General features: G+C 41.5%; 1 long non-coding RNA gene and 1 pseudogene across 1 annotated transcript; one reads left to right on the top strand and one right to left on the bottom strand.

Moving 5' to 3' along the window:
• Window positions 1-5156: 5156 nt before the first annotated feature.
• LOC139045317 (uncharacterized) lies at window positions 5157-47769 on the bottom strand. The gene is made up of 3 exons (XR_011503414.1): window positions 46998-47769; window positions 5718-5899; window positions 5157-5467 (listed from the first exon to the last, which is right to left on the bottom strand). It is a non-coding gene; the product is annotated as an uncharacterized lncRNA (long non-coding RNA).
• A 19541-nt stretch (window positions 47770-67310) lies between these two features.
• The window catches only part of LOC106822608 (cytochrome P450 4A11-like), an 8497-nt pseudogene continuing 3718 nt past the window's right edge, over window positions 67311-72089 (top strand).

Here is a 72089-nt window from a genome sequence, read left to right on the forward strand (position 1 = left end):
TCACAGACTGAAGCTGCTCTCTTCTCCCAAAGGCTGATGCCATAATTAATTGGCTGCTTATGTGCATCGGGCAAGAGAACCCCAATTTTTTGTGGTAACAGCTCCAACATGAACTCAATATAAATAGTTATTAAGGAAATATTTGGAACTTTTAGCACTACATCTTCAAAATCCAGCGTGTATTTTACATCTGCAGAACATCTCAGTTCTGACTAGGCACTTTTCAAGTGCTCAGTAGCCTTATGTGGCTAGCGGCTACCACACTGGACAGAGCAACTCTAGACCTGCAGACCTTGTCTGGCCTCCCGATGGACTAGTCCGCTACCCAGACTAAGTAGGGGGAAAGGAGAAATACAACGGCCAGTGGAGTTATGTTCACGTTGGAGGTAAGAGGGCGCTCACTTAGAAGCCAAGCCAAAATGATTATGTGATCTGTTGTTACTGAGACATGTGGTCCAACTTCCCATTACATGTAATAGATCTTAAACCCTAGCAGCTTGTGTAACAGGAAGTCTCTACATTTTGTGAGTGTTCAGTTTCAAGAAATTGGATGGAGGAACTGAGGTATGCTAGACACATCTTCTTCTCTCAAGATCCTCTCTCCTTCCTTTCCCACTCTGCTCTGGGCTCCAGCAAGCTGACCCACACAGTTTCCTGTTGGGTTTGGCCAATAATAGACAGTAATAGGCTATCTGGAGGGTGGGAGGAGAGAGTGTTTGGGTTATCTATTCCCTGTGCCCCACCCTTCCAGGCTGCCTGTAGTTGGCTGCATGCTCTACTGAAGCCACAGCTCCTGTCTGATGGCCTTTCCCAGCAGCAGTCTCTCTCCAGGTTCGTGACCCTCTCTCCCGTGTCCCATCAGGCCTACAAGTGGTAAGCACTCGTTAACTTGAAAAGCCTCAAAACGAGTTTATTCAGGAATAGCTGAATGAATTGCAGTTAGGGATGATCATGCTATGGCGAACCCTGGGCAAATTCAACAAACAGAGATCAGGAGCTGCCTTTATAGAGAAAAATGGGGAGTAGGGGAGGGCTGTTCTAAAGCAAAGTCCATTGGGGGAAATCAACAGTTCAGGGTGGCAATGGCTTCAAATTGTCTGAGCTACAGCATTTCTCATTGCCTGGGCTGTGGCTTTTCTCATTGGCTGGGCTGTGGCCACGTGGCGAGAGAAATCGTCCTTCAGTAGTAAAGTAGTTCAACTTCCTGTCCAAGACGCAAGCATCTCTCTCTTCCCCTTTGGTGTAATTGATGATGTGTGATAGGGCATGAGAGCTCCCCCTAAGGCCTTCCCGGCTGCAACTAAGTTAAGGTTTCTTTAATTAATTTCCACAGACTTCAGCAGTTATTTGCTCCATTTTCCTTTTCCTGAACACTACCCAGACCTTTCTAAATAGTTCCTTTATGAAATTCTCCTCAAATTGCCCAGCTTGAGAGTGTCATCAGATTCCTACCAGAATCCTGATTGTTACATCCAGCAAAGGGAGTTTGTGTTGCCTGAATTACTGTTGAGTCGACACTCTGGTTGATATCTAGGTAAGTGCTTGGTAGAGCTCATCGAGTAAATGACTCATGTACAGACTGCAGCAACTTAGAGAAGCTCGTGTGACATTATGGCAATCTGTTCATTCAAAGCAAAGGCAAAGTAGGAATAGGGGAAGAGGACAGTTTTCCTTTGGTGGCAAAGTTTTACATTTTTGGTTTTTATGTTTATTTTTCTTGGTTTTGTGTCATGGGCCACTTCTATGCATAACTAACAAAAAGTGAATTGCACAGCATTAGTTCTTTGAAGTGCTTCCATGTAAGACAGTCATGCCTTTGACTTTTCCCAGATGGCAGAGTCGTGGTGAAGACCCCAAATACTGTGAACCACAGTTATTCCTGGAAAGAAAGGAAATAAACAGATTTCAGGAGAATGGGCAAGTTGTGGGCTGCTGTTATACGGCTCTTCAGTAAGACTTTTCTTCTTGAAGGGAAAGAGGAGGGTCCTGGCACAGCCCTGAGTGCTGTAGCTGATGCCAGCAGTGAAGGACCCACGGGAACATGAGCCTTGGTGCCACCTCAGTAGTCAGAGCAATGATCTATTTAATGCATGATTCTAGCTTAAGAACCTATTGGTATCATGTCAAAACCGTAACCCAGACTTAGATTTTCTGCTACCTCTAGAAATTACTTATATATCTATTAATGGACCATAAAGCACCCACTGGAGACAGTCTGGGTGCATAAGAACCGAATCATAATTCCATCGTGCAGATCCAATGACAGTTTCTGTTGGTGCTGTTCATATATGGAACCTGGGGAATTTGGGCAAATAGCTGAAGGGAGATTATTTTTAAAGACAGAGGAGAGAGAATTTGAGGATTATCTGGTTACCAAAAGTAACTCTGGTAAATTACTGCTTCATCTGTCAACAAAGTGAAAGTCAGTGACACGCTGTTGGTGTTTGCTACAAGCCATCCTGTCAGCTTGTTTCCAAGGGCAAGAGTCAACAGAACACTGACTCACATGAGTGAAGGCCGTCTCATGTGACCCCTCTGCCTCCCACTCCTTCTGCTCAGAAACCTGTGTTCTTCTGAAGAGCACTGGGCTCTGGGCGAGGGACCTCTGTGCAAGTTCTAGCTCTGCACATCTGCACATTGGGGTCCCCAGTGGGTTTTGGATACAGCGAAACTATTTGAAAGTGCTTTGTAAACTACCAAGCACTGTACAGTGTCTGCTAAGATCATGTTCAAAGGGGGAAAAAATGAGGGAATTTGTTTGAAGGCTGTCTGTAAACTATTAAGTGCTACACACTTATAAGGGTGATATTAATAAGATGAAGCCAGTGACCCTCCTCGGGTCCTCGAGATAAAGACAATGGTGCTCCTCTGCCATGAAGTCTCCCCTGGGTCTCAAACTCAGCCTAACAAGAACGAACTGAGAAACAGTGTCCCAAAATGGAAGAAAACCTGGGTTGGGATTCTGGCAACACCGGTTCCGGGCAGAGCTTTGCTGCAAATGCTGTGTGCCTTCGGGGAAATCTCTGAAACCCACCTGATCAAAACATTAGCCACTGAGCTCTTAACAGGTGCCCAACCCTAAGCCAGCTGTCCTTAGCATTGTCTTTTGACTCCTCTGAGAGTTGAGAAACCTGCTGGCCTTCGTCACTTTGGTCCCCAGGATCCCACAGTCTCCAGGAACTGCTTAGGGAAAGAATGCAAAGACCTGCAGGCAAGGAGCATCCACCTGGGAAGGTAATGGGTTTGCTGAGTTCCCTGCAAAGGGATGGGACTGGAGGGCCAATCGCAGTGACTCCTTGATGCACAATAGTGGACAAAAACTCACCCAGCTTGTCCCTGTGAAGGGACAAGGGAGGGAAGGAGGGGGACTCGGACCCCATCACCAGTTAATAATTTGGATATTATTTTTCTATTTGATGTTGGTTCCTGGTATATATCCTTCTCAGATTAAAGCTATTTTGCAATTGGCTTATGTAACAGAATATTAAAATAAGCCTCTCTCTGCCTCAGATCACTTGAGGTCCAAGAGGAAGAGAAAACAAACAGGTGCCAACTATCCTCACTATAAAGTGAGGTGGGTACTAAACTAACAGTAAAGGATTTGCTTAAGGAGATTTCTGAAAAGGAGTTTTGCCACCTTAGCTCATCATGTAAATCAAGAATGTGTAAGGATTGAAAAGAGGAGGCTTAAGAGTTTTCAGAGAAAAAGAAAAGCATTCTTGAAAAAGAATTGTTGGAAAGCCAAGTGCCAAGGAAAATGGAGGAGGGTGCTCCACCCCCCCAACCATGAAGCAAAGCTGGGCTTCAGAAGGGTCACTTGATGACCTGACAAGTGCTCCCTAGAGTTTGGAGGGATAGGACTGATAGTAAAGCTGTGACACAGAACAGACAGAGAGGCAGGGGAGAGCCAAGGGCAAGGCAGGAATGCCCCAGTGTGTCATGTGGAGCAATGAACCCACAGGAGAGAGAGCTCTGGAACCAGCTTGAGAGGAACTCTGACTTAGGACAAGAATTCCCTTGCCCCATGAATCATCATGGCAAAGTCCCAGTGAGGGAGTCTTCAAGAATCCCACGGACACTCCCATCAAGAGTAAAAGGAAGCACTGACTATCCACTAAGCTCAGGGGGCAAGATCACGACAGTACAAGCTCCTTTCTCCTTATCCTCAGTACCTTCTGGGACCATTTCTACAAGGGTCAGAAACAGCAGCTACTGGGCAGGGCACGAGCTCATCAGTAAGAAGCCAACCACAACCCCTCTCCCACCGCTGGCTTCCAGACCCAAAGATATACCGAGCTGGGTGGAGGGAGATGCTCCAAGTGAGTGAGAACTTGAGGTTTTTATTATGACGCTGGTCCAGACGGCCTAGTTACTGTAATGAGACTGCTCTTGTGCTTTCAATGGATGGGAACTCTATGAGATTAGCCCAAGACTACATCTCCGAGATTTAAAGAACTTGCCGTGCACAGCAAGGTGAAGTGCCAGTGAGAGAAGAGTAAAGTTTTTATTTACATCCTGGCTGGTCAGATTGGTTCAATAAGATGACTGCATGTATTCAGTCTATTTGCTTTCTTGTATTTCTTTTCTTTTTCTCCCCAAAGCCCCCTGGTACATAGTTGTGTATTTTTAGTTGTGAGTCCTTCTAGTTGTGGCATGTGGGATGCCACCTCAGCATGGCTTGACAAGCAGCACCATGTCAGCGCACAGTACTCAAACTGGAGAATCCCTGGGCTGCAGAAGCGGTGCATGTGAACTCAACCACTCAGCCACGGGGCCAGCCCCTGCTTTATTGCATTTCTATTCGCTTTTCCGATGCTTATTTTGAATGCAGACTTTGGCCATTAATTAATGTGAAATTTTAATTTTGAACTCTTTCCTCCTTAAGCCCAAAATAAAAAGAATAATTCTGCTTAGCCTGTCACATTGCACATTTAAGAAAAACAGTGTTGTCCATCTCAGCCCTGGTACAAAAAGAAGACAGGAATTTGAACCCAAAGCAGAAAGGGGCTGACAAGGAGCCAAATGGAGACGGTGAACAGCTTTCCAGCTTTTCCAGAAATTGCTCTTTGCAGTGTGGTTTTATTATCTGTTGAAAAAAACTATAAGTTCTCAGAATGCTATGCACAAATTTCATTAAATGTAACTATAAGGCCGTATTGTGGAATAAAAACATTTTATTCTCTAAAATATTATTGCGATTCTCTCTTTACAACAAATGGTAGGCAACAGAGCCTCTGGACTTTGCTTTCATCCCTGGCAACATCAGTGTGTATCATTTAGCACTATGTTCAAAGTCCAAAGCCAATCCCGATGAGCGAACAAGGGGATGGGAGAGAATGTCCACGATGAGGCTTAAATGATGCAGATACTCACTCCGGTCCCTCAGAAGAGGAGCCCACTTGAGCCAAACCATTCAAACTCTAAACGCAAGTCTAGGGAGCAAACCCCATTTCCAATGCACCCGAGCCTGGGTAAAAGAAAGAAATAGGGCATTTTACATGTCACTGATTAGAAAAACAATGAAATAGACAACGTAAGGATAAATGATCTTCTTTTGCAAAAGCAAAAGGATAATTTGGGGCCCTCTAGAAAAAAAGCAGAATGGTAGCCCACCTCTTCTGCTTCCACATACACATATCTTCATCACTATGGTTACCAGGTACAAGAGGAAAGAAGGAGGAGAACTAGGATGAAATGCTTAGGGATGCAGATCTCACCAGGTAATAGAGGACCTGTCTCTCAGGATGCTCCTGATCTCCTCCCGGCATCTCTGCTGATGCTCAGGGTTCAGAGCCAGGTGGTAGAGGACCCAGGAAATGCCCCCCGTCATGGTGTGCTGCCCTGCCAACAGGAACGTGTTCACCTTGGACTGCAGGTCAGTGTCTGAGAGGTTTTCGGCCTAGAAAGTACAAGAGAGAGATTTTTACGCAATGTCAGTTTATAGATGTTTGGAACCCCGATCAAAATAATGGTTTTAGGGAAAAAACTAGAGTTTCAAATGAGAGTTTCCATTTTAATTCAGTTCAACAAATATATAATATGAGCCACACTCTGCCCACAGCATAACTGAGAACAAAGTTAGATAAGGAAAGCAGGCCTTGCAAAGAGTTCCTCCACTCATCCTGCCCAATTTGTCCAGATTTTCCAGCACCTCCTCCTCAGGATTTTTCCAGCTTACTCGGTGACCCATTCTCCTGTGCTTCCCGGCACTACCATGTGTCATCATGACAATTCTGTCAAATCAGTAAAAAAATTATTCTTCTCTGACTCCCTCTAGTGACAGAGTACAGAATTCTGTTTACCTCAAACTGTATAGAACCAATCCATCAGGTCAGAAGTACTGTCAAATTTAGGTCATCAATTTTGCTTATGTCTCTCCTCCTCCCAACTCATCCACCTACTCACACAATTAAGTAGACACCTGAGCAGGCTCAGAAATTTGAAACATTTATCTGGCCAGAAGGGACAACATGCAGAAAATCCTGGTACTTCCTCTTTGAGTGCTATCCTGCCTCTTCTCATCCTTGAGGGATTATTTTTCCATCCTGGATTACCTTTTCTGGGGTAGAATAATAATTCCCCATTAGCAAAGTGATAGCAAAGTCAATCAAAGTAAAATCAATTACAGAGCAAGCTACGGCCCATAAATAGCTTCCAATATTGCCTAATGTCCTGGGGGGATATTACACTTAAATAGATGTAATTTTTGCAGATGTTTATTTTCCCATCAAATGATAACCTTTGATCAAAGCTAAAGACAACCACAACAGACCAAAAATACACTTCATATAACTAGGTAGGCAATATTATGAAGATGATTTCAAATTTAGGTGCAAGTGAAAAATCATTCTATTCTTTCTAAGGCTAATATCTCATTTTCATGGAAAAGTAATCAAATGAAATGGAGTGAAACGGAATACAGGAAAAGATAGGCCAACATGTGTATAACTGAAAGAGCTAAACGAAAAGACAAAAATATGCAACACGCTATTTGAAACCTTCAAGAAAACTGTCTAGAAATAAGAGAAAATTCAAATCTACATGTTCAAGGGTTCACCCTATGCCTGGAAACATTGGAACAGAATAACCAATTCCAATATACATCCTAGTAAAACTATTCAACGTTAAAGACAGAGAAAAGAAAATCCTCATAGACTCCAGAAAAAAAAAAGACCCAACTTCTTTTAAGGGTAAGAAAGTTAGGCTAGCATCTTGCTTCTCAAGAACAATAAAGAAATCAATCAAGATTAGAGCATTTTCAAGAAACTCAAGGAAATGTGTGAAATAAGTATTTTTATAGCCAGCAGTATTGTCCTCCAAGTATCAAGTGTACTGAAAAACAGTTGTCAATTTGCATGAACTCAGAAAATACTATACTCACGAGCACATCCTCAGGAATCCATACTGGATAAGCTTCATCCAACCAAGAGAGGAATGGAAAAATTTCATAGATTTAATTCTACATCTCAGACTAAAACAAGGGTAGGGACATGCACTTAAGAATAACACATAAACATTGAAAGTGAGAATAATGCAACCAAAAGTCGGAGGAGTATAGGAAAGAAAGGGGGAAGTAGAATAAGAAACCTAATAGTTGTCCAGGTGAGAAATGAAAATCACAAGATATCATTGAAAGCTGACAGACCATCAGCCACAGTCCCCAAAGGACAAATACTGTATGGTTCCACAAACATGACGTAACTAAGTACCTAGTCAACTTCATAGACAGAAAGTAGAACAGGGGTTGCCAGGGGCTGAGGGGGGAGTGGAATGAAGAGTTATTGTTTGGTGGGTATGGAGCTTCAGTTTTGCAAGACGAAAAGAGTTCTGGAGATGGACGGTGGTGATGGTTGTACAGCAATGTGAATGTACTTAGTAGCACTGAACTGTACACTTCAAAAAGGTGAAGATGGTAAATGTTACGTTGTGTGTATTTTATCACAATATAAAGTACTGATCAACCAGATAGCAAAAGATTAAATAAGGAAAAGTGGGATTAAGGATCTATGAAATGACTAAATACTACAATCGACATAGAACAAAAATATAAACCTTCTTAAATGTCAAAAGGTATTACATTTAGAAAGAGCAAAGAAGACATACCATGTAGAAAAAAAAACACGGCACATTGGGTAGAGTAATGTCCCCCCAAAACTCATGTCCACCCAGAACCTGCGAATGTAGCCTTATTTGGAAATAGGGTCTTTAAAGATGTAATCAAGTTAAGATGATGCCGTGTTGAATTAGGGTGGGTCCTAATACAATGACTGGTATCCATTGAAAAAGAGGGAAATTTGGACACAGACACTGCTATATGCTGAATGCTCCTGCCCTCCCAAAATTCATAGGTTGGAACCTAATGCCCAATATGATGCTATTTGCAGGTGAGATCTTTGCATAGTGATTAGGTCATGAGGACACAGCCCTCATGAATGGGATTAGTGCCCTTATGGGACCTCAGGGAGCTCCTTCACCCCTTCTGCCGTATGATGACACAGCGAGAAGTCAGCCAGCTAAGAACTGGAAGCAGACCCTCATTGGACACCAAATCTACTGCTAACTTGATCTTGGACATCACAGACTCCAGAACTGTGAGAAATGAACATTTGTTGTTTATAAGCAACCCAGTCTGTGGTATTCTGTTACAGCAGCCCAAATGGACTAAGGTAGACACACAGAGGGAAGACAACCACAGGAAGACAGAGACAGAAATGAGAGTGAAACAGCTACAAGCCAAGGAATGCCAAGGATCACCTGCAACCACCAGAAGGCAGGAAGAGGCGAGGAAGGATTCTTTCCTAGAGCCTTCAAGAGGGATCATGCTCCTGCCAACACCTTGATTTTGGACACCTAGCCTCCAGAACTGTGAGAGAATGAATTATTGTTGTTTTAAGCTGCCAAGTCTGTGGTTACTCGTTATAGAAGCCCTAGGGAACTAACACAAAAACTAATTATAACACAGTACACACGGTAAAACATAATAATATGACAACGTTGACACTAAACGTCAGTCATTTCAATAAATAAGAATGACAGTGATTTGCTTACTAAACTAAAAAGGTTTTCAGGGGCCAGCCCGGTTGCCTAGTGGTTAAGTTTGGCGTGCTCCACTTCAGCACCCAGGTTTGGATGCTGGGGAAGCACCTACACCACTCATCAGCCATGCTGTGGCAGCAACCCACATACAAAACAGAGGAACATTGGCACAGAAGTTAGCTCAGAGCAAATCTTCCTCACCAAAAAAAAAGAAAATGATTTTCAAATTGGCCCAAGAAGCAAAACCCAACTATGGGCTACGTAGAAGAAAAACACATAAAAGTAATTCAAATGGCTAAAAATAAAGGCACAGATGAGGATATACCAGGCAAGCAGAAATGACAAGATAGCAGGGGTTGGAATCCTGAAATCAGACAAAGTAGTATTTGATCAAAACCTCATTAAACGACGTCAGTTTTTAATGCTAAAAGTCATGAAATCACAAGATATTATAGTTATGAACAAATACACACACTATGGACACAGCAGTACCTATTTAAAGCAGAAACCACAGATGATGGAAGAAAAAGCAGGCAGAAACACACTAATAATAGGAGCCTTTAACATACCACTCTCAGGACACAACACATCAAGTTCAAGAAAATAAGATATGGAAGATCAACAAAATAATAACACAGAACAGATGGGGAGAAATATCAAGCACCATTCCTAATAACAGAAAATATATCTTCTTCTCAAGAACGTGTGGAAAATTTACAAAAATTCACCATACAGTAAATCAAAGAAAACATTAGTAAGTTCCACAAAGGGGAAATCGTACAAACAATGCTTTCTAATTGCAATGCAATAAAAGTAGAAATTTTTAAAAATAAAAAAACCTTTCCACATAGAAATTTTTAAGCCTTCTATTAAATATCTTTGGAATAAAAAGGAAATAGAACAGAAAATACAGAATTTATGAAAAAATAATGAAAAGATTGCATATCAAAATACAAAGAATATATTTAATCAGTGAACAAAACAAAAATTCATAGCCTTAAAAACACACAGCAATAAAAAAAAACATATAGCAATAAAACAAGGAAGATCCACCCTAAAATTCATATGGAATGTCAAGGGACCTCAAATAGCCAAAACAATCTTGAAAAAGAAGAACAAAACTGGCAGAGTTTCGTAATTGCAAATTTTGTAATTTCAAAACTTACTACACATCTACAGTAATCAAAACAGTGTGGTACTGGTACATGGACACACATATACCAGACATGAATATAATATATGTATAGAATAGAGAGCCCAGAAATAAATCCTGGCATAGATGGTCAAATAATTTTTGACAAGGGTGTCAAGACTATTCAATGGAGAAAGGACAATCTTTTCAACAAATGATTCTGGGAAAACTGGACATCCACAGGCAAAGGAATAAATTTGGACTCTTATCTCACACCATATACAAAATTGACTCAAAATAGATCAAGGATCTAAATGTAAGACCTAAAACAACAAAACTCTTAGAATAAAACATAGAACAAAAGCTTCAGGACATTGGATTTGGCAAGAATTTCTTGGGTATCACACCTAAGGCACAGGTAACAAAAGAAAAAATAAACAAGTTGGGCTTCGTGAAAATTAAACATCTTTCTGCATGAAAAGACAGTATCGACAGAGTAAAAAGGCAACCCACAGAATAAAGAAAATGTATGCAAATCATATATCTGATAATGGATTAATATCCAGAATACATAGAAAACTTCTAAAATGCAACAACAAAAAAACAAAAAACCCCATTCACAAACAAGCCAAGGGCTTGAATAGACATTGCTTCAAAGAAGATCACAAAAATGGCCAATAAGTACGTGCAAAGATGCTCAACACCACTGATCATTAGGGAAATGCAAATCAAAGTACAAAGAGATACCACCTCACACCCATTAGGAAGGCTATCATCAAAAAAAGAACTGTAAACAAACATGTGGAGAAATTGGAAGACTTGGCGCACTATTGGTGAAAATACAAACTGGTATGGACACTGTGAAAAACAGTATGACAGTTCCACAAAAAAATAAAAATAGAATTTTCATATGATCCAGGAATTCTACTTTTGGGTACATACACAAAAGAGTTGAAAGCAGGGTCTCAAAAACATATCTGTACACCCATGTTCATAGCACCAATATTCACAATAGCTAAATATGGAAGCAACTCAAGTATCTGTCGATGTATGAATTGATAAACAAAGGGTGTTATATACATACAATGTACTATATACAGCCTTAAAAAGAAGGGAAATTCTGACATGTGCTGCAACATGGATGAACATTCAGGACACGTTAAGTGAAAAAGCAAGTCACAAAAAGAGTAGCACTGGATGATTCCATTTATATGAAGTACTTAGAATAGTCAAAATCATAAAGACAGAAAGTATAATGGTGGTCTCCAGGGACTGAGGAGAGGAGAGAATGGGGAATTATTCTAACAGGTATAGAATTTCAGTTTTACAAGATGAAAAGAATTATGGGGATGGATGGGAGTGAGAAGAGACAACAATGTGAATGTATTTAATACCACTGAACTGTACATTTAAAAATAGTGAAGATGGCAAATTTTATGTTATGTGTATTCTACCACAACAAAAAACCTACAAAGACACACACACACGTACACAAACACAAACACACATTCACATACAAATAGATGAACGAAGAAAGAAAATAGCAATAAGAATGAAAATAAATACATTAAATTCTAAATAAAAAACTAGAAAAATAACAATAAAATAAACCAAAAGAGAGTACAAGGTAGAAAATAATAAGGAAAATAGCAAAAATTAATAAAGAAAAGAAAAGTAGTAGACCAAATTAAGAAATCAAAATCTTGGCTCTTTCAAAAGAAAAATCCGTAACAGGTATATACTAGCCAACTTGATCAGAAAAAAAAATTCCAGAAAGCACAATATACAAAGTAAGAAATGATATGAGAAAAACAACTCTTGATACTGAGAATTGTTTTTAAGATCATGAGACTACCAACTTCTAGCCGAATAAATTTTAAAAGCTGGATGAAATGGAGAAGTCAGTGTACCAAAATTGACCCCAATACAGATAGAAAACTTAGGCTAATTTCCATAGAAGAAACAAAGAAAGAAACCAAGGAACTACTCCTACGAGGAAAATAAAAATAAAGGACCCTGGAGAAGAAAGAGATAAAGGAATACGGAAAAGAAAGAGAGAAAGGAATACAAGAAATATTTGAAACAATAAATTATCAAGAACTTTTCAAAATTAATGATAGACACAAAACCACAGATACAGAAAACTCAAAGAACCCCTAGCAGGAATACACCAAAAAATGTACACCTGTAGACACCATACTCAAAAAGTAGAAAATTCAAAGAAAAGAAGAAACTCTTGAAAGTTACAAGAATGTTGTGGTTAAAGGGAGAAAACCTCTTACCTATATAGAAGAAAGGATAAGAATTACATTGACCATCTTTTCAGAAACCAGGCAAATAAGAAGAGAGTGTAGCAAAACATTTAAAGTGTTGAAAGAAAAAACCCACACCTAGAATTCTGTAAAATTACCCTTGAAGGTAAAGGAGAAATAAAGACTTTCTCAGAAAAACAAATAGGGAATTTGTCACCATTATATTGGCTTCGCAAGAAATAGTAAAGGAAGTTCTTTAGATAGGAAAACACAATATAGATCAAAAGCTCAGATCCACATAAACGAAAGAGCCTTAAAGAAGGAATAAATGAAGGAAACATAAAATCTTTTGTTTTTCCTATTTTTAATTGATCAAACAGATACTACTTTGCTCAAAATCATAATATCAACAATGTATCCAGTGTTTTTAGGTTATAGATAAGTGAAATAAATGAGAACAATTTTATAGGGGATAGGAGAAAAGTTGGGAATACTCTGCTATCAGGTACTTGTAAGTATTTGAAAGGAACTTGGATTCGTTGTAAATATATATTTTAAATTCATGGGCTAAAAAGAAGTATTATTTATATGCTAAGAGAGGAGAAAAATGTAATCATATAAAATGCTCCATTAACAAATGAAAAACAGTGGAAAATTTTTGCAGAAAGCAAAAACTAGCAAGCAGTAACAAGTATGGTAGTTATCAATCCAACTATATGAACAATCACTTTAAACATCAATGATTTGATACACCAATTAAAACACAGAGACTGTCAGAGAGGATAAAAAAAACAAGACCCAACTATATATTGTCTACAAGAAACCAGCTTTAAATATAAAGACACATATAGATTAAAAGTAAAGGGATAGAGAAAGATATACCATGCTAACTAACCAAAGGAAAGCTGCAGTAACTATATTAATTGCAGACAAAAGAGATTACAGAGCAAGGAAAATTATTAGGGATAAAGAAAGGCAGTGCATAATGATAAAGGGGTCAATTCTTCAAGAAGACAACAAACTTTCATGTGAGTCTGCTGACAACAGAGTGTCAAAATACGTGAAGCAAAAATTAATGGGACTATAAGGAGAAATAGATGAATCAGTTCTTATACTTGGAGACTTCAATGCCTCTCCACCAGTTCGGGAGAGATCCAGCAGGCAGAAATCCAGCAAGGACATCATTGAACTAAACATGGTCAATCAATTGGATCTAATTGACATCTATAGACTACTTCTCCAACAACAGCACAGTGCACATCCTTCAAAGCTCACACAGAACATTCACCAAGAGAGACCGCATTCTAGGCCATAAAACACACCCTAAATTTTAAAAGAACAGAAATCCCACAAAGTATGCTCTCAGACCACAATGGAATAGAAATAAATAGCAGAAAGATAGTGTGAAAACCCCAAAATACTTGGAGAGCAAACCACACACCTCCAAATAACGCATACCTCAAAGGAGAAGTCTAAGGAGAATTTTTCAGAATATTTGGAACTCAACAAAGTTAAAAGACAACTGATCAAATTTATGGAATGCAGTGAAAGCACTGCTTAGGGGGAAGTTGATAGCACTGAATGAATATATTAGAAAAGAAGAAATCTAAAATCAGTAATCTAACCTTCAACATTAGAAAACTAGAAAAAGAAGAACAAATTAAAACCAAAGTAAGTAGAAGAAAAGAAAAAATAAAAATTAGAGCAGAAAGCAATGAAGTTGAAAACAGGAAATTAAGAGATAAAAATCAATAAAATCAAAAGTTCTTTCTTTGAAAAGATCAGTAAAATTGATAAAGCTCTAGCCAAGTTAACTAAGAAAAAAAAAGACGGAGACACAAATTACTAAGATAAGAAATAAAAAGAGGCCATCACTACTGAACCTATGAACATTAAAAAGATAAGACAGAACTATTATGACCAACTCAATGCCCACAAATTTGATAACTTGGCTGAAATGGACCAATTTCTTGAAAGACACAATAAACCAACACTCCAAAAGAGAAACTGATAATCTGATAATCTGATAATCTGAATGAGTTTATATCTAGGAAAGAAATGAACTCAATAATTAAAAACCTCCCAAAACAGAAAGAACGGGATGCAGATGATTTCACTGGTGAATTCTACCAAATATTTAAGGAAGAAATTACATCAGTTCTCTATAAACTCTTCCCAAGAATAGAAGCAGATGGAATACCTCTTAAGTCATTTTATGAGGCCAGCCATTATCCTAATACCAAGACCAGACAAAAACTTCACAAGAAAGGAAAACAATAAACCAATATCTTTCATGAACATAGATGCAAAAATCCTCAACAAAATATTAGCAAATCTAATTTGGCAATGTATACAAGGAATTATATACCATCACCAAAGGGGAATTATTCCAGGTATGCAAGGCTGGTTCAACATTCAAAAATCAACTAATGTAGAGAGAAGGGGCGGAGCAAAATGGCGGGGTGAGCTGACCCGGGATTCTCTCCCCTCCAAAATACAACAAAAGGTTGGAAGAACTGAATTTCAGAGAATAAACATAATGCCAGCTCATTAGAGACCTACAATACCAAGAAGGCGGAGATCATAAACCTAGCTTTACCCCTTCGGAGGCACTGGAACGGTAGGAGAGAACATCGCTCCCTCCCCTAAAGTCTGCGATCGCTGCGGCGCGGGTCGGGAAGGAGCGGGGGAGGGGCCGCGCGACGGGGGATCATCCAGGACTCCTGCCGATGATTCAGTGGAGACCCGCTGATGAGGGGGGGAAAGCTTCCGTCCGCGGGGACCCTATAAATCAAGGGCCTTGGGAGACCAGAGAATAGAACTGATCTGAACCAAGACCAGCGCGTGTGAGTAAAGCCCCTCCCCCAGAGCAAAGCCAGTGGGCACAGCCATCTTGCCCCAAGGCGGAGAGATAACACGCCGCTCTCGACCCCCATCTAGTGGCGACAGGCTGTAACTGCAACTGAATTCTACCACCATGAGAAAAAACCGCTCCTCTACCATCCAGCAATTTATAGAAGCCCCAGACCAGAAGGAAAACAATAAAAACACAGAATTAAGTCCTGAGGACTTGGAATTAGGTAAACTAAGTGATAATGAATTCAGAGCAGCTATAATAAAAAAACTCAGTGAGGTAGAGAGAAAGATAGAGAAACAAGCAGAGTTCTGAAGTTACTTCACAAAAGAGATTGAAATCAAACAGAATTACTTGAGATGAAAAACACAATGGACCAGATAAAACAGAGTACGGATTCCCTGAATGCCCGTGTAGACAATATAGAGGAGCAAATCAGCATAATCGAGGACAGACAGGCTGAATGGCGCCAGACAGAGGAAGAAAGAGAACTAAGAATTAAAAAAAATGAGGAAAATCTCCGAGAGATAATGGATTCAATGAGGAGTAAGAACATAGGATCATAGGAATTCCTGAGAATATGGAAAAGGAAAATGGGGCAGAAAGTGTGCTTAACGAAATTATTGAAGAGAACTTCCCAAATCTAGGGATCAACAGAGAAATGTGTGTAGAGGAGGGTTTTAGATCTCCTAGATTTGTCAATGTAAAAAGACCCACCGCAAGGCACATAATAGTAAAGTTGGGCAAATAGGAATGATAAGGAAAGAATACACAGGGAAGTAAGGGAAAAAAAGAGAATAACCTATAAAGGAGCCCCTATCAGACTGTCAGCGGATTTCTCTACAGAAACCCTACAAGCTGGGAGAGAATGGAGTGATATATTCAAAGCTTTAAAGGATAAAAACCTTCAGCCAAGAATACTCTATCCAGCAAGAATTTCCTTCAGATATGAAGGAGAAATTAAATCTTTTGCAGACAAACAAAAGTTAAGGGAATTTGTAACTAAAAGCCCTCCATTACAAGAAATCCTCAAGAAGGCTCTCATACTTGAAAAAAGAAAAAAGGGAGAAAGGGGACACAATCCACAGACTAGGGAGACCGATGGATAGAACCAGAACAGGATAGCAAATATTCAACTATAGTATTAGGGTAAAAATAAGGAAACTACCAAAACAAGGACAATCTTAGCACTCTAACTACAAATTAATAAGACGAGTTGGAATAAAAAATGAAAATAATTATTTAGGAGGGGAAGAGCAAAGGGTCTAAATCAGTATTGGTCGAGTAAGTAAGAGACCACCAGAGAATAGACTATATTATACACGAGATTCTAAATACAAACTTCAAGGTAGACACTAAAATAAAGTACAGAACAGAGTCACAAATCATAGATAAGGAGAAATCTAAGAAACCCAGCATAAGAAATTGCAGTATTAAATGGATAGTCTAAAGCACACAGGAAAAGAAACACAGGAAAACAAGATAATGAGTGACAGATTGACAGCATTAAGTCCACATGCATCAATAATCACTCTCAATGTGAATGGATTGAACTCTCCAATAAAAAGACACAGAGTGGCAAAATGGATTAAAGAACAAGATCCAACAATTTGTTGCCTCCAGGAAACACACCTCAGCCCCAAGGACAAACACAGACTCAGGGTGAAGGGGTGGAGGACAATACTTCAAGCAAATAGCAACGAAAAAAAGGCAGGTGTTCCAATTCTCATATCAGACAAGTGGATTTCAAAATAAGACAGGTAAAGAGAGACACAGAGGGACAATATATAATGATCAAAGGGACACTTCAACAAGAAGAAATAACACTTATAAATATCTATGCACCCAACACAGGAGCACCAAGATTCATAAAACAACTATTAACAGACCTAAAGGAAGATGTTAAAAACAACACAATAATAGTAGGGGACCTCAACACCCCACTCACATCAATGGACAGATCATCCAGACAGAAAATCAACAAGGAAATAGTGGAGCTGAATGAAAAACTAAAACAATTGGACTTAATAGACATATATAGATCACTCCACCCTGAAAGAGCTGAATACACATTCTTCTCAAGTGCACATGGAACATTATCTAGGATAGACCATATGTTGGGAAACAAGGCAAGCCTCTACAAATTTAAAAAAATTGAAATAATAACAAGCATCATCTCAGATCATAGTGCTATAAGGCTAGAAATTAATTACAAGAAAAAAGCTGAGAAAGGCACAAAGATGTGGAGACTAAACAACACACTACTGAACAAGCAATGGATCAGTGAAGAAATTAAAGAAGAAATAAAAAATACCTGGAAACAAATGAAAATGATAGCATGCCATACCAACTCATATGGGATACAGCAAAAGCTGTATTAAGAGGAAAATTCATCACAATACAGGCACATCTTAACAAACAAGAAAAATCCCAAATAAGCAACCTTAAAGCACACCTAACCAAACTAGAGAAAAAAGAACAAATGAAGCCCAAAGTCAGCAGAAGGAGAGAAATAATAAAAATCAGAGCAGAAATAAATACTATTGAAACGAAAAAGGCAGTAGAAAGGATCAATGAGACAAAGAGCTGGTTTTTTGAGAAGATAAATAAAATTGACAAACCACTAGCCAGACTTATAAAGAAAAAAAGGGAGAAAGCTCAAATAAACAAAATCAGAAATGAGCGAGGAGAAATAACAACAGACTCTGCAGAAATACAACAGATTATAAGAGAATACTACAAAAAACTATATGCCAACAGAATGGATAACCTAGAGGAAATGGATAAATTCTTGGACTCCTACAGTCTCCCAAAGCTCACTCAAGAAGAGGCAGACAATTTGAACAGACCAATCACAAGGAAAGAGATTGAAACAGCAATCAAAAACATCCCAAAGAATAAGACCCCAGGACCAGATGGCTTTCCTGGGGAATTCTACCAAACTTTCAGAGAGGATTTAATACCCATCCTTTTCAAGCTATTCCAAAAAATTAGGGAAGATGGAACACTTCCTAACACATTCTATGAGGCCAACATCACGCTGATACCAAAACCTGACAAGGACACCACGAAAAAAGAGAACTACATGCCAATATCACTGATGAACATAGATGCAAAAATTCTAAACAAAATTTTGGCAACCAGAATTCAGCAATTCATCAAAAGAATCATACATCAGGATCAGCTGGGATTCATACCAGGGACACAGGGATGGTTCAACATCCGCAAATCAATCAAAGTGATACACCACATCAACAAACTGAGGAATAAAAACCACATGATCATCTCAATAGATGCAGAGAAGGCATTTGACAAGATCCAACAGACATTTATGATAAAAACTCTGAACAAAATGGGCATAGAAGGAAACTACCTCAACATAATAAAGGCCATATATGACAAACCCATAGCCAACATCATACTCAATGGGCAAAAACTGAACCCCATCCCCCTGAAAACAGGAACGAGACAAGGATGCCCTCTATCACCACTCTTATTTAACATAGTACTGGAGGTCCTGGCCAGAGCAATCAGGCAAGATAAAGGAATAAAAGGAATCCAAATAGGGAGGGAAGAAGTGAAACTCTCGCTGTTTGCAGACGACATGATCTTATATATAGAAAACCCCAAAGAATCCACTGGAAAACTGTTAGAAGTAATCAACAACTGCAGCAAAGTTGCAGGGTATAAAATCAATTTGCATAAATCAGTAGCATTTCTATACTCCAGTAATGAACCAACAGAAAAAGAACTCAAGAATACAATACCATTCACAGTCGCAACAAAAAGAATAAAATACCTTGGGGTAAATTTAACTAAGGAAGTGAAGGACCTATATAATGAAAATTACAAGGCCTTTCTGAGAGAATTGGATGACGACATAAGGAGATGGAAAGACATTCCATGTACATGGATTGGAAGAATAAACATAGTAAAAATGTCCATTCTACCTAAAGCAATCTACAGATTCAACGCCATCCCAATCAGAATCCCAATGACATTCTTTACAGAATTAGAACAAAGAATCCTAAAATTCATATGGGGCAACAAAAGACCCCGAATTGCTAAAGCAATCCTGAGAAAAAAGAACAAAACGGGAGGCATCACAATCCCTGACTTCGAAACATACTACAAAGCTACAGTAATCAAAACAGCATGGTACTGGTACAAAAACAGGTGCACAGATCAATGGAACAGAATTGAAAGCCCAGAAATAAAACCACACATCTATGGACAGCTTATCTTTGACAAAGGAGCTGAGGGCATACAATGGAGAAAAGAAAGTCTTTTCAACAAATGATGCTGGGAAAACTGGAAAGCCACATGTAAAAGAATGAAAATTGACCATTCTTTTTCACCATTCACCAAAATAAACTCAAAATGGATTAAAGACCTAAAGGTGAGACCTGAAACCATAAGGCTTCTGGAAGAAAACGTAGGCAGTACACTCTTTGACATCAGTATTAAAAGGATCTTTTTGGACACCATGCCTTCTCAGAGAAGGGAAACAATAGAAAGAATAAACAAATGGGACCTCATCAGATTAAAGAGCTTCTTCAAGGCAAATGAAAACAGGATTGAAACAAAAAAACAACCCACTAACTGGGAAAAAATATTTGCAAGTCATATATCCGACAAAGGCGTAATATCCTTAATATATAAAGAACTCTCACAACTCAACCACAAAACATCAAACAACCCAATCAAAAAATGTGCTGGAGACATGAACAGACATTTCTCCAAAGAAGATATACTGATGGCCAATAGGCACGTGAAAAGATGCTCATCATCGCTGATCATCAGGGAAAGGCAAATCAACACTACACTAAGATATCACCTTACACCCGTTAGAATGACAAAAATATCTAAAACTAATAGCAACAAATGTTGGAGAGGATGCGGAGAAAAAGGAACCCTCATACACTGCTGGTGGGAATGCAAACTGGTGCAGCCACTATGGAAAACAGTATGGAGATTCCTCAAAAAACTAAAAATAGAACTACCATACGATCCAGCCATCCCACTACTGGGTATTTATCCAAAGAGCCTGAAGTCAGCAATCCCAAAAGTCCTGTGCACCCCAATGTTTATTGCAGCACTGTTTACAATAGCCAAGACGTGGAAGCAACCTAAGTGCCCATCAACAGACGAATGGATAAAGAAGATGTGGTACATATATACAATGGAATACTACTCAGCTGCAAAACAGAACAAAATCATTCCATTTGCAATAACATGGATGGACCTTGAGAGAATTATGTTAAGTGAAATAAGCCAGCGAGAGAAAGATAATCTGTGTATGACTCCACTCATATGAGGAATTTAAAACTATGGACGAAGAACAGTTTAGTGGCTACCAGGGGAAAGGTGGGGTGGGGGGTGGGCACAAAGGGTGAAGTGGTGCACCTACAACATGACTGACAAACATTAATGTACAATTGAAATTTCACAAGAATGTAACCTATCAATAACTCAATAAAAAATAATAATAAAAAAATCAACTAATGTAATGTATCACATCAACAGGCTAAAGAATAAAAATCAGATGATCATATAAAAAGACACAGAAAAAGCATTGGAGAAAACACAATACCCACTCGATTAAAAAAAAAAATTCTCAACAAACTGGGAATACCAGGAGAACTTCCTCAACTTGATTTTAAAAGTTTAAAAAAACCCTAGAGCTTACATCACACTTAATGGTAAGAAAATAGATGCTTTCCTGCTAAAATCAGATACAGGGCAATGATGCCCCCTTTCATTATTCCTATTCAACACTGTACTGGATGTCCCAGATAATGCAACAAAAGGAAATAAAAGATATACTGATTAAGAAGGAAGAAATAAAATGATCTTTGCTCAGAGACAACATAATTCTCTATGTAGAAAATCCCAAAGAATCGACAAAAACCTCATGGAACTAAGAAATAAATATAGCAAAGTTGCAAGATACAAGGTTAATATGCAAAAGTCAATAGCTTTCTTATATACGACCAATAAATAATTAGAATTTGAAATTAAAATCACAATACCATTGACATTAGCAGCAAAAAAAATGAAGTACCTATGTATAAATCTAAAAAAATATGTACAAGACCTATATGAGGAAAACTACAAAGTTCTGGTGAAAGAAATCAAAAAACATCTAAATAAAGTGACAGAGGTTCCATGTCCATAAATACAAAGACCCAATATTATGTTCTTCCTAACTTGATTTATAGGTTCAACACAATCACAATAAGAAAATCACACAAGTTATTTTGTGGATATCAACAAACTGATTGGAAAGTTTATATGTAAAAGCAAAAGACCAAGAATACCCAAAAGAATATTTAAGGAGAACAACAAAGTCAAGGACTGACTACCCAACTTCAAGAGTTATTCTAAACCTACAGTCATCAAGACAGTCTGGTAATGGTGAAAAAAGAGACAAATAGATCAATGGAACAGAACAGAAAGCCCCAAAATAGACCCACACAAATACAGCCACTGACCTCTCACAAAGGAACAAAGGCAATTCAGTGGAGAAAGGATTGTCTTTTCCACAAATGGTGCTGGAACAACTGGGCATCCATGTGCAAAAAAGAGAATCTAGACAGGGATCTTACACCTTTCACAAATATTAACATAAAATAGATCATAGATCCAAATGAAAAATGTAAAACTGTGAAACACCCAGAGAATAACATAGAAGGAAATCTGTGACCTTTCATGTAACAATGACTTTTTAGATACAACAGCAAATGCATAACCCATGAGAGAGAAAAAATGATAAACTGAACTTCATTAGAATGGAAAACTGGTGAGCAAAATGCACAGTTACTCGAAAAAAAGACAAGCTCCAAACTGGGAGAAAATATTTGCAAAAGACACTTCTAATAAAGGATTGTTATCCAAAAGATACAAAAAAGTCTTGAAACTCGACAGTAAGGAAAAATCAACCTGATTAAAAACTGCACCAAAGACTTCAACAGGTACCTCACCAATGAGGATATGCAGATAGAAAATAAGCATATGAAAAGAGGCTGCACATCATATGCCATGAGGGTAATGCAAGTTAAGGACAATGACAATTTGATGTCAGCATCATGGTGGAGAATTATTCCCTTTGTTTCTCCCCTCTAGGTTACAAACAGATATCCGTTGACCAAGGAAAGATTCCTTACAGAGCACAACAAAATACCTAAGAGATCCATGCATCTATACATCTGAAAGTGGGTGGACAGGCCCCGGGGAGGCAGCAGGACTAGAAAAACTGCTTCCTCCCCCTCCCGCAGCAGCAGTGATGCAAAATGGAGATACTCATCCCAGCACATGTGCCTTCAAACAGAGGCTGAAGGGGCAGACACAGCACTCCCAGATTAGTCCTCACCCCTAATCCTTCCACCAGTGGGGATAGTATAAAAAACGTGGATTTTCATGGTTGGGGTATGGTGCCCCTACATGAGTTTTCAAACACACCCGTTCATGCCAGCTACCTGAGGCTGCACAAGTGAGCAGCAATGACAAACACTCCCTGCTTAGCCCCTGCTTCCCACTGCAGGAGCAGGTGGAAGCTGAGATCTGAGGCATCAGGAACTACAGCAGAACCCATGACCCAGCCCCAGTGGCAGCACTCCCCAACAATGGCTGTAATAGCTGTGTGGGCTGCACACAAGTCCCTGCGTCCCTGGGCACCCAGCACCAACAAAACCTGTGAACTCAGTGCCCCAGCAGCAGTGAAACCAACACTCCAGAGTCAGTGGCAGAACATGACACCCAGCCAACCCTGGAAGCAGCAGAAGTGCTCATAGCCTGGTGACCCCAGTGGCAACACCTGAGACTGCAGCAACATCATAAGCAGCAAGGCACCAGCTACCTCCAAGACACAAACAGCACAAGGGGGACACTGACGACACCTCTAGCAGAGGCAGTGGAGGGTTGAAAGTGGAGGCTCTCACATGCAACCAGAAGCAGCTCAGAACCAAAGTAACCAAAGCCGTACCCAAATAAGAAAGGTGGTTCCCACCACAAAAATGCCAGCAGATGATAAACTCATCAAGTACCATGAAGAACTACTGTGCTACAGTAACACAGTAGCACAGAAAGAAAAGGAAAACTCTTCAGAAAGCAAACTCAAAGGACCGGAAGATTACAATCTAACTGACAGAGAATTCAAAATAGCTGTCATGAAGAGATTCAGTGAGTTGCAGGAAAACTCAGAAAGACACTTAAATGAGCCCAGAAATAAAATTAATGAACAGAAGGAGTACTTCACCAAAGAGAGTTAAATTCTAAAAAAAAAAAAGTTTTTGAGATGAAGACAATTAATGAATTGCAAAATAAAGTAGAAAGCATTAAAAACAAAGCAGACCATATGGAAGAGAGAATTAGTGAGCTCAAAGATAGAAGATTAGAAATGACAGGTGGAATTTGAGAGAGAAATAAGATTTTTTAAAAATGAAGAAATTCTATGAAAAATATCTGACTCAATTTGGAAAAGTAACATAAGGATAATAAGTATCCCAGAAGGAGAAGAGAGGGAGAAAGGAGCAGCAGAGAGCTTATTCAAAGAAGTAATAGCTAAGTACTTTCCAAACCTGGGGAAGGAACTGGAAATACAGGTACACGAAGCTAATACAACTCCTATTTATCTCAATGCAAAAAGACCTTCTCTAAGATATATAATATTAAAATTGTCAAAAGTCAATGACAAAGAAAGAATAGGAAGGGCAGCCAGAGAGAAGAAAAGAACTTCTAAAGGAACCTCCAACAGGCTATCAGTGGATTTCCCAGCAGAAACCCGACAGGCTAGGAGAGAGTGGAATATTCAAAATATTGAAAGTCAAAAACAATCAGCCAAGAATACTCTATCCAGCAGAGTTATCTTTCAGACATAAAGGAGAAAGAAAAGCTTTCCCAGACAAACAAAGCTGGGGGAGCTCATTGCCACTAGACCTGCCTTACAAGAAATAGTAAAAGGAGCCCTTCTACCTAAAATAAAAAGGCAAGGGTTTACAAAGCTTTTGAGCAAGCTGATAAACAGACAGACTCAGAAAATTGTAACTCTAGATCAGAATGGGTTAGTAAAACATATAATTATAACATAAAGGGTGAAGGGAAAGAAAGCATCAAAAATAACTACCACCACTTCAATTAGGTCACATATCTCAGCTCTAAAGAAATTGTAGGGGCCGGCCCGCTGGTGCAGTGGTTAAGTGCACACGTTCCACTTCTCAGCAGCCTGGGGTTCACCAGTTTGGATGCCGGGTGTGGACATGGCACTGCTTGACAAATGCCCTACAGTGGTAGACGTCCCACGTATAAAGTAGAGGAAGATGGGCATGGATGTTAGCTCAGGGCCAGTCTTCCTCAGCAAAAAGAGAAGGATTGGCAGTAGTTAGCTCAGGGCTAATCTTCCTCAAAAAAAAAAAGAAAGAAAGAAAGCAATTGTAGGCACAGAATGAAGGGATGGAAGACGATACTCCAAAGAAACGGTAACCAAAAGTAAGTGAGTGTAGCTGATCTATATCAAACAAAACAGACTTCAAGCCAAAGACGATAATAAAAGACAAAGATAGACATTATTCAATGATAACTATTTAATGATAAAAGGGACATTCCACAAGAAAACATAATACTTATCAATATTAATAGTAATAGTAATAAGGGAACACCAAAGTATATAAAGCAGCTATTAATAGAACTGAAGGGAGAAACTGACAGCAACACAATAATAGTAGGGACTTTAATACCCACTAATATCAACGGATAGATCATCCAGACAGAAAGTCAACAAGTAAACAGTGGTCTTAAATGAAACACTAGACCGGATGGTATTACTAGATATATATGGAACAACCCTTCCAAAAGTATCAGAAAAGGCATTCTTCCCAAGTGGACATGGCACATTCTTAAAGATAGACCATATACTAGGAAACAAAGCCTCAACAAATTTCAGAAGATTGGCATAATATCAAGCATGTGTTCTGACCGCAGTCATATGAAACAACATCAGTTACAAGAAAAAAGCTGGAAAAGTCACCAATATGTGAAGTTAAAGTAACACATTACTGAACAACAACTGGATAAATGAACGACTCTAAGGAGAAATTGAAAAATGCCTGGAGACAAATGAAATGAAAACACAATATACCAAAACCTATGGGATGCAGCAAGAGCAGTACTAAGAGGGAAGTTTACAGCCATACAGGCCTACCTCAAGACAAGAGAAAAGTCTTAAATAAACAATCTAAACCAAACCTAAAAGCATGAGAAAAAGAATACAAAGACCAAAGTCAGTACAAGGAAGGAAACAATAAAAATCAGAGCAGAAATAAATGAAATAGAGACTAAAGACAAAAACAATAGAAAGGGTCAATGAAACTAAGATCTGGGTCTCTGAAATGAGGAGCAAAACAGACTAACCCTTAGTGAGTTTTAATAAGAAAAGAAAGCTAATCCTTCTGACTCAGCCCAAGTGAGACGAGGGTCTTACTGTCTGGCTTTGCTGGCTATTAACTGCAGTGAGGACACCCCCAGAAAAGCTATTGGCTGAAAGCCCAAAAGAACCGGGTCTTAAAGGGCCCACACACAAACTCACTCATCGCAGCAACCCAAAATCACCAGAGAGAAGGCTGACAGTCATTTGGGGAAACGAGACTCACCTGGTGGCTTTTGGGGGCAACTTGGTGAGAGGAGGGACCTCTCTGGGGACTGAGACATTGGTGGGGGCCATTTTTCTGAACTGGTCCAGGCATGCTGACACAGACCCCAGTGGGCGCCATTGAGGTTCTTCTCTTGGCCTGTTAGCCCAGGGGTCTGCCACACCCACTAGAGCACAGATTTAATCCAGTTGAGCCAGGGCAGGCAACCGGCCCTAGGGACTGGCTCCACCTAACAGCAAGCCCTCAGGCTACTTTTCAGCCTGCATTGACTGGGTGCCTTGATCCTCTACAGGCAGGCAAGGGTGTCTGCCTCTGTGGGGCAGGGCCTGTGTGAGGACCAGGTGAACTGTGGGGGGCATTGGTGGAGAGGTGGGGGCCTCTGCAGTGTGGCATTGGGGTACGCTCCAGGGGGTTGAGAAGTTTGCATGGACGAAGACCATGTTGATGGTGTGTCTTGTCCTGTGAGGGGTGAGGCTTATCAGTGGCAGAAGACCTGTGCTTCACAAATAGCCATAAAAAGGATCAGCCCCACCTTCCAAAGCCTGAAACAATTGAGTGCTCCTGTGCCTAGGGCTAGCGCCACTCAGCTCCACTCCTAAGATAACAACAGCCTTGTAGGCCTGAGGCCTATAGCAACTGTAAGACCCTGAGGCTAGCAACCAGCTACCCCAGGTACCAACCCAATTAAGAGGAAAGCTGAATAGGAGTGTGCTGATAGACTCTGTAGCCAACAGTGCTGAGGCCCCTTGAACCAGATTTACAAACAGCTGGCCAGGGAAGGAAAGACTAGATTCCCTGGGTACCTGCAGTGGGAGCAGCCCTGACACAGCAGAAGGACACAAGTAGCCCACAAAGGGGTCACTCCCAGATCTTCTGGACTGGTGATGAGAGGGAAGCACACTGCTGGGCCTCAAAAGGCATCTCATACATAAGGCCACTTCTCCAAGATCAGGAGACATAGCCGACTCACCTAATACATAGAAATAAGCAAAGAGAAAGAGGCATAATGAGGAGACAAAGGAATACTTTCCAAGCAAGGGAAGAGGACAAAACCCCAGAAAAAGGACTAACTGAAACAGAAACAAGCAACCTACTCGACAAAGAGTTCAAACAAAATATCATGAGGATGCTCACAGATATGGGGAGAAGACTGGATGAACACAGTGAGCACACCAGCAAAGAACTGGAAGATATAAAGAAAACAATAAGAAATGAGGAATACAATACTGGAAATGAGAAATTCACTAGAGGGACTCAATAGCAGAGTAGAGGGTGCAGATGAATGGATCAGCGAACTAGAGGAAAGACTAGAGGAAATCACCCAAGCAGAACAGAAAAAAGAATTAGAGAGAACGAGAACATCTAAGGGAACCCTGGGACAATATCAAGCATGCTAACTTTCGGATTATAGGTGTCCCAGAAGCGGGGGAGAGACAAAGGGCAGAAAATGTATTTGAAGAAATAATAGATGAAAATTTTCCTAATCTGAGGAAGGAAACAGACATCCAGGTTCAGGAAGTACAGAGAGCTCCAAACAAGATAAGCCCAAAGAGGCCCATGCCAAGACATATTATAATTAAAATGTCCAAAATTAAGGATAAAGAGAGAATCCTAAAAGCAGCAAGAGAAAGGCCACAAGTGACAGATAAAGGGAAGCCCATGAGGCTATCAGAGGACTTCTCAGCCAAGACCCTACAGGCAAGAAGAGAATGGCACGACATATTTAAAGTGCTAAAAGGAAAAAACCTACAGCCAACAATACTCTATCCATCAAGCCTGTCGTTCAGAATGAAAGGAGAGATAAAGAGCCTCCCAGACAAGCAAAAATTAAAGGAGTTTATCAGCAAGAAACCAGTTCTACAAGGGACTTATGCTGAAGGGACTTATTTAAGTGGAAAAAAATGACCACAGAGATTTTTTTAAATTATCAAAAAAACAAAACAACAACAAAAAAACAGGCAATAAAATCGCTTGTCAAGGTAAAAATATAGTAAAGCTAGCAGATTAACTACCTGTGAAGATGTTATGAAAGTTAAAAGACAAATGTACTAAAATCACCTATTTCGATGATAAGAGGGTAATGGATGGACACACACTAAAAAAGAGACTATATATAATTTGAAAAACATAAAATGTGGGAGGAAAGGAGTGAAAAAGTAGGGCTTTTAGAAAGAGGTCAAGCTAAAGAGTCTATCAACTCAACATAGACTGTTATATACATAGAATATTAAATAGGATCCTCGTGGTAATCACAAATCAGAAACCTATAATAAGCTAGCAAAAAAGTAAGACAAAAGAAATCAAACATATTACTAAAGATAGCCATCAAACCACAAGGGAAGAGAGCAAGAGAAAAAGAAAGGAACAGAGAAGAACTACTAAAACACCCAGAAAAAAAGTAACAAAATGGCAATAAATACGTATTTATCAATGGCTACTTTAAATGTCAATGGACTAAATGCACCAATCAAATGCCATAGTGTGGCCAATTGGATAAAAAAAAAGACCCACGTATATGCTGCATACAAGAGACATACTTCAGACCTAAAGACACTCACAAACTGAAAGTGAAAGGATGGAAAAATATATTCCATGCAAATGGCAGAGAAAAGGAAGCAGGGGTAGCAATACTTATATCAGACAAAATAGACTTTAAAACAAAAACTGTAAGAAGACACAAAGAAGAGCACTACATAATGATAAAGGGAACAAACAACAAGAAAATGGAACACTTGTAAATATCTATGCACCCAACATAGGAGCACCTAAATATATAAAGCAATTATTAACAGACACAAAAGGAGACATAGTAACACAATACTAGTAGGAGACTCTAACACTCCACTTACACCAATGGGTAGATCATCCAAACAGAAGATCAATAAGGAAACACTGGCCTTAAAGGACACATTAGACCAGATGGACTTGGTAGACATATACAGAACATTCCACCCAAAAACCACAGAATACACGTTCTTTTCAAATGCATATGGAACATTCTCCAGGATTGATCACATACTAGGACACAAAACAAGCCTCAATAAATTTAAGAAGATCGAAATAATAACATGCATCTTTTCTGACCACAAAGGTATGAAACTAGAAATCAACTACAGGGAGAAAACCAGAAAAGCCACAAAAATATGGAGATTAAACAAAATGCTACTGAACAACGATTGGGTCAATGAAGAAATCAAAGGAGAAATCAAAAAATTCCTGGAGACATATGAAAATGGAAATATGGCATGCCAAAATCTCTGGGATACGGCAAAAGCAGTTCTAAGAGGGAAGTTCATAGCAATTCAGGCCTACCTGAACAAAGAAGAAAAATCCCAAATAGACAATCTAAAAGCGCATCTAAAGGTTCTGGAAAAAGAATAACAAACAAAGCACAAAATCAGCAGAAGGAAGGAAGTAATAAAAATCAGAGCAGAAATAAATGAAATAGTAAAAAAAAAATAGAAAAAAATAATGAAACCAAGAGATGGTTCTTTGAAAAGATAAACAAAATTGACAAAACCTTAACTACACTCATCAAGAAAAAAAGAGAGAAGGCTCAAATAAATAAAATCAGAAATGAAAGAGGAGAGATTACAACACACACCTCAGAAATACAAAAGATAATAAGAGAATACTATGAAAAGCTATACGCCAACAAATCGGAAAATCTAGAAGAAATGGATAAATTCTTAGAAACACACAACCTTGCAAAACTGGATCAAGAAGATGTAGAAAATTTGAATAGACCATCACCAGTAAGGAGATCAAAACAGCAATCAAAAAATAGAAGTCCAGGACCGGATGGCTTCCCTGGTGAATTCTACCAAACATTCAAAGAAGACTTAATACCTATCCTTCTCAAACTCCTCCAAAAAATTGAAGAGGAGGCGAGGCTTCCTAACTCCTTCTACAAAGCCAACATTATCCTGATACCAAAGCCAGACAAGGACAACACAAAAGAAGAAAATTACAGGCCGATATCACTAATGAACATCAATCCAAAAATCCTCAACAAAATACTAGCAAATCGAATACAACAATACATTAAAAAGATCATACATCATGATCAAGTGGGTTTCATTCCAGAGATGCAAGGATGGTTCAACATCCGCAAATCTATCAACATGATACACCACATTAACAAAATGAAGAATAAAAATCACATGATCATCTCAATAGATGCAGAGAAAGCATTTGACAAGATACAGCATCCATTTATGATAAAAACTCTAAATAAAATGGGTATAGAAGGAAAATACTTCAACATAATAAAGGCCATATATGACAAACCCAGAGTAAAGATCATTCTCAGCAGAGAAAAACTGAAAGCTATCCCTTTAAGAACAGGAGCCAGACAATGGTGCCCACTGTCACCACTCTTATTTAACATAGTATTGGAAGTCCCAGCCAGACCAATCAGGCAAGTAAAAGAAATAAAAGGGATCCACATTGGAAAAGAAGAAGTGAAACTTTCACTCTTTGTAGATGACATGATTTTATATCTAGAAAACCCTAAAGAATCCACTAAAACACTTCTAGAAACAATAAAGGAATACCGTCAACTCGCGGGATACAAAATCAACGTACAAAAATTGGTAGCGTTTCTATGCACTAACAACGAATTAGCAGAAAGAGAAATTAAGAATACAATCCCATTTACAATCACAACAAAAAGAATAAAATGCCTAGGAATAACTTAACCAAAGAGGTGAAAGATCTGTATACCGAAAACTATAAAACATTCTTGAAAGAAATCAAAGAAGACACAAAGAAATGGAAAGATATTCCGTGCTCTTGGATTGGAAGAATTAACATCGTTAAAATGTCCATACTTCCTAAAGCAATCTATAGATTCAACGCAATCCCTATCAAAGTTCCAACAACATTGTTCACAGAAACAGAACAAAGAATCCTAAAATTTATATGGAACAACAGAAGACCCTGAATAGCCAAAGGATTCCTGAGAACAAGGAACAAAGCTGGAGGTATCACACTGCCTGATTTCAAAATATACTACAAACCCATAGTAACCAAAACAGCACAGTACTGGCACAAAAACAGACACACAGATCAATGGAACAGAACCGAGAGCCCAGAAATAAACCCACACATTTATGGACAGCTAATATTCCACAAGGGAGCCAAGAGCATATGATGGAGAAAGGAGAGTCTCTTCAGTTAACAGTGTTGGGAAAACTGAACAGCCACATGCAAAAGAATGAAAGTAGACCATTCCCTTACACCATGCACAAAAATCAACTCAAAATGGATTAAAGACTTGGATGTAACACCCAAAACCATGAAACTTCCAGAAGAAAACCCAGGCAGTGTGCTCGTCAACATCAGTCTTAGCAGCATATTTTCAAGTCCCATGTCTGACCGGGCAAGGGAAACAAAAGAAAAAGTGAACAAATGGGACTACATCAAAATAAAAGCTTTTGCACAGCAAAGGAAACCATCAACCAAATGAAAAGGCAACCTAACAATTGGGAGAAGATATTTGCAAACCATATATCAGATAAGGGGTTAATATCCAAAATATACAAAGAACTCATACGGCTCAACAACAAAAAAACCAACAACCCAAATAAAAAAGGGGCAAAAGATCTGAACAGAGATTTCTCCAAAGAAGATATGTGGATGGCCAACAGGCATATGAAAAGATGCTCAACATCATTAGCTATCAGGGAAATGCAAATCCAAACTACAATGAGGTATCACCTCACTCCAGTCAGAATGGCTATAATTAACAAGACAGGAAACAACAAATGCTGGAGAGGGTGTGCAGAGAAGGGAACCCTTGTTCACTGCTGGTGGGAGTGCAAACTGGTACAGCCACTATGGAAAGCAGTATGGAGTATCCTCAGAAAATTAAGGATAGATCTACCATATGATCCAGCTATTCCTCTGCTGGGTATTTATCCAAAGAACTTGAAAACACAAAGGCATAAAGATACTTGCACCTCTATGTTCATTGTGGCGTTATACACAACAGCCAAGACATGGAAGCAACCTAGGTGCCCATCATGGGACGAATGGATAAAGAAGATGTAGTATTTATACACAATGCAATACTACTCAGCCATAAGAAATGATGAAATCCAGCCGTTTTGGACAACATGGATGGTCCTTGAGGGTATTATGCTGAGTGAAATAAGTCAGAGGGAGAAAGTCAAATACCGTATGATCTCACTCATAAGTAGAAGATAAAAACAACGACAAACAAACACATAACAATGGAGAATGGATTGGTGGTTATCATGGGGGAAGGTGGGGGAGGGCAAAAGGGGTGATTAGGCTCACATGTGAGAGGATGAACCATAATTAGTTTTGGGGTGGTGAACATGATGTAATCTACACAGAATTCAAAATATATTATGATGTACATCCAAAAGCTATATAATGTTATAACCCAATGTTACTGCAATTAAAAATAAATAAAATTGAAAAAAGAAAAAGAAAAGAAAGGAAAGGGGCTGGGCGATAAAAAATCATAAAATTGTCCCATTCACAACATGGATGGACCTTGAGGGTATTATGTTAAGCGAAATAAGCCAGATAGAGAAAGGCAGACCCTGTAAGATTCCACTCATATGTGGAAGATAAACAAACACGTGGACAAAGAGAACAGACTAGTGGTTACCAGGGGGAAGGGGTGGGGGCTGGGCACGAAGGGCGAAGGGGCGCCCTTAAGATGACTGATAAATAATAATGTACAACTGTAATTTCACAATGTTGTAAACTATCATAACCTCAATAAAAATAGAAAGAAAATTTTTTAAAAAGAAAGGGGCTGAGGGTGGGGAGTCACTGAACTCACAGAAGCAAGAGAGGCAAAGGAAGCCCCTGGTGATCTGGGGGTGCTGCCTGGCCTCTGGGATACACTGACCTAAAAGGGCCCACGGGAGCCTGAACTAGACCAGCCCTGGGGGACGTGGGATCCTCTTCAGGATTGGCGGGAAACCTCCCCACACTTTCTCCAGTGTCTTCTAAAGGCCCAATACAAATCTTTGCTGCAGAATTCCTTTAGAGTCCTGCCTGTGGGTTGTGCATATCTGACTCCTGAATTCATCTCCTCTCCAATTTCATGGGCTCTGAAGATCCCAGCAGAAACTACACACCCGGTAGAGGATGATGGGAAATAAAGCAAGGGATCCATTTCACACAGGGGATGCCCATTGGCACAGTTTCAGCCAGGTCCCTTTTGAGGCCTTTCTTTCCACACACCCTGCCCCCAGCGCCTTACTCAGTCCCTAAGGAGGTAGCTCATTCCAGGCCTCCAGCTGATTCGGCCCCTGACACTGTCATTGTTCTCACTGCCACAAGGTGGCACTGCTGGAAACTGGTTTTGCTGCCTGTAAGGCCACCTGGGAGCAGTGCTGAGGGACCAGGGATCCTGCCCCAGCTTCACGCAGGGGCCCCACCTAGGGGGTTGCCAAGGTCACAGTTCCTTTTAGTTGACACCCACTCCCCATTTCAGCCACTGTTCCTCCAGCACTGCACCAGGACAGGCTACCCTAACCAGCCACACACTGAGGCAAAAATCATCCCTTCCCCTACAATCTCCTAAGTCCTCACGTTGAGCATAGTGGCCAGTCTAGAACCTCCCTGTGCACGAGGTAATTTAATTTCAAGGGAATCACTGCCCTCCCCTGCCACTGAGCCTGTCAGGACCACGTTGTCAATCCCCTAATCTCCCCCCTTCCCATGGTGCAGCTGAGGGTGGGGTATTCATCCCTTCCTTACTTGTCTGTGTAAAAAGATTTGACTCAGAGGGAGACACTTCCTGCCAAACCTCAAAAACAAAAGGTCCTATTACCCCCTGAGTTGTCCCAAGTGAATGGATATCTGTTCTCCCTACAAGTCAGGGGAGTGTCAGAGGACAAAGAGAGTCAGCTTCACGGTTGGCATCTGGTTCCGCTTCTGTGGAGAGGACCTCAAGATTTGTCACTTAAGACTGACCACCTGTCGTAGCTACACCAATGCAGGAGGCAGGAATAGTCTCAGAGAAAGGTGTGTTAGTTTTCTATTGCTGCTGTAACAAATTACTGCAAACTTAGTGGCTTAAAGTAACACTAATTTATCATCATTCAGTTCTGTAGGCCAGAAGTCTAACATGGGTCTCACTGGGTAAGATCAGGTGTCAGCAGGGCTGCGTTTGTTTCTGGACGATCTAAAGGAGAATGCATTTCCTTGCTTTGTCCAGCTTCTAGAGACCACCCGCACTCCTTGATTCATGGATCCCATCCTCCATCTAAAGCCAGTAACATTGCATCTCTCTGACCCTCCTCTGGAGTCACATCTCCCTCTGAGCACAGCCAGGAAAGGGTCTCTGCTTTTAAGGACCCATGTGATTAGATGGGACCCACCCAAATAATGCAGGAATCTCCTCAGCTCACAGTCTTTAACTTAATCACATCTGCAAAGCCCCTTTCTCGTGTAGGGCTACATAGTCTCAGGGTCTGAGGATGAGGACGTGGACGTATTGCGGGGCCGTTGTTCTGCCTACCGCAGAAAGGAATCCAAAAGTTAACTGAGGGCTTTGTCCAAGTAATGAAGCAGGTGTTTGAGCCGACGTACTTGGCAAACACATCCAAGACAATATAGCATATAGGGTAGGGTCCCTGGCTCAGTATTCAGCACAAACCGATTTCAAATCATGGGCACTATTTACTCTCCGTGCAGCCTTGAGCAAGTTGCTTTGCCTCTTTGGAGACTCAGTTTCCTCTACTGTAACATGGGCATTTTATAGCGTTTATTCATAGGGCTTGCAGTAGAAGCCCTGGTTCATCTTCAAGATCCCCCTGCAGAACCAAGGCTCTCATTCTCCAGGCTCCCTGCTATGTTGGTAGCTGATGGCTCAAAGCTGCTTCCCTCTCCTTGGTAGCCCAGCCACAGACAGAGGGCAGAAAACACTGAAGATCAGCTCCAGGGCTTAATTCCAGGAAGAGCAGAGCTCCAGAGAAGGTTGAATTTTCACCCTCATCAAGACTGCCACACCAAGGTCAGGGTACCCATTGGGAAGAATGAGACCATAGTACACGAGATAGGGACAACCGAGTCAATGCCCTTGAAAATCTTGGGTCCCCAGATTCCCCTTGAAGAATTCCAGCATGCAGAAGTGGCTACTTTTCACTCTTAAAGGCAAGCTCCCTGCCTTTGCTTAAGGAAGTACAGAAGCCTCTACCTAGCACAACAAAATGTTCCTCCCTCAGGATCTACTCCCACCTCTCTTCCTACCACCAGACCAATAACTAGAGTTAAATCACAACAGAACGCAGCCAGGAAAGTGCTGGGTCTGGTGAAGATGAAAGCAGATATCACCTGGAGGAGATGAAGGACCTACCCGAGATAACCAACAGGAGCAGAAGGATTCTAGGTCAAGGGGACAGGACATAGAGTTAGATAAGGGGAAATTTATCAATATGAACTCTTCTCCTGTGATGTAGGTTTTAATACTCTGTCAAGGACCCCAGGAGACAAGGCTAACGTGCTGCTAAGAACGCTCTGAAATCTTGTAATAAACAAAGACCTGCGCTAAAGTTAGAATGCACAACACTGTGACAGACAGTGAAATAAGGATTCAAATGGCTCAAAGCAGGCTTGCTAGAATCCAGATACTACATAGGCCAAAAAACTCAGTTGCTGGCTATGCAGAAAGGACTCAGAGGTAACGTCATTCACCAAAGTGATAAGGAATGAAGGACAGCAGCATCATTGATTTCATGGTGGCTGTCCTTTCTAGGCAGAGCTGATAACTGAGGTCCTAGATAAACAGTAGACATAATAATATTCCAAAATAAAAAAGGCCAGATAACAGTCCTTAAGCATCAGAAGCAAGGTGGGTGCAATTATCATAAGGAGCAGCAAGGCTAAAGTGATCATCAGGCAGCCTGACCTGCAGAGAGCTGTGGAAGATGTTAATGAAGCATGATATTCCTAGAGGCAAGACATATGGTTGCCAATAAGACTGTTGCTCAATTTGAACAATCAAAACAAAATCACAAAGAAAACAAAAGAAAATCTTCAGAACCTAGGACTTCATGAAGAGATCTCAAGATAATCTATGGATGGCAAGTAAGCACATGAAACAAGTTGGACATCCAGAGGAGACTGAATTTTCAACCTCAGGAAGAGTGCACACCAAGGTCAGGGTGCCAATTGGGAAGAATGGGACCCTATACATGAGATAGGGACAGCTGAGTCAAACACTTGAAAATCTTGGGTCTCCAGATTGCCCATGAAAAATTCCAACCATTAAAAACAGCTCTTAACATGCTACTGGGCCCTGGTAGAGATAGAAGGCCTAAGCCTGGAGCACCAACTGATCATGTAGCCATAACAATCTGTTTGAGCTGGTTCTGTAAGACCTACTAAGTCATAAGATTGGGCAGGCCCAGCAGGAGTAGATCATAAGGTGGAAATAGTACAACTGGGATACAAACAGCTGGGATAAGAGGACACAAATAAACTGCATGAGCAGATGGCTCAAACCTTCATGTTGTCCACCCACTGTTTCCTGGTGAAGTCTCCCTCAATTCATACCAATAGCTGAATGTGGGGTTCTTTATGACCCAGTGAAGGAAGAGAAAAAAGGCTGAGCTTGCTGCACACTTGCATTGGTTCAGTATGTGAGTGCAAGTTGATAATGGGCTGCAGCTGCTCTACAGCCCTATTCCGGAGTGGTTCTGAAGGGAAGCAGTGAGGAGAAATCTTCCCAATGGACAAGCTTTGAGAAGTGTATCTGCTCATCCATTGAATGAGAAAAAAAAGTGATTCAGAGTAAGAACATGTGTAGGCTCATGAGCAGTGGTGAATAGCATGGCTGGCTTGACTGGGACCTGGAAGGAGAAAGTTTAGAAAGTAGGGGACAAGGAGACAGGCATGTGGAGGGAAAAATGGCAATGAGCATGAAGTATGAAGATCTTTGTATTACATCCTAATACTCATCCAAGAGTTTCTATCACATAAGAGGCATGAAAAACCTGGTAGACAAAGTGACTCAATCAGCTGATATCAGTCAGCCTCTGTCATCACATGTCCCAGTACCGTCACAAAAGTTTCATGAGCAGAGTATCCATAGTGGCAAGTATGGAGGCTATGAATGGGCCCAATAACACAGGGTCCCTCTTACTCTCTAAGGTCGACTTAGCTACTCTCACTGTGAAACATCCTACTTGCCAGCAAAAGAGACCAATGCTAAGCCCAGGAAACAGCACTGCCCCCTGAGAAGATAAGAACATTGGATGTCTTGCATCCTGAAAGAGACAGAATTAATATTAAGTGAATCTGGCCAAGTTCCAGTGATGGGCTTACCATTCTTGCCTGTAGGGCTTCAGCTAACACCACTGTCCAAGGGCTTACATAGTGTCTGACCTACTAAGATAAGATCTCACACTCATCACCTTGGACCACAGGACCTGCTTTACATAAAGGAGGTGTGGAATTGAACACATAACCTGTAGGGTCCACTGGCCCATCACATACTTCCCACCAAAAACTTTCTGTCCTGAAATGGTGATGGAATGGCCTTTCAAAGGCACAGCTGAGGCTCCACTTGGAGATAATACCTTGTGAGAACGAGGCTCCATCTCCAGGATGTAATATACAACCTACTCATTGACCTAATGGTTCTGTGTTCTCAATGGATGGACTACATGGGTAGAAACTAAAGGATCGAAGGAGAGTGGAATCTGCTCACCATCACACTCAGTGATCGGCATTGGGGAATTAGTGCTCCCCAGAACAACAGGTTCTGTGAATCTAATGACTTGTTTCCCAAGGGGGAAATATTTTCCACCAGGGGGCATGTCAAAAGTCCCATTAAACATTAAACTATGTCTTCCACCCAGTTACTTCAGGTTCCTTCTGCCAAGAGAACAGCAGGCAAGGAAAGAATTCCCATACTTTAAGGGTAATTGACTCCAATTATTAGGAGGCAGTATGGCTGCTATTCACAATCGGAGCAGGGTAACATAATCTGGCATCCAAATGATCCATTAGAAAATCTTTTGGGGTTCCCCCACCCAAATATGACAGTAGATAGACAAGTGTATCCTGAGATGGCCATGGTGATCAAGGGCTCAGTCCCTTGGGAATAAAGATCTGAGTCACCCTACCCAGACCAGCAGAGATGCTAGCTGAGGAAGAGAGAAATCTAGAAAGAGGAGTATAGGAGGGAGATGATGAGTATTATTTGTGGCCCTGAGACCACAAATGGTGATCTTATTAGCCTTCCTCTTAAGTTTCCCAAGGAATTTACTATATGAAGCAAGTAGATTCCAGCAGTGAACTGTGTGGATTATAGAGGATATTATTACCCACCATCAAGAGCCCGCTTCAGGTCTGAAGCACATATATACCCAACTTCTGGAAGTATTAGCTGCTGATGGCTCACATCTGAGTTCCTCTCTGGGAAATCCCCTAGACCAGGTGAACCAGCCCTACCCAAGTTTACACTGGTCCGTTAGGGGCAGCCTGCAGCCAATGACAGGTCAGTGTGGAGGTACAATGGTGTATTTCCCTCACCTAATTTAAGGAAAACTCTAAAGGACAGGCCAGATTCAGTGCTCACCATGAGATTGTCTGAGGAAACTGTTTCAAGTGCATCACAGTCCATACTGCTGCTGCCCAACCCCTGCTGCCCTTGCTTCCTCACAGTTGTTGTTTCCAGCACCCACTTGGCAGGGTAGTATAAATATTAAGGAAGCTAATTTAGTACAATGCTGAGAATATAGTATGATGCTAAATAAATGATAGACAGGTAGTAGCAAAACTGCAGTTAGAAATCTGAGGTGTTGGTCCTGACTCTGACACTCACTTCTTTTGTAACCTTGAGAAAGTCAATTAATACCTCTGGGCCTTAGTTTTCTTGTCTGTAAAGTGAGCTTAATAATACCTGATAAGCTGAGGAGTAGCAGTGATTGTGTTTTGGAAAGGTGAAGCCCCAGGCAAATGTAGTGTAGACATTTATTTTTGCAGTTCTGCCATGTGCCACCACTGTATTAGGCACTGAGAAAAGGAAGTCTCACTTTCTCAGAACTTGCTTCTGATTCTCACTCAGATAGGAAGTGGTGATACACAAGTTCCCAGCTGAAGAGAACCTTGAGAGTTGTGTGCTTTCCCTCAGATGGGAAAAGCAGGCAAACATTTGGGTTTGGATGACCATTTGCCAGAGTGACATTAGGGAAGATGACAAAGAAGGAAGCTCCAGGAGTCCATATCTCCACTGAAACAGCACTTGAACTGGCAGGAGCTGTCTGAAGCCACTGTTTGGGAACTCTGAGTCTGCCAGAACAAGTGCAGCATCCGGGGGAGAGCTTGATGGAGAGACTGGTAAATTCCAGTCAGTTTCAGCTTTCCTGCACAAGTGGCTCTCAGGTCCCCTTCCCCAACCCCAGGGCAGGCAGCTATAAGCACAGTGGCACATATTCCCAGTGCAGCTTGCTGGAGCCAGGGTGGGAAATAAGGTGTGTCCTCCCAGATTTGGAGTTGTGTGATTAGGTTGCTGGTTGCTGCTTTTGAATGCTGAGGGACCAACACAAATTGTTTGGGCCCCCACGGGCGTAAGTGGCTTCCCAACGAGGGGATTTAACGTGACAGGAGATGCTTCTCCCTATCTTGTGAGTCAGACATTTGAAAAACATTTGTCAGGTCACTGACTGACCACAGAGAAAATAGAAAACAACTGGATGACTCCAACTTTGCAAAAATAGTTTGGAAGAGTTACCAAAAAAGATGGTTCCAGCCCTCCACAGCAAATAACAAGTAATTACTAAGCAGTGAAAGAATTAGATTTCTAAGATACAAAGTTACCATAATAGTCAGAACATCCACTTCTCAACAAAAAATCACAAGACATACAAAGAAATAGGAAAATATGGCCTACTAACAGTAAATAAAGAATAGGATATAACCATCTATGAGGAAAGCCAGACATTAGAATTATTAGTCAAAGATGTTAATCAACTATCTTAAATATGTTCAATGAGCTAAAGAAAACTGTTGACAAATAACTAAAAGGAATCAGAAAAATGATGTCTGAACAAAATGAGAATATCAATAAAAAGGTAAAAACTATAAAAGGGAATCAAACAGAAATTCTGGAGCTGCAAAGAAAAACTCACTGAAGGGATTCAACAGCAGATTAAAGCAGATTGAAGAAAGGATAAGCGAAGTTTTACATAAGACATTTGAAATTATCCACTCTCAGGAGCAGAAATAAAATAGAATGAAAAAAAGTAAAACAAAGCCTGAGATCTATGGGAACTATCAAGCATACCAACATATGCATAGTAGGAATTTCAGAAGGAGAAGAGAGAGAGAGACAGAGAGAGAGAGAGAAAGGAGCAGAAAAATATTTGAAGGAATAATGGCCCAAAACCTCCCAAACCTGATGAAAGATATGAATATACACATCCAAGAATCTCAAAGAACTCCAAGAAGGATGAACTGAAAGAGTCCACACTGAGATATATTATAGTCAAGTTATAAAGACCCAAGGACAGAGAATTTTGAAAGCAGCAAGAGAAAATTGACTCATCACGTACAAAGGATTTTCAATAAGATTAACAGTTGATTTCTCATCAGAAACCATGAAGGTCAGAAGGCGGTGGGATTATGTACTTACGGTCCTGAAAGGACTGTCAACCAAGAATTTTGTATCTGGCAAAATTAATCTTCAAGAATGAGGAAGAAATTAAAACATTCCAAGATAAACAAAAGCTGAGGGATTTATTACCAATGCATCAGCCCTACATGAAATACTAAAAAAAAAAGTCAGTCTCAATTAAAAGAACACTAGACAGTAACTCAAAGACAAAACATTTGTTACAGAGCACTAGTAAAGGTAATTTCATAGATAAATATAAAAGCCAGTATTCATGTACTTTTCTATTGATTTGTAATCTCTCTCTCTTTCTTATTTAAGAGGAAAATTTATTTAAATTATATACCTATGTTAATGGACATCCAACATATAAAGATATAATCTGTGACAATAATCACATAAAGGAGATGGAATAGAGACGTAAAGGAAGACAATGTTAATATACCACTAAAACTAAGTTAGTATTATGCAAATGAGATTTCATTATAAGTTTAAGATGTTAATTGTAGGCCCAAGAAAACCACTAAGAAAATTAATTAAACATATATTTAAAAGGAAGAGAATCAAAGAGGCATATACAAAAAAAAATCAGCTAAATATTTTTTTAAAGGCAGTAATGGAGAAAATGAGGAACACAAAACACGTAAGACACACAAAAACCAAAGAGTTAAATGGCAGAAGAAATCCTTCTTTATAAGTAATCACATTAAATATAAATGGATTAGACTCTACAACTAAAAGACAGAGACTGGCAAATTACATATTTTTAAAAAACTGGATCCAATTATGTGCTGTCTGGAAGAGACACACTTTAGATATAAGGACACAAAACTGTTGAAAGCAAAAGAATAAAAAATATATTCCATGCACATAGTAACCAGAAGAGAGCTTGAGTGGTTACATTATTGTCAGAGAAAATGGATTTTGAAACCAAAAAGTTTACAAGAGACAAAGAAGAACACTATATATTGATAAAAGTTTCAATACAGAAAGAAGATATAACAATTATAAACATATACACACCTAACAAAGGAGCCCCAGAATACGTGAATCAAAATGTGACACAATTGAAGGGAGAAATAGATGGTTCCATAATAATAGTTGGCAAGTTCAAGACCCACTTTCAATAATGGATAGAACAACCAGAGAGAAGCTTAATAAGAAAACAGAGGACTTGAACAACACTATAAATCAAGAGGACCTAAACAGAAACGTACAGAACACTCCGCCCTATAAGACTTTTTTTCCAGTGCACATGGAACATTCTTCAGGATAGACCATTTCTTATGCCGCAGAACAAGTCTTAATAAGTTTAAAAGATTGAAATAATACGAAGTATATTTTCTGATCACATGGAATGAAATTAGAAATCAGTAACAAAGGAAAACTGAAAACTTCTCAAGTATGTGGAAATCAAACTGCACACTCTTAAACAACCAATCGGTCAAAAAAGAAATCACAAGAAAAATTAGAAAATACTTTGAGACAAATGAAAATAAAAACACACTGTGTCAAAACTGAAGAGATGTAGGGAAAGCAGTGACAGGAAGGAAAATTATAACCATAGTCACGTACGTTAAAAAAGAAGAAAGACCTCAAATCAATAACCTAACTGTACACCTTAAGGAATTAGAAATAGCTAAGCCCAAAGCTAACAGAAGGAGTGAATTAATGAAGGTTATAGTGCAAATAAATAGACATAAAAAAGGTAATAGGGAAAAAGCAACAAAACCAAAAATTAGCTCTTTGAAAAGATCAATGAGATGACAAACCTTTAGCTAAATTGACTAAAAAAAAGAGGTGATTCAAGTTACAAAAGCATGAAAGAAAGTGGGGACATTACTACTTATTTTACAGAATTAAAAAAGATTATAAAGAATACTATGAACAGTGGTATACCGAAAAATTAGATAACCTAGATGAAATTGAAAAATTTCCAATATGCCAAACTGAATTAAGAAATAGAAAATCTGAATAGAGCTGTGACTAACAAGAACACAGTAATGAATCAGTAATCAAAAACCTCCCAAATAAGAAAAAGGCCAGACCAGATGGCTTCACTGGTGAATTATATCAAATGTTTAAAGAAGAATTAACACTAATTCTTCTTAAAACCTTCCAAAAAGTTGAAGAGCAAGGAATGCTTCCTTACTCATTCCATGAAGCCAACATTACCCGCATGCCAAAACCAAAAGGAAAGAAAGCTACAAATCAATATTCCTCATAAATATAGATGCAAAATTCCTTAACAAAATGCTAGCAAACCAAATTCAGCAGCTTATTAAGAGGATTATAACTTGACCATGTGGGATTTATTCTCAGAATGCAAGTGTGTTTCAACATACAAAATTCAATAAATGTAATACACCACAATAATAGAATGAAGGAAATAAACTACATGAACATCTCAATTGATGCAGAAAAAGTATTTTGCAGAATTGAACACATTTTCACAATAAAGACACTCGATAAACTAGACCGAGAAGGGAACTGCCTCAAAATGATAAAGGCTTTTAATGAAAAATCCACAACTAACAGCATACTCAATGGTAAAAGATTGAAAGCTTTCTGCTAAGATCAGGAAAAACGAGGATGCCATGCTTTCATGACTTCTTTTCAATATGGTACTGGAAGTTGTAGCCAGAGCAATTAGGCAAGAGAAAGAAATTAAAAGCATCCAAATTGGAGAGGAAGAAGTAAAATTATCTGTGTTTGAAGATAATTTGATCTTACATGTAGAAAACCTTAATGAATCAACAAGAAATTTTAGAGCTAATAAACAACTTCAGCAAAATTTCGGGATATGAAATCAACACACAAAAATCAGTCATATTTCTGTATACTTGCAAAGAACAATCTGAAAAAAATAATTTAAAATCCATTTACAATAGCATCAAAAACAATAAAATACTTAAGAATAAATTTAACCAAAGAAGGCAAGACTTGTACATTGAAAATTATAAATTATTGCTGAAAGAAATTAAAGAAGACACAAATAAACGGAAAGGCATCCTATGTTACTGGATTGAAGCACTTAATATTATTAAGATGACAATACTACCAAAAGCGATCTATAAATTCAATACAATCTGTATCAAAACTCCAATGATGCTTTTCACAGAAATAGAAAAATCCGTCCTCAAATTTATGTGAAATATCAAGGGGTTCCAAAGAGTCAAAACTAACTTGAAAAAGAACAAAGGTGGAGAGCTATACTTCAAAACTTATTACAAAGCTATAGTAATCAAATCACTGTGAAACCGGCATAAGGATAGCCATATAGACAAAAAGAAAAAATAGACAACCCAGAAATAAAACCTCACGTATATGGTCAAATGATGTTTAACAAGGTTGCAAAGACAATTCAGTTAGTAAAACATACTCTTTTCAACAAACAGTTCTGAGAAAACTAGATATTCACATGCAGGAGAATGAAGTTGGACCCTTCTGTCCACCATGTACAAAAAGTAACAGAAAATGGATCAAAGAGTTAAAAGACAGCCTGCAAAATGGGAGAAAATGCTCACAAATCATATCAGAATGAAAAAGAACCCTACAACGCGACAACGAAAAATCAACAACCCACTCAAAAATGGGCGAGGGGCTTCAATAGACACATGTCCAAAGAAGATATGCAAATGGCACAAAGCACATGAAAAGAGGCTCAATGTCATTAGCCATTAGGGAAATGTTAATTACAACCACAGGGAGGTACCACTTCACACCCAAGTGGTGTGGCTATGATTATTTTTAAAAAAAAAAGAAATGGAAAATAACAATTCTTGGCTAGAATGTGGAGAAATTGGGACTCTTCTGCATTATTGGTGAATGTGAAATAGTGCAGCCACTATGGAAAACAGTTTGACAGTTTCTTAAAAAGCTGAACATTGAATTATCATGTGATGCAATGATTCTACTCCTAGGTGTTTACCCAGAGGGATTCAAAGCGAGGACCCAAATAGATAGTTGCAGGACAATCTTTATTGTACCATACTCACATTAGATAAAAGGTACAACAAACCCAAATGACCATCAATAGATGCACGTGTACACAAAATATGGTATATGCCTACAATGACATATTAATCAGTCACCAAAAGAATGATGTTCTGATACATGCTACAGCATGGAAAAAACTTGAAATCATTGTACTAAGTGAAAGAAGCCAGACACAAAAGGAAAAATATTGTATGATTCCACTTACATGTGGAATTTAGAATAAGCAAATTCGTAGAGACAGAAAGTAGATTGGAGATTACCAGGGGCTGTGGGAGGACAGAATGGGAAGCTAACGCTGAATGGTTAGAGTTTCTGTTTGAAGTGATGCACAAATTTTGGAAATAGATAGTGGTGATGGTGGTACAAAGTGAATGTAATTAATGCCACTGGACTGTGTACCTAAAAATGGTTACAGTGGCAAATTTTGTTATATTTATTGCACTAATTAAAAGAAAATAAGAATGTAATATAACAACCACCATTGATGGTAATGAGTGAATTGTATGCTATATAAATTATATATCAATAAGGACTTTTTTTAAATGGGCTTCTACCTGCGAGACGCTGTACTTGTAGAGGAGTAAAAGTAAACGCAATATGATAAATTGCATCAGTATCAAATCCAGCTTCATTGAACCCAGAAAACAGGAAGGGCCTTGGGTGATCTACCCATAGGGGTAATTGCTTCAAGCTGCTGCCTTAGAGATTGACTGCCCCCCGCCTCTGCCTTTCTGTGGCCTATAAACTGAACCAGGAATCATCCAGGAATAAAAATACTAATTTTCTTTTAAAATGTGGCACCAAATCTGACCCTGGTCTGTTCAAGACAATGATCTAACCAGTCCAAAGTCTTCCTCATTCCCTCCTTCCTTCGGTCATCAGATCAGTAAGTGTTTCTTGGCCCCGTCAGTAGAAACAGTCCTGTGTTCCATGCTGTGGGAGATAAGGGCACAGAAGGCCTAGTTACCACTTTGAGTGCGTCCTTGGTGGGGAGGTGTGGACAGCAAATGGATGGGGAAAATACTGGTTAATAACTGTTGGCCATGGCCAGCACAACTTTCTAAGAGTTCAGCTCATACTTTACAGACAATTGTACATTCTACTCTGATCACCTTGTTACAAGCTTCTCTCACATCATTAAAAATCCTCCATAAACATCATTTTCCATGACTGCTACATCTAGCCACATGTTTAACCCGACGCTTTCTCACAACAGACCTGAATAGTGAGGCTCACATTTAGGCCAATATGTGGAGCTGACAACCTGAAACACTCTCCTGCTGCTTGGAAACACTGGATAAAACAGAGCAAACAGGAAAAGCCTCCTGGAAAGTTCAGGGGCCGCCATGTATGGACTGGAGGCTCAACCCAACAAGCTTCTCTTTACTTTAACGGTTAACAGCAAAGTCTCTGGAGTCAGACTGCCCGGGTTGGAAGCCTGGCTCCACCTCTTACAACAGGGTGACCCTGGGCAAGCAGTGAACCTCTTTGTGCCTCAGTTTCCTCACCTAGAGTTGGGAATATTTTTTAAAAAATCTGTTGTGTAGGGTTGTTGTGGGAGAAAACATATAAAGTTCCTTGCTTAGCTCCTAGAATGTAGCAAGCGCTCTCGGAATGTTAGCGATTATCAAACATTATGAGCCCAACCATACAGAAGAAACTGAGGACTCAGGAAGGGAAAGAAAGAGTTACAACCAGAATTCAGAGCCAGGCTCCCTGACTCCAAAGCCCTCTCCACTACTGCCCCAGGTGCTGTGGGTGAAAAGCTGGTGCTGAGCCAAGTAAGGGAAAGAGTCAGGGTCCAAGAGTCCCTGGGCAGGGCAGAGGGGCATGAAAAGTAACCACAGAACTAGGGGAAGGGCAACGGGAACGGATATAAGTGGTTATGTGCCCTGGGGTTTGGACAGGAGCCCAGGATTTAGGTGAGAAAGAAAAGAACTCTGGCCCATTGGTTGTGTGATGAGTCACCTGTCACAAAGTAGAGCAAATGGTGTTGGGAGCAAGAGGTTAGATGTGTGTGGGAGCAGGTCAGGGGGAAACAGGGCCTCATTGTGTGATGATCACGTGCCCCCGGGGAAAACCCAGTTTACTTCTTCATCTCTGCTCCTCATCCTAGTCCGGGGAGCTGCTTCCTCACAGGTGCTGGTGTGCTGGTGTCCTCAGGTCTGTCAGACACCCCTTCCTCATGTAGATCCGCAAGCTATCCTGGCAGCCCTATACTTTAGGACAGTGACTATTCTTTCTGGAGTCTCCCCTCTTCCAGGCTGAGCACTTTCAGTCTCTGTTGTTCTCATAGAACAGGATTCTAGATGCTTCCCTGCCCAGGTCGCTTGACCCCATCCTCTCTGCCTGGCCCTGAGCTTTCCTGGGAACACAGACATCAGTCCATGCATCCCTGCCCTGTGGGGTTCAGCCTGTGGAGACAATAGATGGGAATCTGAGGTGTCAGGTCACAGGAAAAGAGGCTCACCTGCTGTGGTGGGAGGCTGATGTCAGATGTAGGAGGCCAATGGGCTCCTTTTGTCCAAGACTGAGGGATCTTCCAGACTGGTGATTGATTGAAAGAACCCTGACAAGTCACTGGCACACCTGAGCAAGAAAGTTTCCAGGATGTTCCCAGGTAAGGAGTATAGACATTTGAGTTTCGCTGTAAGCAGAATCTGTCTTCTATGCTGTGAGCTCCTTGGGGCTGAGGATGTCATTCCCCTTCCTGTGCCCAAGTACCCAGCACAGAGTCTGAAACGTAGGGAGGCTTGACCCAGGTGTGTGGAGTGACAGAGGATGGAGCAGCCTGCAGGCAGATGAGAGACGGTGCCTCCCCAGCCAGTTCTGTTAGCACTGATCCCTGAGGAGGAGGGCACAGAGCAAGTTGAGGGGCCTCATGGATAAGGGCTCACCAGGGGTTTGTGGACTGAACAAGCCTCAGGAGGTGGGGCGTTGCAGAGAGCTGAGGCTTCTCTCTTCTCAGAGAAGGAGGCCAGGCGATGATCAGCAGAGGGGAGTCCAGACGGGAACTGTTACAGCAGCCACAGAGAGACAGCCAAAGCCCAGTCTGTTCACGCAAACGGTTGTACTGATGACTCCAGATGATTTCTTGATTTGGAGAAATTGTGACCTTTTGTTGATGCAGTTGTCACCTTTCTGAGCTAGGACTTCACATACGGAACCAGTAAAACTTCCTCCAGTGACTTCCTCAGGACACGGATGGCCATGAGCTGATAGGCAGACCCAGGAAGCAGATCATCGCTCTTTACATAACGCGCGCCCTCCTGCTGCTGAGTCACCTCTCACCTTCTGCTGGCCTCACAGATCTTGCAGCCCAATTTTTCCTGCTCTTCTAACAGAGATTCTCATTTATTCAATACTTCTCTTGTTGGCTGAGTCAGGAATTAGAATGCCCCTTGTAATTAGGCTGAAGCTAATCTTTCAGGCCAGATGTCAAGTGACAGGTGGGGCAGTTAAGCCTATGGGCTCTGTTGCCAAGCTACCTGGATTCACATCCCAGCTCTGCCACATACTTTGAATACCTGCCCTATGCCTCAGTTTCCTCATGTGTAATTTGGAGATGATGATGATGATACCGATAGCACTCAAGTGAGTTATTATAATCTAAGAATGGAGCCTGGCACAGACAAGGGACACAGTTACACTCACTCTAATTTTTTATGATTTAAAATAGTATTATTGCCTGTAAAGGACAAGCATTTTGTAGGCTTGACGAACTCACTGCCTTAAATAGGGGTTAAATCCAGCAGGAACCATGAAAAGGGGACTCACAACTTTGGGATCCAAATAGCCCCACACAGCCCCATATTTCCTCCTGCACTCCCTCCTATTGCAGGTATAGCTGCCATGTCAGCAGAGCCCACACATCTAGTGATGGCTTCTGGAGCCCCATTATCACCTGTCTGCCAACCTTCCTTGTGTCTCCCTTTGGGGAAATTCCTTTGTGTCTGCAGTTCCCAGGAGCAGGCAGATGAGGACAGCTTTAGTGGAGCACTGCCTGCCCTGAGTGGCCCCAGCCTAGAGCCCAGATGGGCACTGGCTATTTGCCTACAGAGTTACTGCCACTGCCACCATGGGCACCATCTCCTCTACAAGAGTCTCAACTGACTCTGGCCAGACCTGCTCGGGGACAGATCGCAACTTCACCCATTGACTAGAGGGCTGACAGACCGGTGGGCACAAGAATGACCCAGAGAGGAGAATGGACAGGCAGAACAGAACTTAGCTCCCTGGTGTCCCTGAAGGGAACTAATGACAGTACCCAGGAGCAGAGTTTCCAGGAAGCTGACTGGCTTGGGCAGCAAGCAATCAGACAGGAGGCATGCAAATGTGCGGTACCAGGGTCCCCAGGCCACTGTTGGGCCAATATGAGGGAATCCTAGAGAACCAGGTAACATAGCTGGGGTGATAAGAGGCTCCCACTGGTCAGTCCCTACACTGGATCCAAGGAGAAGGGCAGCCCCAGTGATGGACACGACGTGAACCACAGAGAAGCCTTCCGAAGTAATTCAAGCAAGATGCTTCTCAGTTAAGGGAAGGATTGTGTGCCCCACCCCCACCCCCACTAGAATATAAGTTCCACGGTAGCAGGGATGTGAATTGTTCACTGTTGAATCTCCAGAAATGAGGATGGCAATTGACCCAAAGTGAGTACTCAATACACAGTTATCAAATAAATGAATGAGAGAATCCATCTCCTCATTCTTTTATTTGCCCATTCACAGTAGTGGAAACATTTGGGGATGTCTACTCAGCTCACCTACTCTGAGATCTTTTCCCCCACAAAGTGTGGGCTGCTGAAAGCCCTATTCAACCCCAGCCACAGTTGATTGTAGCAGGTGGACCCCTGGGCCATGATATTACAATCAGATTCTCAGAATAGGATTCACAGGGCCACTCAGACATCACATGTAGTAGAATGGTAACGCCCCAACCCCAAAAGGAAAAAACTACCCTTCTCCACCAGGGGTACCCAGCTCCACAAGGACGGGGACTGTTGTCTGTTTATTCATAGTTATATCACCAGCTTCTAGTAACATGTCTGGTACTTGGTAGAGCCTCCATAAACATTTGTTGAGAGAATGAATGCACGCACATACAGAGAGAAAGAATGAGAGACTCAGTCCTGGCAGCTCTCCAGTCCCTGGATCTGCCCCTTCCACACCCTCGCTTCCCCCTGTCCTTGGGTTCTGTGAGACACCCCTGGGTCCTCAGTCTTCTTTGTTGTCCTTTTTTGTTATCTTACATTAGGTCAAGATTATATCTGTCACTTGCAAGAAGAATTTTAATCAGGACTCACTCATTCACTCTCCTACTTGTGCTCATTCATTCCCTCATGCACTAATTCCTTCTTTGAAAAATCAGGCATAATTGTTATGAACCGTGCTCTATGCTGGCTCTAAGAACACAGGGATCACAGATATGAAAGGTAAGTTTGCCAACACTATGCCTAACAATGAGAACATTGAGTTGAAATATGACAATAGAGACACCAGGGAGCCTTGGGAATGTGGGGAAAGGACAGCTTGGGGTCAGCAGGCTTGGGTTGAAATGTAGCTCACTTGAGCATATCCTTCAACCTGGGTTTCCTCGTTCTTCAGTGACACAGGATCAAGTAACAATCCATCCCTTACTTGGGTTTACCTTGAGCATTACATAATTGTGCTAGTTTCCTAGAGCTGCCATAACAAAGTACCACAAACTGGGTGGCTAAAACAACAGAAATTTAGTGTCTTACAGTTCTGGAGAGTAGACATCCAAAATCAAGGAATGAGTGGGGTCGGTTCCTTGTGCAGGCAGGGAGGGAGGCATCTGCTGCAGGCTCTCTCCCTGGCTAGTGTATCACTATCTTCTCCGTATGTCCCTTCACATCATCTTCTCTCAATGAGTGTCTGTTTCTATGTCCAAATTTCCCCCTTTTGGTAAAGACATTGTTCATTTTGGATTAAATTCGACCCTAAGGACCTCACTTTAGCTTGATTTCCCTGTAAGGGTCCTATCTCCAAATAAAGTCACATTCTGAGATATCAGAGGTTTGGACTTCAACATTCAAATTTGAGAGAGATGCAATTCAACTAATAACTCTAATATAGTAAGTCTGTGAAAATGATTTGTAAACCATGGAGTCCATGACTGGGCATTTATCAAGCACCTATTATGGATAAGATTCTGAAGGTAGTTCTGAGTGAGGGCCCAGAGATGGCCCAACCAGAAGCCAGAATCGGGTCTTAGGCCAAGTCTTGATGAGAAAGCAAGAATCCAGACCAGAGTCCAGTTCATCAGAAATAGTTCCAAACTCCTAATTGCTGCTGATACATCCAGAACTATCTCCCTGTGGCCATCCTGCCCTTTACCACCACTCTAACCAGTGAGCCAAAGGAAAAGCTTATATTTATTTTTATTTCCCTTGGTTACAGTTACAAAAGGACCAGGAACTACAAGAGCTTCTGACAAGGGTAGAGAAATTCCTATATGCCTCTCCTCGCTGGATATGGGGAACAAAGGTACATGACCCTGACTACATTAAGGTGATCCTGGGGAGATCAGGTGACAGTAAAGCCTGCACCCTGGTGGGTGCAGCTTTTCCCTCGTGGATATATGTCCCTGGGTCTGTGAAATTCCAGAAGAGACTGGCAGTTCAGCCATCAATACCTGACCCTCTTCCAACCATCCTCCTAGCCCATGAGCCAGACTAAGGCCAACACTATTTACTTAAACTGAAGCCGTAAACAGATGTGGTCTTTTTCCACTTACTTTAAAGACGGGGCATGGTACTTCTAAGAGATGTCGTCAGTATCTCCCAAATTCCAGACATAGTCTTCCTTAACTTCATTGGTAAAGAACTAGCAATTTCACCTTGGTAATCAGGGTCAAGCCAGAACAATAACTGCTTTTGATTCAGAGGCATGAGGAGCCCAATGTGGTCAGGTAGTAGTCTTAACTTCCAGTTCAATGTAATCATTCTTGTATCTCCCAGCGGAGGTATTCATCCCTTTGGAACTAAGACCTTTAGGCCAATAGAGCATAACATTGCAGGGACAAGAAGCAAACATTTTGCTAATAGGATTACTAAGGGTAATGAGTGGTGCCACTTCCATTTCCATCCCTTAACTCCTGGATGGGTGAATCCTGGCTATGGAAGAAACAACACCATATACTGAGCATTGATTTATAGCATATACAGCCTCCTGGAGAACCTGGTGTCAGCCCTGCAAGTTACTGCCACCTAGCTGGTGCTGTGGACCCAAACATAACCCGAGGTTATTTCTCTGGTTCTGGAATGCATAATTGGAATAGATATACTCAGCAATTGGCAAAGAAGACTCAGCAGAATATAGGAGTTTGGTATCTATGGGATCTTCCTATATATCCCCGTTCTAATTTTCAGGTTCCCGTTACTTCCCAATCAATGCTCTCCCTCTAACAGAAGACACCCTGCAAGTTTGGGAATTAAATTTGCATTGTAATTCTGACACTGGCAGGGTAAGACTCCTGGTTTAGTTTTCAGAAATCTCAGTCCTTGCTAAGGCCTGTGGCTACAGGACGTAAGGGTTTCTTTCAAGGCAGACACAGAAGCTTCCCAGTCATTTATGTATAGTTTGGGCTGGGAATTTGAATTCCCAATCTCATCCTTTGCTTTCTCCACTTTCTCCAGTGCAGCTAGGAGCAACCAGCCAATCTCATTATACTCCTTAGCTGGACTAAAATGTTCTAAGATATCAAATACATCATCACCAGAACCTTGCCATTTATAAGCATTTGATTGTTAGTATCCAATGGTGATGTTTTCTGTATTTCTATTGCCTCATCATGCTCTGGACTAACAGTGTCCTCTTTACCACTGGCAGCAGAGAAATTACTGCCTTGCCACTTAATCGTATTGAGAACCAGTTCCAGAAAACCCAGAACAAATCCAGAAAACTCATCCTTAAGATTCTGTTCCTTTAGAACCATTCTTGATACCAAAATCTGTATTAGTCAGAATTCTACCAGAGAAACAAAAACCAGTAGATTGGATGCCTATCCAGGGAAAAAGACAGACACAGCAGGAGATGGTACCTGAGCCCCACTGCCCTGGCCAGCCAGGAGCTCTCCTGCCTCCTCCCCTGTCTCCCCACTGAGCAGTCGAGCTTCGAAGAGGCAGTTGGAGACCAGGTGGTCTGGTTAATGGGATAACTGACTGAGTGAGGACAGGGCAGGGAGGGACAAAGCAGGGAAGGATCCCGGTCACCCAGCACCAAAGGTCTGGGACGGGAAGGCAGGTGCCGACTCACCAATCCAATGGAGGAAGAAGTCATACACATCTGGGCCTTAGGGTCTGCAGGAGAAGGAGAAAAGCAGGACAAGAGAGGACTGGCAGATCCCAGAGGAGGTTTGTTAATAAATAGGATGGGAACGTCAGCTGCCCAAACTTAGGGCACAGGCCCGAGACTCCTCCCTACATGGTGCCCTAAGTTCTTTGCTTTCAGGAAGCCCTACCCTCTCCCAGGAACACTCATGCCCTCGGCTATATACAGCTTTGGCATAGTCAGGCTCATAGATGTTCAGGAAGCCAAGGAACTGTCCACACCAGAGTGGGTGGGTATAGGGGAGCTGGTGGGCCCAGGACACCACCTTGTCCAGGCTCCCCATCTGCTAGATATGAGATAGCAACAGATGTCCAGGGCACTTAGGACACCAGAAACACCAGTGAGGCCCCAAGACCATGGGCAAGGAAGGGAGGAGGCTGTCCAGGCAGGCCCGGGGAGCATCCCTCGCTCCTCCTGCATCCTTTCCCAGGCAGCCACCCAGTCCTATACATCTCTGGGCTCAGATCCTCTGCAGCCCCAGAGTCACTGCTTTAAGTCCAAACCACCCTCTTATTGCACCTGGCTTGGCTCAACAACCCCAAACTAGCCAAGCTGCTTCCATCTGGTGACTGCCACCAACCCTCTGTCCATACTGCAGCCAGAAAGAGCTTTCTCTTCATCACTAAAGCTGTTTCATTAGAAAGACAATACCAGCTTTGTCCAGTACAGAAACTGCCTCTATTCCACGCCTGTTAAGTCATTCCACACGTTTTTATTGAGGACCTACTATGTACAGGGCACCATCTAGATGTCTCAGGGGAATGAGACAGACATGGTCCTGCCCTTTCATTCTATGGGGAAGACTGATAATAAACAAGAAAACAATTAGGTAAAATGATTACAGACAGCAGTAAGTGCAAAAAAGGAAATAAACACCGTGCTACAAGACAGACCAACAGGGACACCTGCTTACATCAAGTGATCTGGGATGGCCTTTTCTTGGTTACAACATTTCAGGTGGAACCCAAAGGATGGCAAGGAGCTGGATGCATAAAGAGTAGAGGAAGCGCATTCCCACTTAGGGAACGGCAAGCACAGAGACTCTGGGGTACGAAAGAGTGTGGAGTCTTCCAGGAGCTGCCACTTGGTGGGACAGTGGCCTGAGATCAGGTTGGAGAGATCATGCAGAGGACGATCTGTGCTCTGTGACAGGGTATTGTAAGGATGAGAGTAGGTAGTACTTCAAAGCACTTGACATGCCAGCAGTGACCTTGAGAATGTCAGTGGACATCTCTGAACCTTAATTTTCTTGTGTGTAAAGTAAGAGTAATGACACCTGGTAAACTGAGGAGTACTTGTGATTGTACTTTGGAAAGTTTAAGCACAGCACAAATATTGAGGAGACATTTTTGGAAGCTTTACCGCATGCCAGACCCGTGCAGGGTACTGAGTTAGGAAACCTCACTTCCTCATAATCACCCCTGTATCACATTCCAGGTAGGAAGTGGGGATACACAATGTGCCTGGTCGAAAGTAAACGCTATAGTTTTGTGCCTTCCCTTGGATGGGAAAAGGAAGCAAATATTTAGGTCTAAGAGGTTTAGCCTGAGAGATGCAGTCCATGTAGAGGAGAAAAGTAACCACAATGTGATAAATTGCATCAGTAGCAAACCCAACTTTACCAAACCCAGAAAACAGGAAGTGCCTGGGGTGATCTACCCACAGGAGTAATCTCTTTAAGCTGCTGGTCTGGGGATTGACTGCCCCTTATTCTGCCTTTCTGTTGCCTATAAATTGAACCAGGAACCATGCAGGAACAAGAATATTAATTTCCTTTTAAAATGTGGCATCAAAACTGACCTGAGTCTATTGAAGACAGTGATCTAAACAGTCCAAAGTCTTTCTCATTCCCTCCTCCCTTCAGTCATCAAATCAATAAGTATTTCTTGGCACCGTCAGTAGGCACACTCCTGTGTTCCATGCTGTGGGAGCATAAGGACACAGAAGGCCTAGTTACCACCTGCAAGGAGTCCCTGGTTTCGATGTCTGGAGAGCAAATGAATGGTACTTGCTGGCTAATAACTGTTGACCACGGCCAGCGCAACTTTCTAAGAGTTCAGCTCATACTTTACAGACAGTTGTACATTCTGCTCTGATCACTTTGTTTTAATCTTCTCTCATTTCATTAAAAATCCTCCATATGGACCAGCCTGGTTGGCGCAGCAGTTAAGTTCACATGTTCTTCTTCAGCGGCCTGGGGTTCGCTGGTTCAGATCCAGGTGTGGGCCTATGCACCACTTGTCAAGCCATGCTGTGGCAAGCATCCCACATATAAAGTAGAGGAAGAAGGGCATGGATATTAGCTCAGGGCCAGTCTTCCTCAGCAAAAAGAGAGGACTGGCAGCAGATGTTAGCTCAGGGATAATCTTCCTCAACAAAGAAAATCCTCCATAAACATCATTTTCAATGACCGCTACATCTAGCCACATGGTTTGCCTGACACTTTCTCACCCCAGCCCTGGAGAGTGAGGTCTGCATTTAGGCCAATATGTGAACCTGACAACCAAAAACATTCTGCTGCTTGGAAACACTGGATAAAACAGAGCAAACAGGAAATGCCCCCTGGAAAGTTTGGGGTCTGCCATGTATGGACTGGAGGCTCAACCCAAGGATCATCTCTTTACGTGAATGGTTAACAGCAAAGTCTCTGGAGTCAGACTGCCTGGGTTTGAATCCTGGCTCCACCTCTTAGCAACAGGGTGACCCTGGGCAAGCAGTGAACTCTTTGTGCCTCAGTTTCCTCACATAGAATTGAGGATTTTTAAGAAATCTGTTGTGAAGGATTGTTGTGGGAGGAAACACATAAAGATCTTTTCTCAGCACCTAGAACTTAGCAAGTACTCTCTGAGTGTTAGCTATTACCAAGCATTATGTGCCCCGTATACAGAAGAAACTGAGGACTCGAAGAGGAAAGGAAGAGTAATAAACAGAATTCAAACCGGGCTCTCTGACTCCAAAGCTCTCTCCACTACTATCCCACGTGTGTGGGAGCTGGTGCTGAGCCAAGTAAGGGAAAGAGTCAGGGCCCAAGAGTCCCTGGTGCAGGGATGGGAGGTGATGGAAAGTAAACAAAGAACTCGGGGAAGGGCGGCAAGATTGGATGTAAGTGGTTGTGAGCCCTGGGCTTTGGACAGGAGTCCAGGACTTAGGGAAGAAAGATAAGACTCTGGCCCCATCGGTTGTGTGATTACTCACCTGTCACGATGTGGGGCAGAGGAGAAAGGTGTTCAGAGTACAGGATAGATGTGTGAGGGAACAGGTCAGGAGGAAATCAGGCCCCTTGCAAGGCTGCCTTCCAAGGAATTCTTCGTGAAATTTACTGTGTTTTACCTTCTAAATTTTTGGCCTTGGATATGACCTTGAATGAGATAATCATGAAAAAGCGAGTGAAGTGGTGAGCTGAAGATGAACGTGGCCCCATCCCTTGCTGTTTCGTGTATGACATCCGTGGATTTGCCAGCGCTGTTTCCTTTTTCTAGGATTTGCCAATGCTGTTCTCCCATCCATCCTTCAAGACCTTTGTTTGTTTATTCTCTCTTTCCCTAGATGGCCCAAGTCTACTATTCATTCCTTCAGTAAATCCTTTATCATATTTTATTGTACTAATTTATTTTTCTGTCTCTAGGCACTAAACTCTGAGCTCAAATGATACTTGTTTTTGAGTGAATGAATGAATGAGCGAATGAATGAATAATTCTATGAGGTATTCAGAGAAAAGATTAGTATCCCACCTAGATTAGTTTCCTGGGGGAACTGTAAAAATTTACCAGAAACTTGCTGGCTTAGAACAATATGAATCTAATCTCTCATAGGTCTGGAGGCCATAGTCTGAAATCAGTATCCCTGGTTCAAAATCAAAGTATTGGCAGGGCCATACTTTCTCTGGAATCTAGGGTGAATTTATTGCCTGATCCTTCCAGCTTCTGGTGGCTGCTGGAATTCCTTGTCTTATAGTCACATATCTCCATTCTTCAAAGTCAGCATCTTCAAATCTCTCTCCACTCTGTCTTCACGTGGCCTTCCCCGTGTATGTGTCAATCTCCCTCTGTCTCTCTTATCAGGATACAAATGATTTCACTTAAGGCCCACTTTGATAATCCAGGATAATCTCCCAAATCAAAATGCTGAATGTGTTATCTTCAGCACTTTGCTTGGAAATCTCATCAGCTAAATATCCAAGGTCATTGCTTATGAGTCCTGCTTCCCACACAAGTGTAAGACATAATTCAGCTGTTTCCTGCCTCTGTATAACAAGGTTTGCTTTTCTCCAGTTTCCAGTAGCGTGTTCCTCATTTCCTTCTGAGCCATCATCAGAGGTGCCCTTAATGTTTACATTTCTACCAACTTTCTGTTATGATGATATGTATATTCTCTAAGATAATATAAGCATTTCTTTCCATGCTTGACACTTCCATCTGAATCCTCGCCAAAGTACCTTTAATGTTCATATTTCTACAATAATCTGTTTCAGGAAGTCTAGGCTTTTTCTACAATGTGCTTCGAAATTCTTTGAGCCTCTACTTATTATTCAACTTCAAAGCCACTTCCACATTTTTAGGTATTTGTTACAGCAACATCCCCACCTCTGGTACCAAAATTCGAGGGTTGCTGTAACAAATCACCACAAGCATGATCACTTAAAACAACAGAAATTGCTCCTTCCACAGTTGTGGAGGCCTGCAGTCTGAAATCAGTATCCTGGACCAAAACCAAAGTGTCAACAGGGCTATGCTCCCTCCAGAAGCTCTACTGGAGGATCCATTCCCTGCCGCTGTCAGCATGCTTGGCTTGTGGCTGCATCTCCCCAATCTTCAAGGCCAGCATCTCAAATCTCCCTCTGCTCCATGTTCACACTGCCTTCTCCTCTGTGTGTGTCAAATCTCTCTCTACATTTAGGGCCCACCTTGATAACCCAGGATAATTTCCCAAGCTCGAGATCCTTAAGTTATCACATCTGCCAAGGCCCTTTCCCCAAATAATGTAAATTTACAGATTCTCAGGATTAGAGCCTGATCTTGTTAGGGGTCATTATTCAGCCTACTACAGTCTGCCCTGTGGCCCTCAAAGATTCATGTTCATTCCCCATGCAAATACATTCACCCCATTTTAACATTCCAAAAGCCTCAACCCATTCAGCACTGACTCATGTCCAAAATCTCATCTAAATGTCATTGGCTTAAAACTAGAGTAACCCTTTTTTATGTTTGTAGTGGGATCGTGATAATATAATGGACACTGAAACATGTCACATACATTGGGCTAAGGTTAGGGGCAAGAAATTCTTTCAGAGGAAATGTATGAGATAGCTGAAATGAAATAGTGGGCATGATGCTTGTACCCATAGAAATAAAATTGTTAACAGTGAAGTCTTAAAAATGAAATCAATTATGTAAATGTCTGGAATATAGAGGTTATGAAATGCTCCTGAAAATCAAATTATTTTTCTAGGAGTATTTATCATGATGATATTAGCATACTCAGCTAAGAAGAACAGGCAAATGGTCCCGCTGCATATTTAACAGGAAAGCCAGATACAAGCTCTGATTCCCCTTCAGTTAAGTCAAAGGGAGATCAACTGGTTTCTTTTAAAGTTGAAATAAATCTTATTATAGTAAGCGGCCATGATGGGAAAATTGATCATAAACATTCTTGAGTAATGGTAAAGTTAAATAGTGTAAATAACCCACTTACTAATGTAACTGATAATAAGATGATTGCTAATTTACTTCATATGAAACTGTGCAGCTGCTCCTAATGTACCAATTTAAGACATATTTTGAATGTGAAGCTCCTCCTGATCTTAGGATGGAGTATATAGCCAGCTCGATATTGACAGAATAAATACTATCCCTAAGTTTATCTTAAATAGTGGATACGGTATAGGTAAGGGAATTCTAGTGTTAATATTAAGGTAAGTAATAGAATTTATGAAGTAATAAATATTATTAGAGAGGAAGTTCACAGCTATAATGATTCTTTAAAAATACTTTTACAGCTTTGGCAATTGCTTATAGTAGTCCATAGGGGTCAACAGTATTAGTTTCTTTTCAAAGTTGTGTATACCCTAAAACTTTCTGTACAATTAATATTAAGAATGCTATGGCTATTTAAATAGGAATAACTAATGATTGGTGATTAATAATGAACATATTGTTAAGAAGAAGAGCTGCACATCTGATTATGCAGGTTTAAGTTTACATAATTACCAGGTTCTGCCAACTTAACAAGTCTGATTTTGGGACAGGGCTGGTGTTTATTATTTGGATTAAGATTACTTCATCAATTTGATATACAGCACTTTTGAAAGGTTGGCCTTACTTGTGCTGTCCTTTCTTTAGAATAGCAGCCTGTCAGGAACGGTATACCTGTTAGTGCTAGGCTTCCAACATTTAGGGAAGATGTAGCAAAAGACAGAGCTTTAAAAAATCTTCCTATTTTTTGAAGATCTTGCTCATCATTTAAATTTTGGATAATGGATCCAGAGCATAAGAATTATATATCTATAAAGAATGCTCATGTACAGTTATTTTTAAATACTAGGTATGATTGATTTATGCCAGTAGTTATGATTATTAAGCCTAGTTGACATGAGATTGAGAAAGCAACAATTTTTTCTTTTTTTAAATTGATGTATAATTGACGTATAACATTATTTCAGGTGTACAACACAATAATTCAATATTTGTATATATTGCAAAATGATCACCATAGTAGATCTAGTTAACATCTGTTACCATACATAGTTAAATTATTTTTTCTTTTTTTTTTTCTGCTGAGGAAGATTTACCCTGAGCTAACATCCACTGCCAATCTTCCCCTTTTGGCATGTGAGCCACCACCACAGCATGGCCACTGATAGACAAGTGGTGTAGATCTGCGCCTGGGAATCAATCCAGGCCACTGAAGTAGAGCACGCCGAACTTAACCACTAGGCCACAGGGGCTGACCCATTAAACTATTTTTTTCTTGGGATGAGAACTTTTAAGATGTACTTTCTTTGAGACTTTCAAATATGCAATAGATTATTAATGACTGTAGTCATCATGCTGTACATTACATCCTCATGACCTATTTATTTTATAACTGAAAGTTTGTACCATTTGACTCCCTTCATCCATTTCATCCACCCACCTCCGGCAACCACCAATTTGTTCTCTCTATCTCTGAGCTTTGTTGTTTTTTGGTTTTTTCAGATTCCACATATAAGTCAGGTCACATGGTATTTGTCTTTCTCTGTCTGACTTATTTCACTTAGCATAATGCTTTCAAGGTCCATCCATGTTGCTGCAAATGGCAAGATTTCCTTCTTTTTTATTACTGAATAACAATAAATTATATATATTCCTATATATAGTATATATAATATTAAAGATTATATTATATATTATAATATTGCATTACAAAAATGCCACATATTCTTTATCCGTTCATCTGTTCATGGACACTTAGGTTGTTTCCATGTCTTGGCTATTGTAAATAATGCTGCAACAAACATGGCAGTACATGTATATTTTCAACCTAGTGTTTTCATTTTCTTCAGGTAAACACCCAAAATTGAAATTGCTGGATCATATGGTAGTTCTATTTTTAATTTTTTTAGGAACTTTCATACTATTTCCCACAGTTGTTGCACCAATTTACATTCCCACCAACAGTGCGCAAGAGTTCCATTTTCTCCACATCCTTGGCAACACTTACTTCTTGACTTTTTGGTACTACCCATTGCAAGATGATATCTCATCGTGGTTTCGGTTTGAAATTCCCTGATAGTTAGTGATGTTGAGCACCTTTTCATATATCTGTTGGCCATCTGTATGTCTTCTTTGGAAAACTTGTCTATTCAGATCCTCTGCTCACTTTTAATGAGATTGCTATTGAGTTGGATGAGTTCTTCATATATTTTTTCTATTAACCCTTTAGTGGATATGATTTACAAATACTATCTCCCATTTGGTAGGCTGCCTTTTCATTTTGTTGATGCTTTTTAATTTAACGTAGTCCCATTTGTTCATTTTTGCTTCTGTTGCCTTTGCTTTTGATGTCAAATCCAAAAAATCATTGCCAAATCATGTCAAGGAACTTACCCCCTGTGTTTTCTTCCACTAGTTTTATGGTTGCATGTTTTAGGTTCAAGTCTTTAATCCATTTTGAGTTAGTTTTTGTGTATGTTGTAAGATAATAGTCCAGTTTCATTCTTTTGCCTGTAGCTGTCCACGTTTCCCAACATCATTTATTGAAGAGATTATCCTTTCCCCATTTTTATTCTTGGCTCCTTTGTTGTAAATTAATTGGCCATATATGTGTGGGTTTATTTCTGGGCTCTCTATTCTGTCCCATTGATCTCTGTGTCTGGTTTAATGCCAATACCATATTGCTTTGATTACTATAGCTTTGCACTCTAGTTTGAAATCAGGGAGCGTGATGCCTCCAGCCTTGTTCTTCTTTCTCAAGACTGCTTTGGCTATTTTGGGTCTTTTCTGGCTTCATAAAAATTTTAGGATTGTTTCTTCTATTTCTGTGAAAAATGCCACTGGAATTTTGATAGGGATTGCATCGAGTCTGTAGATTGCCTTGGATAGTATGGACATTTTAACAATATTAATTCTTTCAATCCATGAGCAATATGTTTCCATTTCTCTGTATATTCTTCAATTTCTTTCATGCATGCCTCATAGTTTTCAGTGCACAGGTCTTTCACCTCCTGAGTTAGATTTATTCCTTGGTTTTTTATTCTTTTTGATACAATCGTAAACGGGATTGTTTTCTTAATCTTTCTTTCTCATGGTTCATTATTAGTGTATAGAAATGCAACAAATTTTTGTATATTGATTTTGTATCCTGCAAACTTACTGAATTTGTGTGTTAGTTCTAACAGTTTTTTGGTGGAGTCTGTAGGGTTGTCTATATGTAATATATTATCTGCAAATAGTGACAGTTTTACTTCTTCTTTTCCAATTTGGATGCCTTTTATTCCTTTTTCTTCCCTAATTGTTCTGGTTAGGACTTCCAATGTTATGTTGAATAAAAGTGGTAAGAGTGGGCATCTTTGTCTTGTTCCTGATCTCAGAGGAAAAGCTTTCAGCTGCTCACCACTGAGCGTGATGTTAGCTGTGGGCTTGTAATATATGGTCATTATCATGTTGAGGTATACTCCCAGTCTACCTGCCTACTTGAGAGTTTTTATCATAAATTGATGTTGAATTTTGTCAAATGCTTTTTCTGCATCTATTGATACGACCCTATGATTTGTATCCTTTGTTTTGTTAATGTAGTGTATTGTATTAGTTGATTTGTAGATATTGAACCACCCTTGCAATCCCTGAAATAAATCCCACTTGATCATGATGAATAATCTTTTTAATGTATTGTTGAATTCAGTTTGCTAATATTTTGTTGAAAATTCTTGCTTCTGTGTTCATCAGGGATATTGGCCTGCGATTTCCCTTTCTTGTGACATCCTTGTCTGGTTTGGGGATCAGGGAAATTCTGGCCTTGTAAAATGAGTTTGGAAGTATTCCCTCCTCTTCTATTTCTTGGAAGAGCATGAGAATGATTGGTAACAGTTTTTCCTTAAATGCTTGGTATTAATTCTTCCTTAAATGTTTGATATAATTCACCAGTGAATTCTCCATTCCTGGACTTTTGTTTGTTGGGGGGAGTCTTTGATTACTGATTCAGTCTCCTTCTTTGTAATTGGTCTGTTCAGATTTCTTATTTCTTCATGATGCAGTGTTGGTAGGTTGTATATTTCAAGGAATTTACACATTTCTTCTAGATTGCCCAATGTATTGGTATATAATTACTCATAGTAGTCTCTTACGATCCTTTGTGTATCTCTGGTATCAGTTATAACGTCTCCTTCGTCATTTCTGATTTTATTCATTTGAGTCCTCTCTTTTTCTCTTGGTGAGTCTGGACAAAGGTTTGTCAAGAAAAAGCAACAATATTTAAAATATCATTTTGTGTTTAAGAACAGGTTGCAGTAAATAATGTATATGGGATGCCAAGCAGAGTGTAAAAGCTTTAATTGTATAATTATTTTCTACTTTAGGATAAAACGGAATGAGTTAAAATACTCCTGTTACAACTATAGTACTCAATGAAGTAGAACAGAAAGTCCTAGAAGGTGTTGGCCTTCTATAGATGATGGAAGTGAGAGAAATAGTAAGAATTGTGCAGATTTTCTGGTTGCAGTTAAAAGTAGACCTGTTAATGGGAAAACAGCATAATTAAGATTAAGAATAAGAATTTGTTGAAATTCTCATGTATTTGAGTGGAGATGGAATCATGCTATTGCTGTTGCTATTGTGAAGTTAATTATTCCAGTGTGATGATAAAAAAGTGCTTGAAGGGCTGCTGAATTAGCATTGGTTCATCCATACCATCATGAAGTCAATAGAAATGACATAATTTCCACTCTTTCTCACCCAATAGTTGAAAGAGTTGTGAGGGGTAATTAAAATTAGTATTGTAATAAGACAAAAAAGTAAATATTGAAAGATTTGACTGATATTAGGGTCAGAATGTGCATATCAAATTGAGCAAATGAGATCAAAATCCATTTGATCATGTAGCAAAAAAGCGCTATTGAATGAACATTATTGGAATATAATAAACTAGATTGTGAATTCCTCAAAGTCAGAGTTCATGTCTGTTTTGCTCGCAGCTGTGTCCCAGCACCTACTGTCCTGCCTGGCACATTAAGTAGGTTGGTGCACATTAAGTGTTTGGGTAGGAAACTGATGAGTGGAAAGTTGATATGTACACTGCCGTTATCACTGTCAGCTGAGAAAGCTTTTCTCCCACTGTTTCCCAAGGTGGATCCTCCACAGTTAATCAACTCTGGTGGCCCAGGTCTAAGCTTTGCCCTCACCCTTTGCCCTCACCACAGGTGGGTGGGGCAAATCTCTCTTAAACAACTTGGGCTGGGGTGCTCAGGGGAGGTTGCAATAGTCAGGGAAGTCGGCGCTCCAGAAGCCTCTGCACCATGAGTGTCTCTGGGCTGAGCCCCACTAGACCCCTGGGCGGTGTCCCTGGGCTCCTGCAAGTGGCCTCCCAGCTCTGCCTGGTTCTGCTCATGGTCAAGGCAGCCCAGCTCTACCTGCGCAGACAGTGGCTGCTCAAAGCCATCCAGGAGTTCCCATGCCCTCCTTCCCACTGGCTCTATGGGCATAGCCAGGAGGTAGGAAGGAGCGGGATGGGGGAGTGGGAGGGTGGGGAGGGTCAGGGCTCTGAGAGCCTGGTCAGCAAGTCCATCTCACAAAGCCATGTTGTGTGATGAGCATGTGGCCCCTGGGAAAACCCAGCTTACCTCTCAGGTCTCCTCCTGAGCCCTCTCAGGCTCCTCATCCCAGTCCAGGGAGCTCAATCCTTCACAGGTAGCCTGTGCTGGTGGTCTTAGGTCTGTCAGACACTCCTTCCTTAGGTAGATCTGCAGGATGGTCTGGAAGCCCTGCACTTTAGGACAATGACTCTTCCTTTGAGAGTCTCCCTTCTCCAGGCTGAGCAGCCTCAGCAGTTATCACAGAACAGGCTTCTAGATGCTTCCTTGCCCCCTCTCTCAACCCCATCACCTCTGCCTGGCCCTGAGCTTACCTGGGAACACAGACATCAGTCTATGGGTCACTGCCCTGTGAGGTTCACAGTCTGTGGAGACAATAGGCAGGAATCCAAGAAGGCATCAGGTTACAGGAAAAGAGGTTCACCCGCTGGTCAGAGGGTGAGTCAAGTGTAGGGGGCCAATAGTTCCATTTACCTAAGACTGAATGATTTTCCAGACTGTTGATTTCAGTGCTTAAACTCATGAGTTTCTGGCATACACCAGCAAGAAAGTTTCCCAGATGGAGCCTTGTAAGGAGTTCTGATATTCGAGTTGTACCATTAACAGGATGAGGCTGCCTGCCTGCTCTCCTCCTTCACACCCTGAACTGTGAGCTCTTGGAACTGAGCATATAATCCCCCTCACCCCCAGTACCCTGAACAGAGCCTGACAGAGAGGTGAACAAATGTTAGGAGGAAATGGGAGGCTGCAGAGAGCTGAGGCTTATCTTTCCTCAGAGATGGAGGCAACATGTTTATGGTAGAGTGGAGCCAAAGACGGAAACTGGAAACAGCCAAAACCCCATATGCGCTGGCCCCAATACCTCTCTCCCTTTCTCTTCCTAATCTCTTGCTTCACCCTAAGTTACTCATTGTCCTCCCTACCTGCCCGTGCATTCCAGCTTCTCGGTCTCTCCTCACACTGTGTCCTCTACCTGGAATGATCTCACCCCCACGTGTCCATCTACCAAGGCCCAGCCCAAGCCACCTCCTCCAAGATGTCTTTCTGGGTCTCCTAGGAGCAGAGGCAACAACTCTTTTCCCCCTGGACACTCCTTCTCATAAAGCAGCGGTAACGTGATTTAGCTATTTTTGTCTTCAGTGTCATAGATGTGGGCTCCTTCTGGGAGACACCATCTCTGAATCGTCTTTGTAACCCAGCAGCATCTTGATCAAAGATGACTTGATGGATGAGCAGGCACGTGAGGAAGACATTTCTAATGTCCAATTTTGAGTTAGGTCCCATTCCCAAAGCTTCCCCAGAGGCTTGCGCTTCTTTCCATCACAACAGTAATTACCCTCTATGTCATGGCCTCTTAATCTTTGCATCTCCCCAACTAAACCGAAAGCTCCCAACAGGTAAGGATCTATAGTCATATTCTAATTCAGTGCTTAAACCTGTGCCTGGTACATAGTAAATATTCAATGAATACGTGCTGAATGAAGGAACCTGTGCCACAGTAGGGCAAATTGCCTCAGAGTTCGTGAATCCTGATTGCCAGAAGGATGCAGGCAGAGATTAGATACCAATGTAGCAGAGAGTTGTTTTCAGTTACATAGAGGCAGTTGAAGTAAAGAAGAGTTGACTAAATGGAACATTCATAGGAGCAGATGTCCACGAGAATTCCAGAGGTGATAAAACAAAGCTGAGTCTTAAAAGTTGAAGAATGGCAGTTGCTCTGTAGCAAAGGTGAGGGCACTCCAGGTAGAGGGAAGAGCATGTATCAAGGCCTACAAGGGTGAGCAGGGTTAGCTAGTGTCAGGAGCAGCAGCAGGGGCAGCTTTGGGGTTGGAGCAATGGGTCCTGGTGGAATGGCCAGCATGGCAGGAGGCAAGAACAGAGAAGGTGAAGCCAGAAAGTAAATGCCTTTGTGATCCACACTGAGGAGTTTTAAAAGACTATGAAACAGTGGGAAGCTCACAAAAGCTTCTTTTTATTGGTAAGGGAAAAGGAGATGAAAACCAAAAAATCAAAATCATCGTTCAACACTATTTTCATATGGATACATCCAGACTTTGTTCGACAACTATGTACGTATTCAATATGTAAAATAACCTAGAGCACACAATTTTTTATTTAATTTTTTCGCTTAACCATATACATCCCAACACTATTTCATATTAACAAACATATACATGTAGGCTGGGGTAATGTTGAAAATATGTAACAACCAATATGGCAAAATAAAATTAATATATAAATCTAAATTTTAAATATAAACCATTTTATTATCTAAGCAAACAAAAGTGTATGGCAATACTGCTTACCAAGTGATAAAGGTTGTCATACAAATTGTTCATGGAATGCTGTAACGACTTCCAAAAGCTTTACACCTAGGCAGTTCAGGGTGAGGGCCCATAGTTTCACCAACAATGAGACAGAATCTGGCCTCAGGACAAACTTTGGACAGCCAGCAAAGTCTGGAGCAGAGCCCGTCATGTGAAACATTCTAAACTCTTAGTTCTGCTGCTAGATCTAGGCCTCTCTCCCTGCGACCATCCTGCCCCCACTCCAGCCCTGGAACTAGAAGGGTTTTATTGATTTATCTTTCCCTTAATGACAGTTCCAAAAGGGTGATGAGCTTCAACAGATCATGAAAAGAGTAGAGAAATTCCCATGTGCCTGTCCTCGCTGGTTATGGGGGACTGAGGTTCTCTTTGTGGTCTATGACCCTGACTACATGAAGGTGATCCTGGGGAGATCAGGTGAGAGTGAAACCTGCATCCCAGCTGGAGCAGCTCTTCCTTCTTGGGTCCATGCCCCTGGGTCTGTGAAATTCCAGAAGAGACTGGCAGTTCAGCCATCAACACACAAGCCAGCCTAAGGCCAACAATCATTACTTAAACTGAAGTCTTAAACAGTTGTGTGGGGCTGAATTTCATATTTTCTTTTCTTTCTTTCTTTTTTAACCAAGTGGAGATGATCTGCAATGTAAATTGCCCCAGATATGAAACACATTTTCCTTTGCACACTGACTTGGGTTTGTCACCTCCCCTTGTTGCCTGTCCTGGGCCATGGGATGGCTAAGCCACAAATGGTAGGAAAACCACAGGCTTTTGTCTTTTCTTTGGCACTGAGGACAGAGCCTGTGTTTCTGGCAGATTCATCATCCTAGTCCTGTGCATGTCCTGCTGGGACACTAGTCTGCTCTTCTGAGCCCACAGTGACAGGACAAAAAGAGTCTGGCAAGAGAGGCAAATAGGAGGTGGCTTGAGATAAACTGGCATCAGTAAGGGGTGGCACCCCATGATCTGGACCACAGCTGCCTCCTGGGGGCCACTGGCTTTGTTTGGTCCTCCCAGTGTCCTGTAACGCCCTTCCTTACCTTTCAGACCTGAAGGTTCTTGCTGCTTACAGATTTCTTTCTCCCTGGATTGGTAAGTACGTGTAACTAGGACTGTGGTGCACCCATCAGTTCAGTTTGCCAAGAGCTATCTCTTTGGCTTTCAGAGAACAGCAGATACCTGGCCACCATGTCACCACCCTCACCTCTGGATCAAGCTTCATTTCTCTTCTTGTAACAAGATCCTCCCCCTTCCTAATGGTTGTGAGAGCCCTCCTGAAGCTCAGCTTCCTCCATATCACTTCTCATTCCTCACCATGATCTCAGCCTGACTTTTATTGAAGTCCATCTATGACCTGCCCCTACTCTTTTTCAGCCTTTCTCTCACAACTGTCATAATCACTTCCTATGTACCAGTCATTTGGGGAAGTCCACAATCCTTAATGTATTGGCCTTTCTTGCCTTTGCTTGTGATGGGCCTTTGTCTGACACCCTTGGTTCCTCCCAAGTTGTTCCCTGTCATCCCTCTGATCCTGTCTCTTGCCCCTACACACAACCCCATCTCTGGCCCAGGGTATGGTTTGCTCCTGTTGAATGGGCAGACTTGGTTCCAGCATGGGCGGATGCTGACCCCAGCCTTCCACTATAACATCCTGAAGCCCTACGTGGGGCTCATGGCCGACTCTGTCCAAGTGATGCTGGTAAGCCAATCCCTCTCACCTTCACAGGCTCACACACAGCACAATTCACAGAGTCCACTCCAGACACAGGTGTCACTCAGGCATCCAGCAGACACAAGCACCCAAAATAATGCACTCAGACCTGACTCTGAGACAGAGCTCCCCAAAAGTGGATGGGACAGAAGAGTACCTGCACAAGAGCTTGTATTTTGGTTATTGCCAAGGGGAAGGAGGGCCCTGGTAGATACAGAGTCTGTTCTCCTACCACCTCCATATCTTCAGCACCGTGGACTAGAGCAAGGGTCATTCCCCTGGACAGCACGGCAAACTGATCCTGGCTGGCTTGGGAAGTGGCAGCTTCAGTATCACGGTGGACATCCCAAGATGTCACTCAGGTGAGCTCTGGCCTGGGGACCAGGGCTTTTACATGGATTTGAGCCACTCTCTAGAAAAAATGGAGACCAGGTCAACACTCTCAGAGCCAGGTCCTGCCATCACATCACCTCCCTTCAGGACTCTGATTTCTCACCAAGTGATCTCAGCTAACATTTGAGGAATGCAAGGAATTGAAGTCCCTGATATCCCTTCCTTGGGAGCCCCAGTACTGTCCCCTTAGTCTTACTCTTGCCTTGACATGTTTGCTCCCTAAAGTTGGACTTCACCTCTCCCTCCGGTCTAGCTCAGCTCTCAAAACACAAAAGATTCCCCCTCTGTCTCCTGAGAAACAATGTTTTCTGATCTGCCAAAAGGTGGTTATCGTTGTAACTAATTCCTAAAACTCAAAACTAATTTAGACTGTTATGAGTGATCATGATTAATTATAAATTAAAAGTTTTTGAGGAAATAGGCCTCACATTACAAATGCTTACCTATAGTCTTAATTGCTATAATGCATCTTTTTTTAGAAAGTGAGGAAATCCCTAAAGAATATTTAGACAGACAGAGAGAGAGCATTACGTTGTCATCACGGACCACCAAGGGGACCAAAGGAGGGTCAATATCCCCCTTCCACTACAGGACAAATGGGAGGAGCTCATCAGGCAGGACTCACATCTGGAGATCTTTGGACACATCTCCTTGATGACCCTGGATGCCATCAGGAAGTGCACCTTCAGCCACCAGGGCACTGTCCAGACAGACAGGTCAGTGATAACCCTTCAGTTGAAGGACCCCATTTCTTACCAACTGGTGCGGACTTACCTGAGAGGAAGTAGAGCAGCTTAGATGCTTACAGCACAAGAAGCAACATTCTCCCGAGAGCCCCAGACCATGGTCAAATTCCTCTCTAGACCAAACCATGAATCAGCCACAGATCCCTGATCCCTGGCACAGGTAGCAGCCTAGTTGTCCTGCCACTTACAAAGGGCTGAGGGTCTTAAGGGCTATAAGACAGCAATGACCAGTGCTGCAGTGTCCTGTCCCCACTGACTGAGGAAACCTCCATCCAGAGCCCCACTCCACCTCCAGGTCAGAGGCCTCCCTCCATTCCAGCCTCTTCTGCATTCTGTCAGGAACTCCCAATCCTACACCGAGGCTGTTGCAGACTTGAACAATCTGTTTTATTCATGGGTGAGGAATGCCTTCTTTCAGAATGACATCATCTACAGCCTGACCCCTGACGGCCGCTGGAACCAGCGGGCCTGCCAGCTGGCCCATCAACACACAGGTTGTACTCTACCTCCTGGGTTACTCCCCTTGTTCATCAGCTGCATCCTAAGTGTACTACCCCTGACATCTCAGGCAGATCTCAGCCCCCTGCCACCCCTTCAGGAGCTGGGACACACCCATGCTGGGTACCACTCTGGTGCAGGGGGAAGTAAACAATATGTTAGGGCGCCAGGTGTGGTGCAGCAATTTACAAGTGTCAGCACATTAGTGATGGTTGAATGAGAGAGCCTCCCAGCAGCATTCAAGCAGAATCTCCATGGACTGTGCTATTGAGGGGAGGTCTGACTTTCAATCAGATGATACAACAGCTCTCACCTCTGACATGCATGTCCACTGCCACATTCATCCTGATCCAACTGGCACCCCGATTGGAGCAGGAGACAGAGGGGCTACTGTGGGTTGCTGTATCTGGGTACCCAGAGCTCTCAGCTCTAACTGGGCAACACTGTTCTGGAACAGACCAAGTGATCAAGCTGAGGAAGGCTCAACTGCAGAAGGAGGGAGAGCTGGAGAAGGTCATGAAGAAGAGGCACTTGGATTTCCTGGACATCCTCCTCTTTGCCAGAGTGACTGTTTGTAGGAGAGGCCTGAGGTTTTGCCCAGAGATGCAGAAGATTGGGCAAACCCTACACTCTTGCCGTTCCTTCCCCTAGATGGAGAATGGGAGCAGCTTGTCTGACAAGGACCTCCATGCCGAGGTGGACACATTCATGTTCGAGGGCCATGACACCACAGCCAGTGGCATCTCCTGGATCCTCTAAGCTCTGGCTATGCACCCTGAGCATCAGCAGAAGTGCCGGAAGGAGATCAAGAACCTCCTGGGGGATGGCACCTCCATCAGCTGGTGAGTGCTCAAGAGATGGGAGAGCCCTGCTCACTCAGCTAGAGAAGCCCCTGGTCTTCCCAGACCCTGCCTGCCTTCAGGATGGGCTTCGGTTTCAGGAACCACCTGGACCAGATGCCCTACACCACCATGTGCATCAAGGAGGCACTGCGACTCTATCCACCAGTACCAGGCATTGGCAGAGAGCCCAGCAAACCCATAACTTTCCCTGATGGACGCTCCTTATCCAAAGGTATGAACTTCATCACACTCACTAATCTAAGCACACGAGAAAGATCAGAAATCCACGTGTCCTAGAGCAGCTATGAACTTCTCTGGGTCCTGCTTTTGCCTCAAAAACATCAATTCTTACTTTGTAATTAAGATGAGGTATATGAAATGCTTGGCACAGAACTAGACCCAGTAATAGCTTAATAAACAAATACTAGCCTCTGAATGTGGGCTCAGGAATTAGCCCTAAAATTCTAGTTTCTTGAGATGTGAGGGTTGGAGAGACAATCAGAGATATGTAGGGGAAGATGTGGTTCTTTCCTTGTTGGGTATAGGAAAATGAAGGAGATCACTGACCACTGTCATAAGTTAGATTGTCCAGTCTCTGAGGACCCCTTAGGTTGATGGCAGAGAATAGCTGATGACCAGATCTTACACTCCTGTCATGAGTGGAGGCAAGCCCTGAGCTCACCTCCTATTGAGTCTGAATCTAAGCCCTGCCACATCCTAGCTGTGTGATCATAGGCAATCACTCAGGCTCTCTGAGGCTCAGGTGCCTCATCTGAACAGTCAGATACAAGAGCCTTCCTTGAAGGGTTAATATGAGGATTGAATGAGTTAACACATATTCCCCAAAGGCTGATGGATGGCGCCTGGTAAACTTGAGTTGTCACCTGCACTGCTCCAAAAAGCAAGGCTCCAATTCTTTCTTCCTTCTCAATCCTGGGTCATGGTTATCTCCTCCTAAGCTGTGCACATGAATTTTCTGTGTCCACCCCACCTCTCTTGCAGCAGGATCATTCCACTCATGGTGATGGGAAGTGGCTGTCATTGTGGCTCCCAAGGCTTTCCTGCATGCACATGCCCCCTGTTGGTGGAGGGATTGGGCTCCCTCCCCATGAGTATGATCAGTATTCTCTCTTCTCCTTCTGCCCCACAGGAATCATGGTCATGCTCTCCTTTTATGCCCTTCACCACAACCTGAAGGTGTGGCCAAACCCAGAGGTATGATGGCCATGGGAGGAGGGGATGGGATGATGTCTCCACACCAACACCTCCTCTCACTGCCACCTTTGGGAGTCCTGTCCCCTTGTGAATTGGAAGGAGGGGCTTGACCTCACCTGCCCTGGCCCTGGTGCTCTCTCAGCAGGTGTTTGATCCTTCCTGGTTTGCACCGGATTCTACTCGACACAGCCACGCTTT

This window comes from Equus asinus, chromosome 5 (genome assembly GCF_041296235.1).
Source record: "Equus asinus isolate D_3611 breed Donkey chromosome 5, EquAss-T2T_v2, whole genome shotgun sequence".
NCBI lineage: Eukaryota > Metazoa > Chordata > Mammalia > Perissodactyla > Equidae > Equus > Equus asinus.